The sequence below is a fragment of the Scyliorhinus canicula genome, chromosome 5, assembly GCF_902713615.1.
Source record: "Scyliorhinus canicula chromosome 5, sScyCan1.1, whole genome shotgun sequence".
In the NCBI taxonomy this organism is placed as follows: Eukaryota; Metazoa; Chordata; class Chondrichthyes; order Carcharhiniformes; family Scyliorhinidae; genus Scyliorhinus; species Scyliorhinus canicula.
In genome coordinates, this window is record NC_052150.1 from 174,567,886 (window position 1) to 174,639,481 (window position 71,596).

General features: G+C 47.2%; 2 protein-coding genes across 4 annotated transcripts; both read left to right on the forward strand.

The window, feature by feature from the left end:
• Positions 1-10,396: 10,396 nt before the first annotated feature.
• On the forward strand, positions 10,397-54,026 carry msrb2 (methionine sulfoxide reductase B2). 3 transcript variants are annotated; one of them, XM_038798114.1, is made up of 6 exons: positions 10,397-10,675; positions 12,491-12,562; positions 26,291-26,397; positions 51,275-51,351; positions 52,904-53,051; positions 53,858-54,026. In XM_038798114.1, the coding sequence occupies exons 1-6, from the start codon at positions 10,558-10,560 to the stop codon at positions 53,963-53,965; spliced, it is 630 nt and encodes a 209-aa protein (XP_038654042.1). In that variant the 5' UTR covers positions 10,397-10,557; the 3' UTR covers positions 53,966-54,026. The 3 variants fall into 3 exon arrangements, with proteins under 3 accessions (XP_038654042.1, XP_038654043.1, XP_038654044.1); XM_038798115.1 differs by lacking the exon at positions 12,491-12,562 and having other exon boundaries at positions 10,402-10,675; XM_038798116.1 differs by lacking the exons at positions 10,397-10,675; positions 12,491-12,562 and adding an exon at positions 16,878-17,079.
• Positions 54,027-70,706: 16,680 nt separating this feature from the next.
• LOC119965647 (proteasome subunit beta type-5-like) lies at positions 70,707-71,541 on the forward strand. Its single transcript, XM_038796417.1, has one exon. It carries the CDS (start codon positions 70,877-70,879, stop codon positions 71,402-71,404), a length of 528 nt encoding a protein of 175 aa, XP_038652345.1. The 5' UTR covers positions 70,707-70,876; the 3' UTR covers positions 71,405-71,541.
• The last annotated feature ends 55 nt before the right edge of the window (positions 71,542-71,596 follow it).

Here is a 71,596-nt window from a genome sequence, read left to right on the forward strand (position 1 = left end):
CGGGAAGTAAATCATAAATGGAAAGCGCGCGGCAGGTTGTTACATGAAGATATGGGTTTAACAACTCAGAAAATTAGGAGAAAAGTTAAGATGAAAAATAACTTACGAGAGGTTACTGATCAAGGTGTTAAGATTCAAAACAGAGGTATAAAAGCCAACATAAGTGTACTTTACCTGAATGTTCATAGTATTCGGAATAAGGTAAATGAGTTGATGGCGCAAATCATCGTGAATGACTATGATTATGTGTTCATTACTGAAACATGGTTAAAGAATGGTCACGACTGGGAGTTAAATATCCAAGGGTACCAACCTGTACGGAAGGACAGAGTGGATGGTTAGGGAGGTGGTGTAGCTCAGTTATTTAAGGATGACATCCAGGCAATACGGTAGCCCGTAGCATTGTGGATAGCACAATCGTTTCACAGCTCCAGGGTCCCAGGTTCGATTCCGGCTTGGGTCACTGTCTGTGTGGAGTCTGCACATTCTCCCCGTGTGTGCGTGGGTTTCCTCCAGGTGCTCCGGTTTCCTCCCACAGTCTCCAAGATGTGCAGGTTAGGTGGATTGGCCATGATAAATTGCCCTTAGTGTCCAAAATTGCCTTTAGTGTTGGGTGGGCTTACTGGGTTATGGGGATAGGATGGAGGAGTTGACCTTGGGTAGGGTGGTCTTTCCAAGAGCTGGTGCAGACTCGATGGGCCGTATAGCCTCCTTCTGAATAGTAAGGGATGACATCAGTGCTATGGAGGATAAGGTTGAATCGATTCGGGTGGAAATCAGGAATAGTAAGGCGAAAAAGTCACTGATAGGAGTACTCTATAGCTACCAAATAGTAACATTATGGTGGGGCAGGCAATAAACAAAGAAATAACGGATGCATGGAGAAATGGTACAGCAGTTATCTAGGGGAATTTTAATCTACAGTCGATTGGTTTAACCAGGTCGGTCGAGGCAGCCTTGAGGAGGAGTTTATAGAATGTATCCGCGATAGTTTCCTAGAACAGTATGTAATGGAACCTACAAGGGAACAAGCGGTCCTAGATCTGGTCGTGTGTAATGACACAGGATTGATTAATGATCTCAGAGCTAACTCTCGGAAGGAGTGATCACAATATTGTGGAATTTAAAATACAGATGGAGGGTGAGAAGGTAAAATCAAACACTAATGTTTTGTGCTTAAACAAAGGAGATTACAATGGGATGAGAAAAAGCTAGCTAAGGTACACTGGGAGCAAAGACTTTATGATGAAACAGTTGAGCAACAGTGGAGAACCTACCAAGCGATTTTTCACAGTGCTCAGCAAAGGTTTATACCAACAAAAAGGAAGGACGGTAGAAAGAGGGAAAATCGACCGTGGATATCTAAGGAAATAAGGGAGGGTATCAAATTGAAGGAAAAATCATATAAAGTGGCAAAGATTGGTGGGAGACTAGAGGACTGGGAAATCTTTAGGGGGCAACAGAAAGCTACTAAAAAAGCTATAAAGAAGAGTAAGATAGAGAATGAGAGTAAACTTGCTCAGAATATAAAAACAGACAGTAAAAGTTTTTACAAATATATAAAACAAAAAAGAATGGCTAAGGTAAATATTGGTTCTTTAGAGGATGAGAAGGGAGTTTTAATAATGGGAGTTGAGGAAATGGCTGAGGAACTGAACAGGTTTTTTGGGTCGGTCTTCACAGTGGAAGACACAAATAACATGCCAGTGACTGATAGAAATGAGGCTATGACTGGTGAGGACCTTGAGAGGATTGTTATCACTAAGGAGGGAGTGATGGGCAAGCTAATGGGGCTAAAGGTAGACAAGTCTCCTGGCCCTGATGGAATGCATCCCAGAGTGCTAAAAGAGATGGCTAGGGAAATTGCAGATGCACTAATGATGATTAACCAAAATTCACTAGACCCTGGGGTGGTCCCAGTGGATTGGAAATTAGCAAACGTGACACCACTGTTTAAAAAAGGAGGTAGGCAGAGAGCAGGAAATTATAGCCCAGTGAGCTTAACTTCGGTAGTAGGGAAGATGCTGGAATCTATTATCAAGGAGGAAATAGCGAGGCATCTGGATAGAAAGTGTCCCATTGGGCAGACGCAGCATGGGTTCATAAAGGGCAGGTCGTGCCTAACTAATTTAGTGGAATTTTTTGAGGACATTACCAGTGCAGTAGATAACGGGGAGCCAATGGATGTGGTATATCTGGATTTCCAGAAAGCCTTTGACAAGGTGCCACACAAAAGGTTGCTGCATAAGATAAAGATGCATGGCATTAAGGGTAAAGTAGTAGCATGGATAGAGGATTGGTTAATTAATAGAAAGCAAAGAGTGGGGATTAATGGGTGTTTCTCTGTTTGGCAATCAGTAGCTAGTGGTGTCCCTCAGGGATCAGTGTTGGGCCCACAATTGTTCACAATTTACATAGATGATTTGGAGTTGGGGACCAAGTGCAATGTATCCAAGTTTGCAGACGACACTAAGATGAGTGGTAAAGCAAAAAGTGCAGAGGATACTGGAAGTTTGCAGAGGGATTTGGATCGGTTAAGTGAATGGGCTAGGGTCTGGCAGATGGAATTCAATGTTGACAAATGTGAGGTTATCCATTTTGGTAGGAATAACAGCAAAAAGGATTATTATTTAAATGATAAAATATCAAAACATGCTGCTGTGCAGAGAGACCTGGGTGTGCTAGTGCATGAATCGCAAAAAGTTGGTTTACAGGTGCAACAGATGATTAAGAAGGCAAATGGAGTTTTGTCCTTCATTGCTGGAGGGATGGAGTTTAAGACTAGGGAGTTTGTGCTGCAATTGTATAACGTGTTAGCGAGGCCACACCTGGAGTATTGTGTTCAGTTTTGGTCTCCTTGCCTGAGAAAGGACGTACTGGCGCTGGAGGATGTGCAGCGGAGATTCACTAGGTTAATCCCAGAGTTGAGGGGGTTGGATTATGAGGAGAGGTTGAGTAGACTGGGACTGTACTCGTTGGAATTTAGAAGGATGCGTTGGGATCTTCTAGAAACATATAAAATTATGAAGGGAATAGATAGGATAGATGCGGGCAGGTTGTTTCCACTGGCGGGTGAACAGAACTAGGGGGCATAGCCTCAAAATAAGGGGAAGGATATTTTGGATTGAGTTTAGGAGGAACTTCTTCACCCAAAGGGTTGTGAATCTATGGAATTCCTTGGCCAGTGAAGCAGTTGAGGCTCCTTCGTTAAATGTTCTTAAGATAAAGATAGATAGTTTTTTGAAGAATAAAGGGATTAAGGGTTATGGTGTTCAGGTCGGAAAGTGGAGCTGAGTCCACAAAAGATCAGCCATGATCTCATTGAATGGCGGAGCAAGCTCGAGGGGCCATATGGCCTACTCCTGCACCTAGTTCTCATGAATGATCAGATTGGGAAATGCTCAGGATTGTGAAGGGATACATAGAAAGAACTCTGAGAATGTGGACTAATCTGAAGTGAATGGGTGGAAGATTGAGAAACATATGGGCGGTGGGCCAGCAAGTTAAAATGAAAAGAAATGCATTTATACACTCCTTATATGGCCACAGAATGCCCCAAAGCACTTTGCAACCAGTGAAATAATTTTGAAGTGCAATTTTCAGAAGTAGAGATGTTCACTGATGATTGCACAATGTTCAGCACCATCCTCAGATACTGAAGTAGACCATGTCCAAATCCAATAAGATCTGGATAGGATTCAGGCTTGGCAAGTGACAGGTAATGACCATCTCCAACAGGACAATCTAACCAAATCTAACCACATCCCTTTGACATTCAATGGCTGTGCCATGGCATTGAATCCCCACTGCCATCATCCTAGGGCGTTATAACTGCCCAGAAACTTAACTGGACCAGCCATATAAACACTGTGGCCTAGGTAGAGTGCTTTTTTGGAGGTTCAGTGTAGATTCAGTGGGCTGAGTGGCCTTCTTCTGCACTATAGGTATTCTATTCACACCTCCTGACTCCCCATAGCCTTTCCACCATCTATAAGGCACAAGTCAGGAGTATGATGGAATAGTCTCCATTTGCCTGGATGAGTGAAGCCCTAATAACAAGCTCAACACATTCCAAGACAAAGCAGCCTATTTGATCGGAGACCCATCCACCACCTTAAACATTCACTCCCTCCAGCATTAATGCACAGTGGCAGTAGTATTTATCCATCTACAAAAGGCACTGCAGCAACTTAGCAAGACCTGTCAAAGCACCTTCCAAACCTGTGACCGTTACCATCTAGAAAGGACTAGGGAGGTGGTGGCGTAGTGGCATTGTCACTGGACAAGTAAACCAGAGGCCCAGAGTAATGCTCAAGGTTCAAATCCCACCAATACAGATTGTGAAGTTTGAATTCAATAAAAGTCTGGGAATTAAAAAGTCTAATGATGACCATAAAACCATTATCAATTGTTGGAAAAAACATCTGGTTCACTATGCCCTTCAGGGAAGGAAATCATGCCATCCTTACCTGGTCTGGCCTACATGTGACTCCAAACCCACAGCAATGTGGTTGTCACTTAACTGCCCCCTCAAAGGCAATTAGGGATGGGCAATAAAGGCTGCCACAGCCTGCGATGCCCATGTCCCATGAACAAATAAAAAAGGGCAGGAGCCATATAGGAACACCACCACAAAATGTTAGTCAATCAAACTTGTGCCTCATGTTTGATGCCCTGAAACCGATGACCTTTGAGATGCCAGACCTCAAAATATGACGTCTCCAAAAGGCATGATAGAATGGATGAGCACCAGGTGTGTGCAAGAGTTAATTACACAGATAGTCAGCTCCACAATTTTTTCCCCTATCAACTTTTGTTTTGCATTGATTTATTCTGCAGTGAATAGACTGTTTACATTCATACATAATATGGTCGTAACATTAATTGCACGACGTACCAACCCAACAGTAATTGTTGTTTCCTTTTTCTAATTAAGGCCCGTAAAATGGAGGCAGGGCTGAGAATGGTTATCTGAGATGATAACTTGGTTTGATTGTGGTAACACAGTACATAACCCACAGTATAATTAGAATGGGTCTAGGTTACCGACAAATCCAGTTTTATGTCACAATTAAATTTGGATAGCTGGACCTTCCCATCCATTGAGCCACTCGAATGCTAAAGCAGTGGCCAAAGCGAGGTGGCTGTGCTTGGCCAAGAGGAATGCCACCGACATTACACACACCCAAACACACGCACCACTCCCTCCCACACACCAACCCCCACACACACATCCCCATCCAGTGGTGGACTGGGTCTAAAAATATTGGTTGCCAGGAGAAAAAGGGGGCCCACCCACAACTACAATGCTATCATTTAATTTTCATAACGAATAAATAAAATTTTCAAAAAATACATATGGAAAAAAGGGTACAATTAAAATTTTTGTGGAAAAAAAGTGTATTTCTTAGTAATTACAATGTACATGTACTGTACATATTACTGGCAATAGATACCAAATGTAAATACAGAATGTTATAATTGATTTATTTTTAAATTTTAAGTAATTGGTTGATATTTTTAAATAGTTTACTGCACAATTTACACATTAACAGATAGAGCACAATAGAGCATTGCATGCAGTCCACTATATTAAGAGCAATCGTTTGTGTTCGCTAGATGATTGTGCGAATTTGCCAATAATTGCTTCTGCATCCAATTCATCTAACAATTCCTTTGCAATGTATAGCAACATGTATGATTCCAAATTCTCCTCAGACAGCGAATTTCTTAACCTTGTCTTTATGATCTTTAGCTTTGAAAATGTCCTCTCACATTGGACTTGAGTAACTGATAGTGTGCAGATGACTTTATAAAGTTCAGAAAGGTTATCATATGCCTTGTCATGAAGTCTGTTGGATGCCAGAATTTTTAGTACACACGATGGGCAAGTGCTGCAAATTTTACAATTGTTGCAACTGGAATCCATATTCTCACCACCATTAAGCAATAGCTTTAATACATCAAAGTTTGAAGCAAAAGAAAACAATTCCAATATTACTTGATCTTTGCTGATTTGTGGAAACAGCTTAATAATACCTTCCAATGCTTCATCTTCAAGGCCCTTCTCTGCAATAGTTTTTAACTTTGCTGGGTCCAAGCAGGACAAATCTTTATACAACTGTTTGTGTTGTACAAAGCGTGATTCTAGTGACTGGACAATGCGATCCATTATTAGGTTAAACACATTTACTCGAAAATCAGCTAGAGAATCTGAGGAATTTCTTTCATCATCAATAAGCTCATCTGCCATTCTTTTCTTCTTCCTCTGCCTCTTAACTGGCAATGCTGTTTCCAGCGCATCAATTTCCAATGTTTGATTTTCATCCGTATTCATCTGTGAAATCCTGTCATTACATTTATTTACAAATTCCAAAGTCTTGCTGTGAACGTTATCAAATGTTCTTGTCTGTTCCTTCAACATTGTTGTAGCTGAATCTACCAAACTCCATGCAGTAAACATATCTAAACCACTTGTCTGTAGATAACTTGATAACGGGGTTGTAGTTTCAAATATATACAAGTAAGTAAATGCTGTCAATATGGTTTCAAACTTTAGAAGACTTTGAAGTAAAACATTTGCTTCATGTTTTGCTTTTGCATGAAACTTTTCTGAATCTTGTATCATTGATAAGCATGTCAATAGATTTTCGAAAGTACTGGCAGCGGCATCATCAAAACGTCCAAATATAGTTGTTGCTGCATTGGATTTTCCTGACCATCTGGTCTCACCAATTAGCTTTAATCGTTTCATTTTTTCTTGTCCTAGATGTTTTCCAACAACTTCTATCCATACAGCCATACATGCTTTCACAAACGTTGCTATATTCTGGAGCAAATTGAAAAAAGAATCTGCAGGCACACAACATTTTGTTGTTTCAGTTATCACCAAATTCAAGACATGGGCATAGCACCGTATATGAACATGTTGATCAGCCCCATTAGCAATTTTACTTTGTAAACCATTATACTGGCCATGGTAGCTTGCAGCGCCATCTGTGCTATCAGATACACATTTTTGGGGGTCAATTTTAAGATGCTGTAATGTTTCAATCAATAGATCAAAAAGTCCCTGTCCTGTACCATCATTACTTGGCACAACTGAAAGTAGTCGCTCACAGATAATACCTTTAAGCACATACCGAATAATAATGCTAAACTGATCGATGGATGAATTATCTTGTGTTGAATCAACCTGAATAGAATAATATTTTGCTTGAGAAACTTCATGATTAATTCTTTCTTGTATCATATTCTTCATAATTTTGATTAACATGTTTATAGTTGTTTTACTCAGGTATGTAACAAGTCCACCACGGCCTTTACTTTGAGCCTTTCCTTGTTGCTCTAATCGTTTGATTCTTTGTTTAGACTTGTTTTGCACTGCAGAAACATGTGCTGCCATAATGGGGTCATATTTTGCCATCAACTGCACTGTAGCTAAAAAATTGCCATGATTTAGAACCTCATTATCTAGAGTGTAGGCCGATTCATTTCTGTGACCTCGAAAAGGAAGTGCTTGCTTGCCTAACATCTTTATGATGTCTATAATCCTCATGACAATACTTCTCTGCTTCAATACTTCTTCTTTCCTTTTAATTAGAGATGCTGCAAAAAATTTATCTAAGGTGCCATCATTAACCACACTGATATATTGCTGAGCATTTCTGACATGTGTTGTTGTCGATTCATGTAAAGTCAAGCTCTGACTAATACGCCTGTAGTCACTAAAGCCACGTACAAAGGGTGATGGATTACAAGTGCTGGAAAACTCAAAGGCTAAGCAGTATGAACAATATAAGCATCTATTTTCTTTGTTATATGTTAGCCATTTTCTTGGGACTGAGTCATTCATAATTTTCCTCTCATACAAACGAGCATCAAATGGCAGATCATCAAGTGGCTGAAGTGGATGTTCAGCAAAAAACTGTTTTAGCTTTGCTCGTGATGGATATTGGAAGATTCCAGTAATTGATCTTTCATTTACAAGCAACTGAGACAACTGATGTGCTTCAGAAACCAAGTCATTTATGCTTGAAGGAATATCTGATTCCCTGTCACTAGTTGAAGCTATGTGTTCAGATGTTGCAACTACAGGCAGTACAGATACCGGAACAAGGAAGCCAGAAGAAATATTGGGCCTGGGTTGATTAGTAATGGATGCACTTGTATTTGTCTCTACATTCAAAGTAGCTCTTCTCTGTTCTTGTAACTCGCATGTCATTGCATCATCACCATGAGCATTGTTTCTTGCTTCTTGATTATTTGTTGCAGAACTGGATATTGATGTGGATTGTGCTTGTGGTATTATAAACTCTGTAATAGGCCTGCATCGCTTGGCTGATTCCTTCCTTTCTGCTTCTTTTTGTTCTTTGCGTTTTAGTGACCCAGATTTATGCTTTTTCTTTTCCATGAAAATGAAATGAAATGAAAATCGCTTATTGTCACGAGTAGGCTTCAAATGAAGTTACTGTGAAAAGCCCCTAGTCGCCACATTCCGGCGAATGATCGGGGAGGCTGTTACAGGAATACGAACCGTGCTGCTGGCTTGCCTTGGTCTGCTTTCAAAGCCAGCGATTAGCCATGTGAGCTAAACAGCCCCTGGTGGGGGTAATATTCCTGCTGGTAGGGGTAATATTCCTGAAATAAAAACTTAATTAAAAATAGCCCACGTTGGGAAAAATGAATATTGATGATTGCAAGAATAACTTGAAGGAACGCCAGATAAAACCCTACTTGATAAAAAATATAAAATAACTTACTTACACTTCAATAGGCTATGTTCATTAGGCAATACTACTGTGGCCTATGCAGCTTCAGAAGAGGAGACAATCCACTGTCCAGTGTTCACACCAGCAAGCAACTGAGACAACTGTTGAAACTTAGAAGTTTGGTCCGACTATAGTAAGACATTAAGAATGGTCCCACGACCAAAGTTAACGTGTCCAGTTTGATACCAGTGTAGTGTTACAAGTCGCAACCCTTTGAGTTTACTGATCATGGCTGATCACTTCAATATCTTTGACCTCATGATTCACGGTCAAAGGTACCGCTTCTCCTTTTCGGTGACCTCACAACGCTATGTAATGCTTGATATCCTTTCAAGTTGCCGACCATCTCAAATCACGACTGTAACTTTATCTTTAAATTCACACACTCTTGCTGAAAACATGGAATTTCCTTAATTATGCCCGACCTGGGCCCCCCTATTCCACATCCTTCCACTACCTCCCCTGCTTCGTTCCTTTTCATGCACTGCTTATTTGTGTCTTGTTCTCTTTTTTTTCTTATTCCTTTTTATTACTAAAACAGTTGTCTGTGTTTGTTTCTTTATTGCATTTTTATTTGATATAGGGGGCCCACTTCATCAGGGGCCCACTTGCCATCGGGCAAGCTGACACCCTGGCCAGTCCGCCACTGTGATCATCCCACACACACTCCCACCCACCACACACACACACCCACACTTACACACAGACCCACAACTTCCCCTCCCCCACCCACACCCCTTTCATTTATCTTCGCCGCGCAGTCGGAAAATTCCGGGGAATTGTCCAACAAAGCGGAGTTGTGAAGAGATAAAAGGGCAATCGCAGTGAACCCGTTCCTTTGTTCACAACAGGCCTTTCTGAAACTGCAGTTACAATAGGGGTTAACATGCAGGCTGGAAGGAGAAGACACTCTGGTCCCGCCTGGAAACGACGCTAAGGTTTTTGAAAGCACCGTCGTGTCTCTCCCCCTCTCTCTGCAGCCGAGGGGGTGGGGGGGGGGGGGGGGGGGTGTGTGAATCCAGCCTCTCTGCAGCGGGGAGGGGGCTGCCTCTGTGCAGCGGGGGGACGGGGGGGACCCTGCCTCTCTGCAGCCGAGGGGGGGGGGTGTGAATCCAGCCTCTCTGCGGCGGGGGGGCTGCCTCTGTGCAGCGGGGGGGACCCTGCCTCTCTGCAGCGGGGGGGGGGGGGGGGGTGTATCCTGCCTCTTTGCAGCGGGGGGCGGACCCTACCTCTCCGCAGCTGGGGGGGGGGGGGGGGGGGGTGAATCCTGCCTCTCTGCAGCGGGGGGGGGGGGGGGGGGTGAGAGGGTATCCTGCCTCTGAGCAGCGGTGGGGGGGGGTGAATCCTGCCTCTGTGCAGCTGGGGGTGGGGGGGAATCCAGCCTCTCTGCAGGGGGGGGGGGGTGAATCCCGCCTCTGTGCAGCCGGGGGGGATCCTGCCTCTGTGGGGGGGGGGGGGGGGTTGAATCCTGCCTCTGTGCAGCCGGGGGGGGGGGGGATCCTGTGCGGTGGGGGGGGGGGGGGTGAATCCTGCCTCTGTGCAGCCGGGGGGGGGGGGGGATCCTGTGCGGTGGGGGGGGGGGGGGGGTGACTCCTGCCTTTCTGCAGCCGGGGGGGCGGGGGGTGAATCCTGCCGTCTTGCCCTTTGACACACTGACAAATATGGTAAAAGATGCTAATAACCTGGCGACGTCAGCGAGGCGGCTGTGTTGTTGTGAGGGTGGGTGGCAGGCAGTCTGCCTGAGACTGCACTCACTGAGGGAGGAGCAGGACACACTGTCACCACCATGGCCGCCGGCTTTGTCGCTCGTCTCCCCAAAGTTTTCTTCAGGGGAAACTTTCCAAAAGCCCTGGTCACATCCAAGTGTGTGCGGCGGGGGTCACGGCCCGTTTACACGGCTGCGGGTAGGTGGAACCGCTCTTAGTTTGACCCATCAGGTAAAAGGCTGGCTGGGGGGGGGGGGGGGGGGTGACATACCCTCTGGCTGTGCCCGGGGGGGGGGTGACATACCCTCTGGCTGTGCCCGGGGGGGGGGGACATGCTCTCTGGCTGTGCCCCGGGGGGGGGGGGGGGGGGGCGCAGACCCCCTGGCTGTGCCCCGGGGGGAGGGGGGACAGACCCCCTGACTGTGCCCGGGGGGAGGGGGGGGGACAGACCCCCTGACTGTGCCCGGGGGGCGGGGGGGGGGGGACAGACCCCCTGACTGTGCCCGGGGGGAGGGGGGGGGGGACAGACCCCCTGACTGTGCCCGGGGGGAGGGGGGGGGGACAGACCCCCTGACTGTGCCCGGGGGGGGGGGGGGGGGGGGACAGACCTCCTGACTGTGCCCGGGGGGGGGGGGGGGGGGACAGACCCCCTGACTGTGCCCGGGGGGAGGGGGGGGGACAGACCCCCTGACTGTGCCCGGGGGGGGGGACAGACCCCCTGACTGTGCCCGGGGGGAGGGGGGGGGACAGACCCCCTGACTGTGCCCGGGGGGAGGGGGGGGACAGACCCCCTGACTGTTCCCGGGGGGAGGGGGGGGGGACAGACCCCCTGACTGTGCCCGGGGGGGGGGAGACAGACCCCCTGACTGTACCCCGGGGGGGAGGGGGAGGGACAGACCCCCTGACTGTGCCCGGGGGGGGGGGGAGACAGACCCCCTGACTGTACCCCGGGGGGGAGGGACAGACCCTCTGGCCGTGCCCGGGGGGGGGGGGGGGGGGGGGGGAGGAGACAGACCCCCTGACTGTGCCCGGGAGGAGGGGGGGTGGGGCAGACCCTCTGGCTGTGCCCCGGGGGAGGGACGGACCTTCTGGCTGTGCCTCGGGGGTGGGGTCAGACCCACTGGCTGTGCCGGTGGGGGGGGGGAGACAGACCCTCTGGCTGTGCCGGGGGGGGGGGACACAGACCCTCTGGCTGTGCCGGGGGGGGGGGGGGCACAGATCATCTGGCTGTGCCCCGGGGGGCGGGAACAGACCCCCTGACTGTGCCCGGGGGTGGGGTCAGACCCACTGGCTGTGGGGGGGGGGGGGGGGGGAGACAGACCCTCTGGCTGTGCCCCGGTTTGGAGTGGAAATTTCCACCAGCCTGTATATCATCTGGCGTCTCCCAAGGAGCTGCTTTTCAATCAATTTTCTTAAACAGCTAGCTGGCTGGTTAGTGCAATTGGTGCGAATGCGGTTTGCAAGTGACATTTAATGAGATGGATGTTGGTTGGGCTTGTTCCATTTTACCCACCTCCAGCAAATCCATTTCGCTGGTTATAAGGTGAAAATATCGAAACAAAATGAGAATATTAAATAAATCGGGAAATGCACTGTGCCCGGCTCTGGTTTTAAGACGATCGTGCGTGTAAGTGTGCTTATTCCTGCCGGCTCGGGGTGAGCGGAGCATTGGCACCAACTCCCCAGGGGGAGGAAGTGGCATTTTGTTTTGTGGTCGTTTGTTATAATATCGAAGCGATGTTCAAGCCGGGGCTAAAACAGCAAACCGATGCAGCCGCCTGCACTGAAAAGTGGCAATTCTTTCTTAGATGTTCCTGCTGCTTGGAAGACGTCTGGGAAGATTTGGTTTGACCGGGTGGGGGCGGGGTTCACCATCACCATCCCCCCCGGTGGGAGGGTTTAAGCATCGCCATCCCATCCTTGGGTAGGATCACCATCGCTGTGGGGGGGGGGGGGGGGGGGGGGGTCACCGTTTTGTTTCCTCGTCAAACTGATCTGTATATTATTGCGTAGAAAACCTCGTCACCCAAACAAATGCTGTCTTAAAAAGGGGCAAGGTGGCTGAAACTATCATGTGCTTTGATTGTAAGTCTAAAACTTATTGTTTGATATAAGTGTAGTGGAAATTGAAGTTTTTAACAATTCATTTACAGGATGTGGGCATTGCTGGTTAGGTCAGCATTTATTGCCCACCCCTAGTTGCACTTCAGAAGGTGGTGGTGAGCTGCCTTCTTGAACCACAATGTGGAGATGCCGGCGTTGGACTGGGGTGAGCACAGTAAGAAGTCTTACAACACCAGGTTAAAGTCCAACATGTTTGTTTCAAACACTAGCTTTGGGAGCACTGCTCCTTCCTCAGGTGAATGAAGAGGTATGTTCCAGAAACATATATATAGACAAATTCAAAGATGCCAGGCAATGCTTAGAATGCGAGCATTAGCAGATGAATAAGTCGTTACAGATCCAGAGGTAGGGGTAACCCCAGGTTAAAGAGGTGTGTATTGTGCCAAGCCAGGACAGTCGGTAGGATTTCGCAAGCCCAGGCCAGAAGTATGGGGGATGAATGTAATGCGACATGAATCCCAGGTCCCGGTTTCGGCCGCATTCATGTGTGCGGAACTTGGCTATAAGTTTCTGCTCGGCGATTCTGCGTTGTCATGTGATTCCCGCCTGGTGATTGACGCGCGATGTCCGTTCATTCGTTGTCTCAGCGTCTGCATGGTCTCGCCAATGTACCACGCTTCGGGACATCCTTTCCTGCAGCGTATGAGGTAGACAACGTTGGCCGAGTCGCACGAGTATGTACCGCGTACCTCGTGGGTGGTGTTCTCATGTGTAATAGTGGTATCCATGTCGATGATCTGACACGTCTTGCAGAGATTGCCATGGCAGGGTTGTGTGGTGTCGTGGTTGCTGTTCTGAAGGCTGGGTAGTTTGCTGCAAACAATGGTTTATTTGAGGTTGCGCAGTTGTTTGAAGACATGTAGTGGGGGTGTGAGAATGACCCTGGCAAGATGTTCATCTTCATCGATGACGTGTTGAAGGCTGCGAAGAAGATGTCATAGTTTCTCCGCTCCGGGAAAGTACTGGACGACGAAGATTACTCTGTCGGTTGTGTCCCGTGTTTGGCTTCTGAGGAGGTTGGTGCGTTTTTTTTTGCTGTGGCGCGTTGGAACTGTCGATCGATGAGTCGAGCGCCATATCCCATTCATATGGGGGCATCTTTCACCGTCTGTAGATGTCTGTTACGCTCCTCCTCGTCTGAGCAGATCCTGTGTATACGGAGGGCTTGTCCATAGGAGATGGCTTCTTTAATGTGTTTAGGGTGGAAGCTGGAGAAGTGGAGCATCGTGAGGTTATCCGTGGGCTTGCAATAAAGCAAAGTGCTGAGGTGGCCGTTCTTGATGGAGACGAGTGTGTCCAAGAATGCAACTGATTTTGGAGAGTAGTCCATGGTGAGTCTGATGGTGGGATGGAACTTATTGTGTAGTCATTTCAGTGATTCTTCGCCATGGGTCCAAAGGAAAAAAATGTTAGTTTAAAAGAGGTGTCTTAATGCAGAACTCTCGATTTTCCAAATTTGAACAGCCGAATTTGCAAACTTTTGTATGCACCCTGTTTTCCATTTGTTTTCCCTCTGGAAAACTTGCTAGCTGCAAACTGGGTGGATAGTTTTCACCTGTTCCTTTACTCTTACACTGGAAGTGGAAGCATTAGGTTTCCCAAATTTATGTTACCCGAAGGAAGAGCAGAATGTCAAAGAGATTAGGTTATACTGCACCAGTAAGCTACCCTCCAAGCCAATTGGTACCAATTATGCCTTAAAATGTTTGTCACCAACAGGCATACACACTAAGTGACAGATGTACTGTTAGCAAAAGCAAGCCAAGTGATTTCTATCCTAGTAGAAGATCAAGAGTGACAAACGTGATTGTGGTTTGAATAGCAGGGTTATCTCAATTCAAGGTGATCATCGCTTTAAAAAAAATACGATCCCAAGGCAATATGTAAATTATTTTGATATGTATATCTTGAGTTTATTTAAAGCTATAATTCAAAGTGAATCCAAGGTAGCTACGCTCCAGAGTTGTTGTTACAAGATTTTTGATTTATTTGAACGAAGATCTGTGGTGATCACATTTACAGTCACCCCCACTCGTAAATCACACTTGGAAATAGAGACTTGACCATATTGCAAGAAATAACATTTTAAATGGTGAATTCAGAAAGTTTCTGAACCAATAAAAAGGTAATAAGTTAGAAAGATAAAAAGCAAAGTGAGAATTAACAGCAATTAGCAGTAATTAACAGTAAAAGAAGAAAGCTTAACTTTAACAATTCAATAGATTTGTTACCACCCTTCTCAGACCAAGTTGTTAAGTGACTCTGAAAAACATCAATAGTATGTAACACCAACAGCTCTCAACACCACTCTGTAAAAACTCTCTCTTCCCCCTCGCTGCCCACATCTTTCTCTCAACATTTCACTCTTACAACTCCTATCTGCCTCTCTCACTCCCCCTCTCAAAAGCCCACCCTAGCCAATAGTGAATTGGTCTATAGCGTATCAATAATCAAATAAGAATTAGCCCATTGCTTTTTAGCTAATTGTCTCAGCTTTTAAGGCAATGCTTTCTCTCCAGATATATCTCTTATCTTGCGGTAGGCTGAGTGACCAATAATTGGTTAACATAGCTGTCTGTTAGTTAAATTGAACAGAGCCTATTCATTCCCTGCAAGTCAAGGTTAACAAGTTATGTTATTTCTTTTAATTCTGTTGGCCTGAGAGGAACACAAGATTCTTATTCCCACAGTACTTTAAGAGTCTGTAATAATTTTCAAGTGTTAATGTGTTTATAATTATACAATTTTGTGTTTCAAATTGCATTTACAGCCTTTCTAACATCTCTATTAATTAATTACTTTTAATTGCCTCATAATTAAGGTCATCTACTTAATTAATCTGGCTAGTTTCCAATAATACTGATTTAGTTTTAATAAAATGGTTTCCATCTTAGCAGAAAATACTTCAGACTACCAAATCATAGTCACACTAAAAAAAGTTATTTTGGAATTAAAAACACATAGCAATATACTAATAATTTTTATATTTGTGTCTGGAAATTGTATTAAACTATAATTCAAAATTAATTCTCGGTAGATACACTCCAGAATTCTTTCTGTTGGTTAAAATGGAAGTCTTGTTTTTGAAGTATGATTTCATTTATTCCTCGCCAGAAATCAAGGGCGGTCCGACCTCCCACCGGGTCGGAGAATCCCCAGGGGCGGCGCAAATCCCGCCCCGACGCCGGCTATTGTATTCTCCGGCACCGGTTTTTGGTCGGGGGCCGTGGGCAGCGGCCTCCCCGGCAATTCTCCGGGCCCCGATGGGCCGAGCGGCCATCGGTGTTTGGCCAGTCCTGCCACCGTGGATTAGACATGGTCCCATACGGCGGGACCTGGCAGGTAGGTTGGCTGGGGCGGTCCTCAGGGGATTGCGATCGGGGCCCACCGATCTGCGGGCAGGCCTGTGCCATGGGGGCACTCCTCCCTTCCGCGCCAGCCCCTGTAGGGCTCCGCCATCACCGGTGCGGAGAAGACATCCTCCTGTGCATGCGGCAGAATACGCATGCGCGGGATCACGCCGGCCCTTTGGCGCATGCGCAGACTCACGCAGTCCCTTCGGTGCCGGTTGGCGCTGCGCCAACCCCTCCATTGTCCACCTAGCCCCCGGAAGTGCGGAGGATTCTACCACTTACGGTCGGCCGACGCCGGAGTTGTTTGCGCCATTTTTGACGTCAGCGTCGGGCCATTGCGCCGATTCTGGAGAATCCTGCCTCAGATGTTAGTGTTTGCATGACTGATGCATCAAAAATCATATAAATTGCTTGAAAAACTAAGAACATAATGTCTAACCTGCTGAACAATCCCAATTGCGCTAAGAATTACACAAAAAAAAATTGCTTATTGTCACGAGTAGGCTTCAATGAAGTTACTGTGAAAAGCCCCTAGTCGCCACGTTCTGGCGCCTGTTCGGGGAGGCTGGTACGGGAATCGAACCGTGCTGCTGGCCTGCTTGGTCTGCTTTAAAAGCCAGCGATTTAGCTGAGTGAGCTAAACCAGCCCCTTCAAGCTAAACCAGCCCCTTAACAAACAACCAATTTAATCAATTGGGTTCGCAATGTGACTCACGCTTTCTAGAAGCTACACATATTCAGTGGTCAGCACTGTTGCCTCACAGCTCCAGGGATCTGGGTTCAATTTGCTGTTGCTGCTAGTCCTCTTTGTATAAATGTATGGAATGATGTTGGCTCTGTACAGGGCCTGAGACTGCTGTTGTGTTGTATGATATTTATATCTGGGGTTCACGTGTATTTTCCTTGTAGGTTTCCTTTTTTAGGGGGTAGGTAGAAAGAATCCGTGATTGGCACCAGCATGGGGACAAATGGGTCAAGTATCCAAGGATAGGAGGTCACGGTATGTCATTGGTGCCTCTGGTACTGCTGGAGTGGAGGGAACTATACATTGGTGCACGTCTGAACATGGTGCGAAAAATGTAACCTGATCTCTCGTAGCAAGTGCAAGCAATCACTGCATGGAAGGTGTGCACCATTTTACCATGTTTATATGGCCTTGCTCTGTGTCTCCATTCTTCTTTAGTGGAGCTTTTAGAGGCATCAAGTTATGTCTAATGATTGTATCAAGCTCATTAAACTGCTGTTCTCTTGTTCCCCCCTGTCTCCATGTGAGCCGAGCCTTTTCTTTTTGCTTGCTGTGCTGTATATTTTTTGTGGTTTTGTTGCTTTGTTTGTTAAAATGTAAAATATACTTTTAAAGAAAAAACACCCATCGACCTTTGCCATCCTGCCACTTAGCACTTCAAGATCCAACTTGCCCTTATTTGTCTGACTAGTCTGCCATGCTAAGACCCATGCAGACTACATCAAATGCAGGATCCTCTTCAACCATCCTTACTAGTGCAAATATTCAATCAAGTTAATCAAACATAACTACTACGTAACAAATCCATGCTGACTGTCCTTAATTAATCTGTGCCTTTCTCAGTGACGATTTATACTGTCGCTCAGAATTTTTCCAGCAATTTGCCCACCACCAAGGTTAGGCTAACTGACCTATAATTACAGTCGACTCCATTCTCCCTTTTTAAACAAAAGGACAACGTTAGCAGCCCTCCAGTACATTGCCCACAACGTTGGAAGATTGCAAAATGATGGTTAGATCATTTGCTGTTTTCTTTCTTGCTTCTCTTAGCAACTTCAGGTTCACTTCATGTAGGCCTGACAGTTTATCCACTTTCAATTACACTAAGCACCGCTCCTTAATTATGTTTCTCCCATCCAATGTTTCAAAATCCTCCTCCGTAACAATGTATGCATCATCCCACCTATTGAGAAGACTGATGCAAAATATTCATTGCGAACCATCTCCACATTTTCCACCGCCACACACAAGTTACCTTTTGGTTTCGAACAAGTCCTGCACTTTCCTTAGTTACCCTCTTGCTCTTTATGTATTTAATGTAAGCCTACTTGTGACAATTTATTTTACTTGCCAACTTTTCCATCCCCTCTTACCTTCATTTTTAATTTCATGCCTTCACTTTCAATACTCTTCAAAATTTTCTGCAGTATTGCGCTCCTGGTATCTGATACAAGCTTCCCTTTTTTACCCTGAATGCTTAGTGAGGTCAGGAGGTGTTTTTTTTTCCGTGGGAACATATTTGCTCTAAACTCTCAATATCGCAGCCCCGAATACTTCCTCCCAAACTAACAGTTATTTAGCTTCAAATAGCTGTTTCCAGTCCACTTCTGTTAAATTACATCTCAACTTGGTAAAATTGACCTTTTTCCCACTTGAAAACTTATACCACTGGTAAAATTGGTCTTTTTCTCAATGCCACCTACCTAAGTTAGGTCCCTAAAAGTAAGTCCAGAACTGATCCTTTTTTATTGTTCTTGCTGCACACTGGCTAAAAATGTTCTCCTCAAAACATTTTTAAAATTCTGCACCCTCAACATCTTTTACACTGATTTTGTCCCAGTTAATATTAGAGTAGTTAAAGTTCCTCACTACTACAATATTGTTATTGCATTTCTCAGAAGGCTTCAACGACTGATTCCACAACATTAGAGGAGCACTTCTCACACACGCACTCCGTGGTTAGATAAATGAGCTTCTTAGTAAATTTTGGAGTTATATTGCTGCTTCTATATCCCCTGTAACACAACATCATAAGTGGGAGTCAGTGTAGCATAGTGGTTAGCACAGTTGCTTCACAGCTCCAGGGTCCCAGGTTCAATTCCCGGCTTGGGTCATTGTGCGGAGTCTGCACGTTCTACCCATGTCTGCGTGGGTTTTCTCCGCGTGCTCCGGTTTCCTTCCACAGTCCAAAGATGTGCAGGTTAGGTGGATTGGCCATGCTGAAATTGCCCTTAGTGCCCAAAAAAAAGGCTAGGTGGGATACGGGGATCGGGTGGAGGTGTGGGCTTTGGTAGGGTGCTCTTTCCAAGGGCCGGTGCAGACTCGATGGACCGAATGGCCTCCTTCTGCACTGTAAATTCTATGATCCTATGAACTAAGTGACATTCGCTACATTTATTGCAAAGCAACAAGTTAGATCTAAAATCTGTTCTCAAGTCCTTTCATCTAATTGATTCTCATGTAAATTTAGGATTCCCGAAACACTAGAAGGCAGTAAGAAACACAATTACAAATTTTCACAAAGAACTGAATTTCACACTTGGAGTGTGGGGAAGAGAGTGCAGGTACATCAAGCAATTAGAAAGGCAAATGGCATGTTGGCCTTTACTACAAGGAGATAGGAGTACAAGGCTAAGGAAGCCTTGCTACAGTTGATTTTGGTGAGGCCACACCTGGTGTACTGTGCAGTTTAAGTCAGGATATATTTGCATTGGAGGTGGTATGGTCAGGTTTAATTGGATTGGTTCCTGGGATGGAAGGATTGTGTTTACCGCCACAAGGACATGTCTGCGAATAGGGCAGCACGGTGGCACAGTAGTTAGCACTGCTACCTCACGGAGCCGAGGACCCAGGTTTAATCCTGGCCCCAAGTAACTGTCTGTGTGGAGTTTGCACATTCCCCCTGTGTCTGCGTGGGTCCTACACCAACAACGCAAGGATGTAAAGGGTAGGCGAATTGGCCACGCTAAATTGCCCCTTCATTGGAAATCTTTTTTGAAAAAACATTTTTTTTTAAACTCATGTACAATACTACAATACTAAACAGCATGGCATCTCCAGTTCCTACTAGCATAATTTGAGACAACTAAACTCTGAAAAAGCTTTTACTGTGCTAGTATTCTCTAGGATTTTAGCAGTCTAATCTATGCAACATTGTCAAAGTTAATCTGGCATCTTCAGAAAGCTGTAACTACCTCATTAGCATTAGAGAAACAAGCTCCCAGTGTGTGTATCACTCATACTGGGAGCACACAAGTTTGTGGGGCGGAGACCTTGCATGCTTTAACAGCCTTTAGCTGGGCTTGAGGGAGAAAGGATTTATGGTTGTGTGATTTATATTGCAATTGTAAAGAAGATGAAACTGGCTAAAGGAGAATCCAGAGATCAGCGAGAGGCAGCATCATGAAAGGGGGTAAAAAAACACACCAAAAGTGCCAACCGTGCCAGGGAGGAAGCAAATTGGTGCATAGTTGGAGAATTTTTTTTGTTTGTTTCAGATTATAACGTATAACTCTTAAATTTATTCTGTTAACCAAATAAATAGAGTTAGCAGGGCACCTCAATCCCTTGTACCTAGTGGGAACTCCAGGATGCTTCTCATGCTCCAGACAGCCACAGGCTGGGTTTTGCCAGAGTAGCCTGACACGAGGCTGGAAGGCCAGGGGGCAAACCTGCCTCATCCGTTTCTAGGAGCACTGATTAGAATCTGTGGGAAGCAGGCACTAATGAATTGCCATCAAGGCTCTTGTCCCTTCAAGGGATAAGATTCTGCCTCCAAGAACTGTGGCATCCAGCACAATTGTGGCTGAGGCTCGGCCCCAATTCCACTTTCCCACCCACTCCCCATACCCCTTGATTCCGAGAGACCAAATATCTGCGTTCGCAGTCTTTTTAAAAAATAAACTACCCAATGCCTTTTATCCAATTAATGGGCAATTTAGCGTCACCAATCCACCTACCCTGCACATCTTTTTGAGTTGTGGAGGTGAGACCCACGCAGTATTTTGCATGAGGTACTGCAACTTATTAATAATTGAATAAGCTAACGACATAGTTTTGTCTCTTAAAAACTCCCTGCACTTTTCCGATCAGTACGTAAGAACATAAGAACTAGGAGCAGGAGTAGGCCATCTGGCCCCTCGAGCCTGCTCCGCCATTCAATGAGATCATGGCTGATCTTTTGTGGACTCAGCTCCACTTTCCGGCCCGAACACCATAACCCTTAATCCCTTTATTCTTCAAAAAGCTATCTATCTTTACCTTGAAAACATTTAATGAAGGAGCCTCAACTGCTTCACTGGGCAAGGAATTCCATAGATTCACAACCCTTTGGGTGAAGAAGTTCCTCCTAAACTCAGTCCTAAATCTACTTCCCCTTATTTTGAGGCTATGTCCCCTAGTTCTGCTTTCACCCGCCAGTGGAAACAACCTGCCGGCATCTATCCTATCTATTCCCTTCATAATTTTAAATGTTTCTATAAGATCCCCCCTCATCCTTATAAATTCCAACGAGTACAGTCCCAGTCTACTCAACCTCTCGTCATAATCCAACTTCTTCAACTCTGGGATTAACCTAGTGAATCTCCTCAGTACACCCTCCAGTGCCAGTATGTCCTTTCTCAAGTAAGGAGACCAAAACTGAACACAATACTCCAGGTGTGGCCTCACTAACACCTTATACAATTACAACGTAACCTCCCCAGTCTTAAACTCCACCCCTCTAGCAATGAAGGACAAAATTCCATTTGCCTTCTTAATCACCTGTTGCACCTGTAAACCAACTTTCTGTGACTCATGCACTAGCACACCCAGGTCTCTCTGCACAGCAGCATGCTTTAGTATTTTAGCGTTTAAATAATAATCCCGTTTGTTGTTATTCCTACCAAAATGGATAACCTCACATTTGTCAACATTGAATTCCATCTGCCAGACCCTAGCCCATTCATTTAACCTATCCAAATCCCTCTGCAGACTTCCAGTATCCTCTGCATTTTTCGCTTTACCACTCATCTTAGTGTCATCTGCAATCTTGGACACATTGCCCCGGTCCCCAAATCCAAATCATCTATGTAAATTGTGAACAATTGTGGGCCCAACACTGATCCCTGAGGGACACCACTAGCTACTGATTGCCAACCAGAGAAACACCCTTAATCCCCACTCTTTGCTTTCTATTAATTAACCAATCCTCTATCCATGCTACTACTTTACCCTTAATGCCATGCATCTTTATCTTATGCAGCAACCTTTTGTGTGGCACCTTTTCAAAGGCTTTCTGGAAATCCAGATATACCACATCCATTGGCTCCCCGTTATCTACTGCACTGGTAATGTCCTCAAAAAATTCCACTAAATTAGTTAGGCACGACCTGCCCTTTATGAACCCATGCTGCGTCTGCCCAATGGGACACTTTCTATCCAGATGCCTCGCTATTTCCTCCTTGATAATAGATTCCAGCATCTTCCCTACTACCGAAGTTAAGCTCACTGGGCTATAATTTCCTGCTCTCTGCCTATCTCCTTTTTTAAACAGTGGTGTCACGTTTGCTAATTTCCAATCCACTGGGACCACCCCAGGGTCTAGTGAATTTTGGTTAATCATCATTAGTGCATCTGCAATTTCCCATGCCATCTCTTTTAGCACTCTGGGATGCATTCCATCAGGGCCAGGAGACTTGTCTACCTTTAGCCCCATTAGCTTGCCCATCACTCCCTCCTTAGTGATAACAATCCTCTCAAGGTCCTCACCAGTCATAGCCTCATTTCTATCAGTCACTGGCATGTTATTTGTGTCTTCCACTGTGAAGACCGACCCAAAAAACCTGTTCAGTTCCTCAGCCATTTCCTCAACTCCCATTATTAAAACTCCCTTCTCATCCTCTAAAGGACCAATATTTACCTTAGCCATTCTTTTTTGTTTTATATATTTGTAAAAACTTTTACTGTCTGTTTTTATATTCTGAGCAAGTTTACTCTCATTCTCTATCTTACTCTTCTTTATAGCTTTTTTAGTAGCTTTCTGTTGCCCCCTAAAGATTTCCCAGTCCTCTAGTCTCCCACCAATCTTTGCCACTTTATATGCTTTTTCCTTCAATTTGATACCCTCCCTTATTTCCTTAGATATCCACGGTCGATTTTCCCTCTTTCTACCGGCCTTCCTTTTTGTTCGTATAAACCTTTGCTGAGCACTGTGAAAAATCGCTTGGAAGGTTCTGTACTGTTCCTCAACTGTTCCACCATAAGGTCTTTGCTCCCAGTCTACCTTAGCTAGTTCTTCTCTCATCCTATTGTAATCTCCTTTGTTTAAACACAAAACACTAGTATTTGATTTTACTTTCTCACCCGCCATCTGTATTTTAAATTCCACCATATTGTGATCGCTCCTTCTGAGAGGATCCCTAACTATGAGATCATGAATCAATCCTGTCTCATTCCACAGGACAAGATTTAGGACCGCTTGTTCCCTCGTAGGTTCCATTACATACTGTTCTGGGAAACTATCGCGGATACATTCTATAAACTCCTCCTCAAGGTTGCCTTGACCGACCTGGTTAAACCAATCGACATGTAGATTAAAATCCCCCATGATAACTGCTGTACCATTTCTACATGCATCAGTTATTTCTTTGTTTATTGCCTACCCCACAATAATGTTACTATTTGGTGGCCGATAGACTACTCCTATCAGTGACTTTTTCGCCTTACCATTCCTGATTTCCACCCAAATGGATTCAACCTTATCCTCCATAGCACTGATGCCATCCCTTACTATTGCCCGGATGTCATTCTTAAATAACAAAGCAACACCACCTCCCTTACCATCCACTCTGTCCTTCCGAATAGTTTGAGACCCTCGGATATTTAACTCCCAGTCGTGACCATCCTTTAACCATGTTTCAATAATGGCCACTAAATCATAGTCGTTCACGATGATTTGTGCCATCAACTCATCTACTTTATTCCGAATACTAAGAGCATTCAGGTAAAGTACACTTATGTTGGGGTTTTTTTAACCTCTGTTTTGAATCTTAACATCTCCAGTTTTATTCCTTTTTTTATTACTGGGCCTATTCACTGAGATCCCCTCAGTCACTGTACCTTGTATTGTCGCCCTTTTTGATTTTTGACTATGTCTTCTCTGCCTTGCACTTTTCCCCTTACTTCCTTTTGCTTCTGTCCCTGTTTTACTACCTTGCAACTTATAGAACATAGAACATTACAGCGCAGTACGGGCCCTTCGGCCCTCGATGTTGTGCCGACCCGTGAAACCATCTGAAGCCTATCTGACCTACACTATTCCATTTTCATCCATATGTCTATCCAGTGACCACTTAAATGCCCTTAAAGTTGGCGAGTCTACTACTGTTGCAGGCAGGGCGTTCCACACCCCTACTACTCTCTGAGTAAAGAAACTGCCTCTGACATCTGTCCTATATCTACCACTCCTCAATTTAAAGCTATGTCCCCTCGTGTTGGTCATCACCATCCGAGGAAAAAGACTCTCACTGTCCACCCTATCTAACCCTCTGACTATCTTATATGTCTCTATTAAGTCACCTCTCAGCCTTCTCCTTTCTAATGAAAACAACCTCAAGTCCCTGAGCCTTTCCTCGTAAGACCTTCCCTCCATACCAGGCAACATCCTAGTAAATCTAGGACTTCCTGCTTCGGTTCCCATCCCCCTGCCACATTAGCTTAAACCCTCCCCAACAGCTCTAGCAAACACCCCCCCTAGGACATCGGTTCCAGTCCTGCACAGGTGCAGACCGTCCGGTTTGTACTGGTCCCACCTCCCCCAGAACCGGTCCCAATGCCCTAGGAATTTGAATCCCTCCCTCTTGCACCATCTCTCGAGCCACGCATTCATCCTATCTATCCTGACATTCCTACTCTGACTAGCTCGTGGCACTGGTAGCACTCCTGAGATTACTACCTTTGAGGTCCTACTTTTTAGTTTAACTCCTAACTCCCAGAATTCCGCTTGTAGGACCTCATCCCGTTTTTTACCTATATCGCTGGTGCCTATGTGCACCACAACAACAGCTGGCTGTTCACCCCCCCCCCCCCCCCCCCCCCCCCCCCCCAGAATGTCCTGCAGCCGCTCCGAGACCTTTGCATCAGGGAGGCAACATCCAATCCTGGGGTCTCGATTTCGTCCACTGAACTGCCTGTCTATTCCCCTTACGATCGAGTCCCCTATCACTATAGCCCTGCCATTTTTCTTCCTGCCCTGCTGCGCAGCAGAGCCAGCCACGGTGCCATGAACCTTGCCGCTGCCTTCCCCTGGTGAGCCATCTCCCCCAACAGTATTCAAAGCGGTATATCTGTTTAGCAGGGAGATGACCGCAGGGGACACCTGCACTGCCTTCCTACTCTTACTCTGTCTTTTGGTCACCCATTTGCTATTTCCCTCAGTAACTTTTACCTGCGGTGTGACCAACTCGCTAAACATGCTATCCACGATAATTAATTAAGTGTTTGTTTTAAATGGTGGAATGAACTAACTCCTTGGACAGCACCTGAAACTCTCATTGCGCCTTGGAGAATTATTTCTGTAACAAAACAGGTAAGTTGGTACTGGAGAAAAGATAAAATGAAATAGAGAGACTTTGAATCACACTGGTTTCAGGAAAGCATAACCATGGCCAGACTTAACATTTCCACCTGGTGAGGTATTTGTATTATTTGGATTTTGGTGGGGTTTTTTTTTGCCTTGTTTCACTTTCTCAGCCACAGGGTCAAATCTTCTGCTATGAACCTTTAAGGTTGGTGATGGTGTGGAAGTCAGAGTATTTCCTATTGCTGGTGGGATCAGTTCTGCCCACAGTCACTACAGATTAAATGTCTTGATAAATTATGTTGAATACAAAATTGTCCCACTTTTGCGGAGGGTAAGGTTTTATTTGCTGTATAATCACTGCAGTTTATGAAATGCATTCACCAGTATGGTTAGGTTACATCTACATCAGTCTATACTGCCACTCTCAACCATGCAACATAGATTCAAGGTTAAGAGCTGGAACACTATATTAGAAGAGCATTCTAGAATAATAGAATGGTAACAATGCAGAAGGAGGACATTTGGCAAGTCATGTCGTCGTTGGCTCTCTGTAAGCACTACGCAGATAATCCCACTCACCTTCCCTTTTCCCTTTAGCCCTGCAAATTATTTACAGCCGTCTCCTTTTATCAAATGTCTTAACACTAGTTAGTATTGGGCAGCAGGGTAGCATGGTGGTTAGCATAAATGCTTCACAGCTCCAGTGGTCCCAGGTTCGATCCCCGGCTGGGTCACTGTCTGTGTGGAGTCTGCACGTCCTCCCCCTGTGTGCGTGGGTTTCCTCCGGGTGCTCCGGTTTCCTCCCACGGTCCAAAGATGTGTGGGTTAGGTGGATTGGCCATGCTAAATTGCCCGTAGTGTCCTAATAAAAGTAAGGTTAAGGGGGGGTTGTTGGGTTACGGGTATAGGGTGGATACGTGGGTTTGAGTAGGGTGATCATGGCTCGGCACAACATTGAGGGCCGAAGGGCCTGTTCTGTGCTGTACTGTTCTGTGTTCTGTATTGTTTATCCCATTTTTATTTTTACATAGGTTTGAGATCGCTGACCCGATATGATGAAACAACTATAAATGTTGATTGGCAAAAGAAGCTAACCCCAGAGCAATACTTTGTGACTCGAGAAAAGGGAACAGAACTGGTAAGTCAATTTTAAACTCTGAACCCGGGCCAGCTTCAGCTCTGACTTCTGCAATACCATGATTAAAACCACCGAATGCATTTTTTTCTTCACGATCTAGATAAAGGGATATCTGTGTTATAAACTGTAACTTTCATGTTTCACTCACAGACTGACATAATTGATCACTCCCAGGCCAGTTAAAGCGCAGCCAGCTGCAAACACTCTCTCCTTTGGCCTATTGGTATACTTCTGCACAGGTTTGGAAGAACTCCAGAGTGTGGCATCTTTTTCCCTTTCCCTCCACCAGCCAGCTTGTGGCCTTTTGGAGTCAGACTGTTAATCAGTGCCAAATGGAAGGACTGTTTTGTACTCTCGGCTCTCACCCACTAAAAACTGAGTTAAAGCGGCCTAAACTAGATTCACAAGATCATTAAGCGTAAGAAGTAACATTTATTATCATTGTCACAAAGTACGCTGATGTTGTCTGTGAGAGTATGCCAACTTCGAACACTGGTTCATGGGGGTGTATAGTTTTGTTTTGGTGTAATGAGGCAAGTGAAACCCCAGTGAGAATAAGCAGCCCAGTCCTCGCGTAACAATTATTAAAGACTATTTATTAAAGTAAAGGAAAGACAAATACACATGAACAGGACTACTCTACTCTAAGACAATTAAGGTGAATGAATTACTAAACACACACTATTTATGTAGAACATACCCCTTGTTCCAAAATATATCTATGATTCCAGAATTCCTTAAGACATCCTTGTTTCCCCAAATAATATCTAAATAAATAAATCTAGAAGTTAAAACCAGCTTACTGTTACCACACAATACCGTTATGATACTCAAGTCGGGGCAGCTCGGTGGCACAGTGGTTAGCATTGCTGCCTACGGCGCTGAGGACCTGGGTTCGAATCCCGGCTCTGGGTCACTGTCCATGAGGAGTTTTCACATTCTCCCCTTGTCTGCGTGGGTTTCACCCCCACAACCCAAAAGATGTGCAGGATAGGTGGATTGGCGATACTAAATTGCCCCTTAATTGGAAAAAATAATTGGGTACTCTAAAATTAAAAAAAAAAATGATACTCAAGTCTGGAAAATATTTTGTCCTGGCCCAGCAAAATTTGGTTAAACAGCCTTTACAAAGGTTTTCTGCGCCAACTTGGCTCTAATACTTCGAGGCTGGTAGATGTAGAACTTGGTCTTCAGGCATGGTAGCTGGAAACTGGCTTGTTTGCTTCTGAGCCTGCTCGGTGTAAACTAGCCTCCCTTGCTTCTGAGGAGCCGGCCAATTATACCTTTGTTCCACTTTAATTTTGCCTTCTGTGAATTTGGATGCCTGCCCTTATCAAACTCCTTGGGCGCGATTCGGGATTGTCTTCCCGACAATTTTCACGCCCTTCCGCTATTCCCCCCCCACGGCCGCCCCATGACACAAATCGCTGCTCGCCGTTTTTTACGGCGAACAGCGATTCTCCCCAGGCCGATGGGCCGAGTTCCCAGGCCTTTACGGCCGTTTTCACGAACACGATCACACTTGCTCTCACCGTTCGTGAAAACGGCCGCAAAGTGCCCGTCCCGGACAACCATGGCACCGATTGGCACGGCCGAACCACTATTTGTTCTTCCGCTGCCCCGCAGGATCAGTCCGCGGGGCGGCTGAGGGGCATGACGGCCCGCGCATGCGCGGGTTTGACGCGTCTGCATGATGACGTCATACGCGCATGCATGGGTTGGAGCCGTCCAACCCGCGCATGCGCGGCTGACGTCATCGTGCGCGTCAGCCGGCGTGACGCTTGCCGCGCAGACTTAGCAACGGTTGCTAAGCCCGCGATGCCGTGCTTCACGGGGCCCCGCTGCTAACCCCGCCCAGGGGGGAGAATCGGGTCCTGGGAGGGGGCACGGAGGCTGCCGTGAAACACGGCCAGTTTCACGGCAGCCTTTACAACTCGCCGCATTTGCAGAGAATCGAGCCCTTGACTCTAGATATTATTGTATGTGTACCTCATTGATCTCCCAATCGACTAGGTAAACTCTTCCTACTCATAAGTTATTCATATCTGATTCTTATCTAAAATGTCTTTTAATCTCATTACTGGGAGAGATGAATCTCATCCGGCCTTTTGAATACTGGCTACTGCTGTCTCTAGGCAGATTTCTATCTGTTCCTGGGCAGGTCGCATCCCATTATGTTTTGTTAAATTCATTTTACTGCTGTTGCTAGGAAAATTCATGATAATCATACCCATCCGGAAAATCCATGCATTCACCCGATTACATTTCATTCTTAAATAGTTCCCAAAGTGTTTGATTCTGCCATTCTATCTGGGTGTTCATTCCATATACTGCTCACTCTTGTGTTACATTCTTCCTGATATTGGTCCTAAATTTGCCTTTTAGAAGTTTGAGCCTGTGCCATCCTCACATAATTTAATCTAAATCTCACTCAAGACCTTCACAGCCAGCAAACATAGGAGGTAATCAGTTAGTTTATAAAACAGATAGTATTTGAACCGAGTTCCCAGAGGTAAAAGGCTCTGTACTTTGTCCTCTGATCCACTCTGTTCTTCTCTCAGCCTCGTGATTCTCCCCACGTAACAACCAACCCTGTTTATTCTGTCACCGATTATTTACTTTTCACTGACTAAAGAGACAAGAAATATGTTGCATTCTTCTACTCCAAGCTATCCCGCCACAACCAGCATATACTTAAGACACTGAAACCTTTAAATTGTGCGTAGCTGATTTAACACATCCATATTGCGAGGTTCTTAACTAATCTGATTTTCACATGCAACACCTATGTCTGGTAGCATTGCAAGGCTTCCAGTCTAACCCAAACATGTATGTCTGTAAACCTATCAAAGTGACTGGAATAGTCATCCTTAAAAATAGGACAATAATCAACAAAATGCATGCCATTCTTAATGATGGGTCCAAATTCGTATCCTTTGGATCTGCCATTCAGCAGGACCAGATAGTCTAGCTTGCAGGCAACGTAAAAATAAAGTTTTTTGGAATTGTGTAAACAGAACAAGCTGCCAGTTGATAAATATGGCAGGATTCGTCCTCATGGCGCACTGCCTTCACGGATGGATGGCTTGTCCAAGAATCACAAAAGTGATGTCTCTTTATGTCCTATTTTATCTTTACAATATGAATTCGCCAGTTTTGAGCCAATTTTCCACATACATGGTGAAGGATTCCTTCACATTTGCAAAGACGATATAGGAAAGCCATAGACATTAGCCCTGCAGCACTATATCACGGTGATCTCGACCCGCTGCTACTGTACAAATCAGTATTCATTGAACTTATGAGCTCGGCAACTCACGCAGTTGAATTTACTTTTAACTCGCCCAAAAAGATGGTGTTGCCATGGGATCCCCGCTCGGCCCAGTTCTCACGAATATCTTTGTTGGGTTCCATAGGAACCTGTATTTGACGTAATTACACCTAATCTCCGATTTCCTGCATATTTCAGATATGTAAGCGATGCATTTAGTATGTTAGAATCCGCAGTCACATGTAAGAATTTCCTTGCACACCTTAATGGGCTCCATCCTGCACTCAAATTCACCATTTGAAATGGAGCAGTCAAATATGCTTCCATTCCTAGATGTGATAGTTGAGAAATCTACCAGTGAGTTCTGTGCTACCACTTACGACAGGCTGACCTTAATTGATCAATGCACACATTAGGATTCCAACAGTTGTACACACTATAAGATTGGCCTTATTGGCACCCTCGTAAATAAGGCCCAAACCATTTTCTCTCTGTGCAAGCGTGAGGCTGAAATAGGGCGCATCGGCTTCTGGTGGCGACTGTGAGGGAGTAGGTCGCACATTTGGTGGCTCTTGTTTCGGTCGGACTTTTGGACCTTTTCCCCTGACTTTTTTGCGCTTTTGAGCGCGGAACAGGAAAGCAATAGTACTCAGGCACTGAACCCATACAGAGTTGTGTGGACTTAAGAAGCTGGAGGGACCGTAAACAGCAGAAGAGGTGGTCAAACAAGGGCACGGTGGAGGCTGTCAGAGAGACCAATATGGACGGTGTCCAGAGCAAGGCACCGACTGCCCAGCCTACAATGGAGCAGCAGCTACAGGCCATGCAGGAGGGCTGTTTAGCTCTGAAGTGGGATAACTTGGAGCCGCTCTAGAAGTCGATGGACCGACTGGAAAAAAGGCTGGATGATCAGGTTGAGAAACTCCAGAAGCTGGAGAAGCAGGCAGACTTTCAAACGGTGGCGGACGTGGAGATTCGGAGGTGGTGGGATCAGCAAAATATGCTGATCTCGCCTGCCGGTGGTGGACAGGGCATTCACAGAGTGCAGGTGAGGCAGCCGCGATGAGGGGGGCCCGCACGAGTGATGGTGGTCCGGCTCCACAGATACCTGGACAAGGAGCAGGTTCTGCTCCTGGAAAGGCTGGAGGACCTGGACAACAGATCTTGCCGACAGAATGTAAGAATTGTTGGCCACCCGGAGGGGGCTGAGGGGCTGGATGCCGCCTCATATGTGGAGGGTATGTTTCAGAAGCTGCTGGGGAACGAGGTGTTCCCTCGCCCGCCGGTGGTGGACAGGGCATACGGAGTGCAGATGAGGCAGGCACGATGAGGGGGTCCCGCACGAGCGATAGTGGTCCGGTTCCACAGGTACCTGGACAAGGAGTGGGTTCTGCAAGGGACCAAGAGCACACAAAGCTGTACCTGGGACAATAGCACCCTGCGTGTTTACCAAGATCTGAGCACTGAGGTGGCCAGGAGAAAGGGAGGCTACAGGCAGGTGAAGGAGACTGTACAAGAACAAGGTGAAATTCGGGCTGCTTTTTCCGGCGTGACTGTGGGTTACGTACGAGAGCCATCACCACTATTTCGAGGAACCCGAGGAGGCAATGGACTTTGTTAAGAAGCAAGGGCTGGATCTGAGCTGAGGACTCTTGGACTCATGGTAGAACTTTTAAGTCTATTTTGTTTCTCTCTGACTTTGAGAGATGCCTGCATGCTTGGATCCGTTCTTTTTGTATTTATAACCTTTTTAGGTTGATGTATTTTGGTTGCGATGTGTTTTTCCTGTTCTTTTTCGTGGTTTCCCTAAATGTTTCCTTTTTGGGGTCTCTTGTTTGGTTGGAGGTTTTGTAGGGGGAAAATAAAAAAGATAATAGTTAAAAAGGTGTGATTATGATGGGGGTTTCGGGTGAATTTTTTGCAATCTTATTCTGCGTGTGGAGGGAAAGCGCTGAGAGTGCCTGGTACTTCTTATTCTATCTGTTTGATCTAAATTGAACTATTGTGGGAATGTCTTTGACTTGTATAGAGTGTGTGTTTAAGCAGGGCTGGTTTGTGGAAGTGGTATGGATTGGCTGGGGGGAGGGGAGCCAGGGAACAATGGGTGAGGGATGGGCTGGTGCCGAAGCGGGGAGCCACCAGGCTAGCTGGGTGGGCTAGTCAATGGAAGCCAGGTGCGGGGCATTCATACAGTTAGACTAGAGCAGGGGTTAGGTGGTAGGATGGTGTTACTAGGGCGGGGGGTGGAGGGGGGGGGGGGGTGGGGGGGGAGGCTGATCTGCTGACGAGGATGGAAATTGGACATGGCAACAGTGAGGAGGTCATGGGTGGAGCCGGCCAGGAAGCGGGCAGGAGGAAGCGCGACCATGGCTGGCCAAGGGAAAGGGGATGGCTGATCAGCAAAGGGGTGGGGGCGAAGTGCCCCCCAACCAGGCTGATCACCTGGAATGTTAGAGGCTAAATGGGCCAGTGAAGAGGGCGCGTGTGTTTGTGCATTTTGCGGGTTCTGAAAGCGGATGTAGTCATGCTGCAGGAGACGCACCTGAAAGTGGCAGACCAGGTTAGGTTGAGGAAGGGTTGGGGTTAGTCAGGTCTTTCATTCGGGGCTCAACACTAAGACTAGGGGGGTTGCGATCCTGATTAATAAAAGGGTTTAATTTGAGGCAGAAGGTACAGTTGCGGACGAGGGTGGCAGATTTGTTATGGTTAGGGGTAAGCTCGAAGGGGTAAAGTAATCTTGGTCAGTGTGTATGCTCCTAATTGGGACAATGTGGATTTTATCAGGAGGTTGCTAGGGAAGATCCTCGACTTAGACTCACGCAGACTGATCATGGCGGGGACTTTAAAACAGTCCTGGAACCCGAGCCTGGATCGGTCGTCTTCAAGAACGGGCAGGTTGCCAGTGATGGCAAAGGAACTGAGAGGGTTCATGGAGCAAATGAGAGGAGCTGATCTGTGGAGATTTAGCCGGCCGCTTGGCAAGGGAGTTTTCGTATTACTCCCACGTCCATAAGGTGTTTCCCGAATTGATTCTTTGTCACGAGTAGGGACTTCTGGCCGGATGGTGGGGCAGAATATTCGGCAATGACCATATTGGACCATGCTCCGCACTGCGTAGACCTACGGATTTGTAAGGACAGCTTCCAGCGCCCACAATGGAGGTTGGAAGTTGGATTGCTTGCGGACGAGGCGGTGTGTGAAAGACTCAGGAAATGCATACAGAATAACCTGCAGGTAAATGATACCGGAGAAGTCTCAGCAGCAGTGCCCTGGGAGGCACTAAAGGCAGTGGTGAGAGGGGAGCTGATCATAATCCAGGCTCTTAGGGACAGGACGGACAGGGCAGAAACGGACAGACTGGTTCGGAAATTTTACGGACAGACAGGAACTACGCGGAGTCCCCGAAGCCAGAGTTACTCAGGAAACGACAGAGGCTGCAGGCCGAGTTAAGGGGGGCTGACCACAGGCAAGGCTGTAGAGCAGCTTAGAAAGGCAAAAGGCGCAATATATGAGCATGGAGAGACGGCCAGCAGAATGCTCGCGCAACAATTAAGGAAGAGAGAAGCGGCTAGGGAGATAGGAAGGATAGCGGATGGGGAGGGAAATCTGGTGGGGGGACCCAGCAGGGCTGAACAAGGTGTTTAAGGACTTTATAATAAGGTATACACTTCGGAACCCGCCAGGGGACCGGAGGGGATGAGAACGATTCTTGGACGGACTGACCTTCCCAAGAGTGGGGTTGGTAGATATACTGGGGGCCCTGGTTGGGATCGAAGAGGTACTGGGGGGCCTGAAGGTCATGCAGTCGGGTAAAGCCCCGGGGCCAGATGGGTATCCGGTGGAGTTTTACAAAACGTTTGCTGAGATAATGGAGCCGGTGCTGGTCAGGGTTTTTAACGAGGCAAGAGACAGAGGGATCCTACCTCCAACAATGTCACAGGCCAGTATTTCGCTTATTCTGAAAAGGGATAAAGACCCGGAGGCCTGTGTGTCTTATAGGCCGATCTCTTTGATCAACACAGACGCTAAGTTACTGGCCAAGGTCTTGGCGACTAGAATTGTGTACCGGACGTAATTGCAGAGGACCAAACTGGGTTCGTAAAGGGTAGGCAACTGGCGCCAATCTAAGAAGGGTGCTTAATGTGATCATGATGCCCCCGGAATGGGGAGGCAGAGATAGTGATAGCTATGGGTGCGGAAAAGGCTTTCGACCAGGTCGAGTGGGACTATCTGTGGGAGGTGCTGGCCATAGAGTCTCTTCCCACTGCTGTTCACGCTGGCCATAGGGCCACGGGCAATTGCTCTGAGAGCTTCAAAGGGCTGGTCCGGGGGTGTGTGGAACATAAGTTTCGTTATACCGCGATGACCTGTTGTTATACGTAGCGGACCCAATGGCGTGGGATGGACAGCAGTAATGGAAATCCTGAGGGAATTTGGCCGTTTAAGGATATAAATTGGAACATGGCTAAGAGTGAGGTTTGTTTGTAACTCAGGCGATGGGGCAGGAGAGGAGGCTGAAGGGGGTTGCCGTTCAGGCTGGTAGGGAGAAAGCGTTAGATACTTGGGGATAGAGGTGGCACTGGACTGGGGACAGGTTGCATAAGCTCAACCTGTCCCGATTGGTGGAAGGAGTGAGGAGTAGGGTTCGGAGTTGGGATGCGCTCCTGCTGTCACCTAGTGGGGAGGGTGCAGACTGTCAGACGACGAATTATCCCGAGAATCGTGTTCATATTATCAAGTGTCTCCCCATTTTCATCCCGAGTAGTCCTCCTTTAAGAGGGCTGACATAAAATCTACCTGGGATTTGTCTGGGCAGTGAAGTTCCCACCGGGTGAGGACGTGTGATGCTCGAAAGGAACAGGGGCGTTGCCGAACTTTAGCAACTACTAGTGGGCAGCCAACATAGCGATGATAAAAAATGGATGGGGGGCACGGGGTCGGTCTGGCGGATGGAGGCTGCTTCGTGCGGGGGCACCAGTTTGACGGCCCTGGTTACGGCGCCTCTGCCACTCCCGCCGGCGCGGTACTCCACCAGCCCGATAGTGGTGGCGGCTTTGTGGATCTGGGGCCAGTGGAGGAGGCATATAGGGGAAGTGAGAGCATCGGTGTGCACCCCAATCTGTGGCAATTACTAATTTGCCCTGGGGAACATGGACGGTATGTATCAACTGTGGCGCAGGGCGGGGATTGTGAGGATGGGGGATTTGTTCCTGGAAGGGAGCTTTCCGAGCATGAGGGCGTTGGTGGAGAAGTTCGGGCTGGTGGGAGGGAGTGACTTTAGATACATACAGGTGCGGGATTTCGTGTGCAGACTGGTGCTGTCCTTCCCACGTCTCCCATCGAAGGGGAGGCAGGACAGGGTAGTTTCTCGGGGAGAGGTAGGTGAGGTAGAGTCTCAGATATTTACAAAGAACTAATGGAGGCAGAGGATACAAGACTGATGAACATAGAACAACATAGACATACAGTGCAGAAAGAGGCCATTCGGCCCATCGAGTCTGCACCGACCCACTTAAGCCCTCACTTCCACCGCATCCCCGTAACCCAATAACCCACCCAATCTTTTTGGTCACTAAGGGCAATTTATCATGGCCATCAAACCTAATCTACACGTCTTTGGACTGTGGAGGAAACCGGAGCACCCGAGGAAACCCCCAGACACGGGGAGAACGTGCAGACTCCACACGACAGTGACCCAACAGGGAATAGAACCCTGGGACCCTGGACCCTGAAGCTTAAGTGGGAAGAGGAGCTCATGTGCAATGTTCTAATCGTGCCCTTGACTCAGGGGGGTCCTGGTAGGGATTCGCGGGCATCATGTCCCGGGTTTTGAAAACTGGGGTGGTAATGAGTCCTGAGGTGGCAATCTTTGGGGGTGGCGGAGGACCTGGGAGTCCAGGAGGAGAAGGCGCCGATGTCTTGGGCTTTGCTTCCCTGGTAGCCCGGCGACGAAATACTGTTGCTGGAGGTCTCAAAGCCCCGAAGACTGAAGCATGGCTATCGGACATGGCGGAGATCTTTCTTGGTCTAGAAAGGTTTAAATTCGCCTTGAGAGGTTCACTTATCGGGGTTCGCCCTAGGTGGCAGCCATTTCCATTGCCTTCTTCGCGGAGAATTAATCGTCAGCAGGGAGGGGCTAGGAGTAGTGAAGAATGTAGGGGATGGTTTAGGCAGGTCCTTGTGCGAATGGAGTATGGGTTGCACTATGTGTTATTGCTTTTCCTTTTGTACGGTACTATACAATGTCATGGTTTTATATGCTAAAATACCTCGATAAATTGTTTATGCTAAGAAAAATGAAATAGGGCACATCAAATCCATCCTATGAGATTTTCGCTATCCCGATCAGATCATTGCTCGCTGTACATCTGGCACACTCATGAATGGGCCTAAAGCCACTGACTGAAAAGTGTCCAGTCTGCCTCAGATTACCCAGGAAGGGTAAGACTGCTTAAAGATTTGAGAAACACGCGGCGATCTCGGCTTTTTGTGTGGCCGGGTAAAACCCCGAGAGTAAAGAAGGCACTCCTGGAACGGGGTTAGGGGGCTTGGCCATCCCGAGCTTTATTAACTATTACTGTGTGGCCAACACATCGATGGTCAGGAAGTGGGTAGTGGGGGAGGGGTCAGTTTGGGAGTGAGTGGAAGCGGCATCCTGCAAGGGTACGAGTTTGAAGGCTTTACTAACGGCGCCTCTGTCGTTCTTGCCGGCTCGGTACTCCACAAGCCCTGTGGTGGTGGCAGCCCTAAGGGTTTGGGGGCAATGGGGGCACCACATGAGATTGGAAGGAGCGTCAGTGTGGTCACCGATTTGTGATAACCACCGGGGGGGCTGGATGGGGGCTTTCAGAGATGGCAGCGGGCAGGGATTGAGAGATTAGGGGACCTATTCATCCAGGAGGGCTTTCCGACCTCGGAGGCACTAGAGGAGGTTTGAGTTGCCGGGTGGGAACGGGTTCCGTACCTTCAAGTGCAGGACTTTGTACGGAGGCAGGTTCCAAGCTTTCCTCACCTCCCCCTGAGGGGATTGCAGGACAAGGTGATGGCAAAAACAGGGGTTGGAGAGGGGAGGGTTTCAGAGATATACAAGGAGTTGATGGAGTGGGAAGGGCCCCTATCAGAGAGGAGAAGAGGAAGTGGGAAGAGGAGCTGGGAGGAGAGCTGGAAATTGAACTGTGGGAAAAAGCCTTGAAGAGAATCAATTCATCCTCTTGTGTGCCAGACTTAGCTTGATCCAGTTCCAGGTGGTCACTAGGGCCACATGACGGCAGCCCTGATGAGCAGTTCTTGAGGAGGTGGAGGACAGATGTGGTGTTGGTGGGGGTAGCACATACAAACAATGTACATATTTTTGGGCATGTCCGAAATTGAGGGATTCTGGCAGGGATTTTCGGATGTTATGTCAGAAGTCCTGGAAGGGAGGGTAACTCGAGTCCAGAACTGGCAATATTTGGGGTATCGGAAGATCCAGGGGCCAATGGGGGGAGGGAGGCCGATGTCCTCGCCTTCTGCTCCCTGGCGGCCCGGAGACGGATTTTGCTGGGATGGAGAACTCGGAGCCCCCCGAAGTCAGGAGTGTGGGTCAGCGATATGGCACGATTTCTCAGTCTGGAAAAAAATCAAGTTCACTTGAGAGGATCAACTCAGGGGATCGCCTGGAGATGGCAGCCGTTCATCGATATCTGCAAGGAATATTGAGCATCAGCAGTAAGGAGGGGGAGGGGAAAGGGGGATGGAAAGAAACAGGAGGCATGACAATGTTAGATAAGGACAGGGAACTTAGTATACTGGTAATTAAGGACATAGGGCGCGGGTAGTAGGGGATGTTTTTGTTTTTTGTTTGTTTAGGTGTTTGTGTGTGTTGGCCCGCACAGTTGTTGAAGAAATGTTAATGTGTTCAACTGTGAAAATTACAAATGCTCAATAAAATATTTTCTAAAAAAAAATGATTTGAGAAAACAGGTGAAGCCAGTTTGATTGACGCTGAGCAACTATGCAGTAGCAACATGAGTGTTGTTCGCCACGAGCAGGATGCTGCCATTAAGCCCAAAATGAAGTTCTGCCTATCGTACATTGAGTAATGTAATATATGAATTCAGTGCCAGTGTGGTGCTTGGTATATGTCCCAAGTCTGCAGCATGTCCCTTCAGCTGTTCGCAGGCAGGCAAGCTATTAACTGTAGCCATTCAGCCCCTGCTTACAAAACTCAAAACACAGTGTCCAATGTTAGATATGGGGCAAAATTCTCCAGCCTCGTTGACCTCTTGCTCAAGCGAAACAAGGCCGGTGAATAGTGGGAGGGGCTGAAAATGAGAACCGCGCCAGGCGGCAAACAGTTTGCGATAGAACCGGCCTGCTCGTGTAGGTGAAATCGGGATCTTGCCGTAGCGTGGCAAGAAACCAATTATCACTATTTAAGCCCTATTACCATACAATTAATGGAAGTCACGCCACATCCAACGGCCTCCCGTCATTCAGCAGCCTCCCCAGCAAGTGTTCACAATGGCGCCGATTAGTACAACTTTTTAAAAATCCAAACCTGGCCGAAGGGCTTCTGTGGGGGCTGAGGAGGGTAGGGTTGGCATTTAGTAACCCTTCTTCGTGGTCTGCCCATAGAGCTCGGGGGTTCACCTTTGGATGGCGGGCAGCTGATCAAGTCCTGACTGCCCCTGCATCATCTGGCTCTGCCAGTCCTGGTGGCTGCCCATGATCTGCACCACGGTGTTGATGCCCTCGGTGAGGCTCCCTGGTGTCTGGGACAAGTTCTGCAGCACCTCGGCAATGCCCACCTCTGACTGGAGCAAGCCTCGGCCATTCCCATCTGAGAGCGGAACTTGTCCCGCAAGAAACCTCATGAAGGTCAGCCTGATACTGGGTCACACCCCCAGTGAGATGGACATTTTGTCGAGACCCTCAGCCATGGCCATCACCCACTGCGCGATGCCTTGGACACCTTCACTAATGGTGCTGACATCGTGCACCAGGCTCTCCACTACAGTCGCCACCTTAGCAGTGTTGGCCTCGGTGCCCACACATTGCCAGCGACATCCTGCGCCCATAGCCTCTGGACTCCTCCAATCGGCCATGGATCTGCTGGAGTGTCGCTGACATCTCCCTCTGAATGGACCTGACTGCTTCTATTGTCACCATCAGCTCCGGAGGATGGCGTCTTCCACAGGCTCAGCATCAGGCTGAGACCCAGCTGGGTCCTGGGATCCAGCAGATTTCTGACTACTGTCTCGCCTGAGGGTTCCTGCCTCCACCTCATGTGCGTCATCAGCGGTGTGGTGCTCACCAAATTGTGCCCCAGAAGCCTGTCCACTAACATTTCCCACCAAGGTGCATGTACCTGTGCTGGTGGAAGGTGGGGATAACAGCTTTGACGCCTTGATCGTGTCTTCCTCTGAACTCCCCTCTGAGACGGTCTCGTGGGAGGCTGGAGAGGGTGCCACCCCGGTTGGGCCGGCACCATCGGCTGGAGGACCTGTGGAGAATGACATGTGGTTAGTGGGAGGGATAGGTCAGTAAGGCAACAACCCTCGTTTGACAGCTCCATTGGATGGGGCCTGGGGGTTCCTCACCTCTGCCGCGTTCTCTAGCCTCCGTGTTGCTGACCACTCTATCCTCGGCCACCCCAGTCACCTCCAGGGTCCGTCCCTCGAAGGAGGTGAGGATTCTTAAGTCTGGCACGCATCATTCTGGGCCCTCCCCTGCCGATTTTGGGAGAGCTTTTCTTGAGGAGACACAGAGAGGTCATCGCTAGCCAGACACACTGTTTGCAGTAGTGGGAGGGGAGGTGTGAAGGCAGGGTTGGGTGAGTTGAAGGGAGGGGGGAGTGGAGAGAAGGTTGGAGGTTGAAGGGAGGGGGGGGGTTTGGGGTAAAATGGAGAGTTGCGGGAATGAATGTTTGCGTGGGGGTGGAAAGGACCCGGGGTGAGGGGGGGGGGGGGGGGGGGGGGGGGGGGGGTGGTGGCACTCATTTGTGCTGCGCCGTGTAGGTCATGGACCTTTTTCCGGCACTAGAGGCCAGTCCGCCTGGTCACACTCGCGGCGCTCACAGCCTCCGCCACTTGGTCCCAGGCAGCACTGGCTGCACTGTGGCTCACCCTCCGGGACCCTTGGGGGACCCTGGCCTCCAATGCATCTAGGAACCTCCCCAGATCTGCATCCCTGAGTCTTGGAGCTGATCTCCTTGGCTGCACTGTTGCGAGCTGACGGGTTGGTTGACCAAGTGCTGCTTTTTAAAAATATAAATTTAGAGTACCCAATATTTTTTTCAATTCAAGTGCAATTTAGCATGGCCACTCCAGCTTGCCTGCACATCTTTTGGGTTATGGGGATGGAGCAAGTGCTGCTTGTGTGCTGCCCAACCTTGTTAGCGAGAGGCTGGCGAGCACCATGCTGGCAAATCGGCTGGCAAGCCTTCATTTGCGATGAGAAACCCTGGGGCCCTGTTAAGTGCACCAATTAACTTTGAATAGCATTGCCGGCCTCAGTGGGCTGAGTGCTGGGAAGCTAGTGGCAGTTCCTGCTCGCTACCGCACTTAGAAATCTTTTCGGGGAATCGCGTCCATAGCGTCTGTTTCAACTGAACACAATAGTCGACAGTTATTCTCTCGTTCATTCCCCAGGGCAGTACCTTGACCAATGAGAGTCAATCTGCCCGGTTTCAATTCAAACAAGCTTGGCATTAACTGTCAGTCAATCAGTGTCAACTTGTCAATCAACACTCTCTTCTCATTGTCTATAAATTGTTGTTCGCTTTACTTTTGGTATTCTTGTGAATGTCCTGATGAGTGCAAGACGAAAAGACATACCTCTTTTTTCAGCGAAACTCAAGTTCTGTTCTACTAAAAGACTATTTACTTTTCGTTCATCAACTACTGCAAATCAAAAACACTTGGCGCCTGCAATTTCCATCAATGTCCATCTTGCCCACAACTCCATGTTAAAAACTTGTTAATCAGCAATTTACCCTTGCCATGACACTGATGCATTCCTAAGCCAACTCTCAGCTAAATCTTATGTGACTACCGCTATTCCACATGATCCTTCTCAACTCACCTGCAAACTTTGACATAGCTGGTCACACTCCCCATCCTCCTCCAATGCCTCTTCACCATTGTTGGCTGTGTGGAACAGACAGTCCATGTTTAGTTCAGTCTTTACCTATCCAGTGTTGTAGCAAAGTTAACAAGGGTGAACTGACCCTTTGTTCCACTCCTGAGTTGTTTATAACAAGAGTTTAAATTTAAAAGGCAGTTGACATTGCCTATTTGAGATATGTTTATCTATGTATAGCTTTGTGCAAAAAATAAGTTAACAAGTAAAACTCACTCTGGTAAAGATGCAAAAATTAACAAAATGTTTAAAATTTACAAATATGTCTACTTACCATGAATGCAAAAAAAAACACACACAACTCTCAAGCATGCAAAAAAGTAAAACTCTGCAGAGTATCAGGTATTTAAAACCTTGTCAAGTAACAAGTAAAGTCCGGAAAAAAAATATTTGCTGAGTGCTCAGATGCTTGCTTTCAGCTGAAAGGTCCTGGTCCACAATAGCTGCTAGTTCTTTTAATAATAATAATCGCTTATTGTCACAAGTAGGCTTCAATGAAGTTTCTGTGAAAAGTCTCTAGTTGCCACATTCCGGCGCCTGTTCGGGGAGGTTCTGCATTACAAGCCAGCTGTTTATCCCACTGTGCTAAACCAGCCCCTTTTGGCTTCTCACTGGAGACATTTGGAGTTCCATTTATGAATTCTCAGTTTGCAGCAATGAGGTTTTCTGGTGGGTTTTTCAAATCAGAAACATCTCAGACGAGAAAGGTTTCAGAAAAATGAAGATGGAATAAGGCTGTTGCTCTGTGCAGACTCTCTGGCTATTCAAAATCCAATATCTTTTACCCAAAGGTGGGTCACATGACCTCTCTCTGAGTGTTCTGTGTCAACAAAAAAAGCAGCTGGTGTCCTTCACAAATAAAACATAGTAGCTGCTATAAGCTAGTGTTGTTAGTTTAGCAAAATATCCTTTCCAAATATTGTTGAGTATAAATGCATGACCAGCAGATGACATTATAAAGTAATATATGTCCAGCTGATGAGATTATAAATTAATATTTTGTATAACACATCGTCATAACACCAGCTATAACCAGAGAATCTCCTGCAATGGCATCTCTTCCCTCCACTGCACTGTTACCTCTGAAGTTCATCAATGATCTATCCTTGGACCCTCCTATTTCTCAGCGACATCATCTGAAGACACGGGGTGGAATTTAAAGCCCTTCTCTAAGGTGTGTTTGATGGCAGGGATCATTTAATTAGTCGGGATGGTGGTGGGTGGCGCCTTGGCTGTCTTCCTGCTGCAATCCCAATTAAGTCTGTGACTTAATCCATGGACAGCCTTAAATGCCCATTTGAGGGCCTCATCCCACTGCCACTGTTATTAACCCAATATGGGCAGGGGTTCACCATATGGGGAACATGACCAGCAAATCCCTGCGGAGTTGTTTGTGAGGTCCTGGGCTGGGGAGGGAGGGGGGGGGGGGGTGTCCCTTGTTCAAAGGCAATGACGTCTGATTGGGAAAACTAGCCTCAGGCCGTAAGGGTGGCTGAGAGCTACCCCTCCCTGCCATGGCTGCTGACTCTCCATGCACCCCTCCCATCCAACTCTGGGGTGGACATGAAAGGTCCTGTGATGTTACAGTTCAGAAAACTAGGTAAATGAAGGATGGAGCTGCCGCTAATCTTTGCACACTTCTATAAGCATTTATTTACAGAGTTACATATTACATGCATACACCTCTTCACCACAGTTTGTCTGTTCCTCTTGATATGAACACAGATGAATCTCCCGTTATTAACCCAACCGCATACAATTAAATACAATTAATATAAAAGTAACAAATGACACTGTTTTGAAAAAGAGCAGGGAGCTTGCTTTGGTGCCCTAGCCAATATTTATTCCTTAACTAACACCTAAAATACAGACACTAACTAGATCAATGATGTCTTGCCACTGCTCTTCTGTATGTGCTGTATTATATTGTGACATTGTTCATGGATATTGGGTTCCCTCTGGTACCTCACTCGCGTGGCTGTTCTTCAAATGTCAACCAAGACATTTGGTGCTGGTCAGACGTTTGACTAATTGGGCATCACAGCTGAAGCTGACCCTCCATGCACCTTCAAACAGAAGTTAGGAATGAGAGCCTTTGCTAGTGTGTTTTTTTGGTGCACCTGTCCAGGGGTAGCCAATAAAGGCTACCCTGGCTTGCATTAACTAATTCAACATTGCCCGTTGCTCAAACTTGTTTGTATCAGCTTTGGAAACGGCAGGTGGTGCATTTCGCTAAACTTAAGGGAAGCTGAAGGAACAGAGGTTCACTGTTAATAATGTTACAGTGCAGGTTTCCGTTATTGTTGCAATCTTTTCCAAGCTACCAGAGCAAAAATTGCATTTCAGTGCTGTGAGTTTCATGTGAATATTAATTTGCCAGTGTTAGTGTAACTATCTGGAAGTGGCAATGTTTTCCAGGTGATTTTTAAATTGTAATCTTCAGAAGATCCACTTTGTTACCGTTAAAAGTAGAAACATAAAATGGCTGTCAATCCTTTCAGCTTCTTTCAAACTTTGAGCGTTGAAGAAAACATGCAAGGAACTTGTGACAATCCCAACTAAAGAACAAACAATAGAATCATGGCTGTCTGCCCGTACCCCTCTCAAAAAGCGCCTGATACCATCTTAACACCGCCCCTTCACTGGGTGGCACGGTAGCACAGTGGTTAGCACTGCTGCTTCACAGCGCCAGGGTCCCAGGTTCGATTCCCCGCTGGGACACTGTGAGGAGTCTGCACATTCTCCCCGTGTCTGCGTGGGTTTCCTCCGGGTGCTCCGGTTTCCTCCCACAGTCCAAAGATGCATGGGTTAGGTGGATTGGTCACGCTAAATTGTCCCATAGTGTCCAAAGGTTAGGTGGGGTTGCTGGGTTATGGGCTTAGGTAGGATGCTCTTTCAGGGGCCAGTGTAGACCCGATGGGCAAATGGCCTTCTTCTGCACTGAAAATTCTATGATTCTTACCTGCTACCTGCTGTAGTTTAAACTAGGTCATTAATAATACAAAAAAACATTACTAGTTCAGTGTTCAAGGTGGCACCTTGTTCAAAAAACACAGTAGCATATTTTCACTTTCAACACATTTCAATCAGAGTTTAGCACGTTTTTCATTTGCACCTGAAAAGATTTATATATAAACATCATATGCAAATATCCATGTCAATTGAAACCTTCCCAATAACTGCTAATCCGTCTCTGGTCTGTTTTTACGTAAATGGAAAAAAAAGCATAGGCAAAATTACAGTGTTTACGCTTTGGCAAGTGGTATTAGGCCACCTCACAAGAGCTGAGATGCTGTTCCTGTTAATAATAATCTTCATTAGAGTCACAGGTAGGTTTACAGTAATACTTCAATGACGTTACTGTGAAAATACCCTAGTCGCCACATTACGGCACCTGTTCAGGTACACTGAGGGAGAATTCAGAGGGCGCGATTCTCTCATCCCGCGGCAGAGTGTCCACGCCGTCGTAAACACCGTTGTGTTTTACGACAGTGTGAACGGGCCGCTCCCCGGACTAATTCTGGTCCCTACTGGGGGCCAGCACGGTGCTGGAGCGGTTCACGCTGCTCCAGCTCCCGTTACCGGCGTGAACTGGGTGCCACGGGATCCGTGCATGCGCAGTGGCGCCGGCGCCAACGCGCACATGCACAGTGGCGCAGGACTATAGGGGCCGGCGGGTAGGAAATGAATCCTCCAGCCAGAGAGGCCGGCCTGCCGATCAGGATGCCCTGATTGCGGGCCAGGCCGCATTGGAGGCCCAATCCCGGGGTCGGAGCCCCCCACAGGCCGCAACCTGACCCTTCCACGCTGAGTTCCCGCCAGCTGAGAGCAGGTGTGGACGGCGCCGGTGGGACTCAGCGTTTCCAAGACAGCCGCTCGGCCCATCCTGGCCCGAGAATCGGCGGGCCGGTCACGTAGAGTGACCAGCGCCGCGCCAACGCCAATGGCGCTGATTCTCTGCTCTACGGAGAGTCGCGTGCCGGAATCGGGGCGGCGTGGCCCGGTCGCGGGATTCTCCAGCCCGGCCCAGGGCTGAGAGAATCCCTCCCCGCGTGCCAGCGTGGGCAGCGTGGCCCGGTCGCGGGATTCTCCAGCCCGGCCCAGGGCTGAGAGAATCCCGCCCAGAATATCAGGACGTGGAATGCCCTGCCTGCAACAGTAGTGGACTCGCCAACACTAAACGCATTCAAATGGTCATTGGATAGGCATATGGACGATAAGGGAATAGTGTAGAGGGACTTTAGAAGGGTTTCACAGGATGGTGCAACATCGTGGGCCGAAGAGCCTGTACTGCGCTGTAATATTCTATGTTCTATGTTCTAAGCACGTCTTTCGGGACTTGCGGGAGGAAACCTACGCGGACCCGGGGAGAACGTGCAGATTCCACACAGTCAGTGGCTCCAGCTGGGAATCGAACCCAGATCCCAGGTGCTGTGAAGCAACAGGACTAACCGTTGTGCTACTGTGCTACCCTAAATTGTTCCTGTCCAGAGAGATTGTCTTTTTATCCTCCGTTTACCTATTTTCAATCATGTGCCAGTACCGGGCTGAGTTTCATGATGTGGAAACTTGATTATTACTGAATGCAAATACAGGACAGGTTCCCCACATCTGCAGCAACTGATGGCATCTTGGATGCCTTTTGCTCCCCAGGCAGCAGAATCTTTATAAGGAGTGTAACTGATGGGGAGACAACTGTGGATTTTCTGTCAGTTATGTTCCTTTAGTTTCAAGGGCTCGTACGTCTGTCTGGCGTGTCATAACTGTGGGGTACCCAACACCCCTCCCCCCCCCCCCCCCACTCCCAAACGTCCCCAGGTAAGAATTGCACGTCAATTGCCTAGGAAGTTAAAATTTCTGTTGTGCAATTTCCCTGCAGTTGGAACCATCCAAAAGTGCAATTTAAATCAGAGACTTCAGATTGTTCTGCCGGAATTGCCAGGAAAAGTTGAAAGAATTAGACACTCTCCTAACTCCTGGGTAACAATAATACCGCCCCTCACAGGATTCCTCTGACCATAGGGCAGCATGGTAGCACTAAGGGCAATTTATCATGGCCAATCCACCTAACCAGCACATCTTTGGACTGTGGGAGGAAACTGGAGCACCCGGAGGAAACCCACGCACACACGGGGAGGATGTGCAGACTCCGCGCAGACAGTGACCCAAGCCGGAATCGAACCTGGGACCCTGGAGCTGTGAAGCAATTGTTATATCCACAATGCTACCGTGCTGCAGTTCTTTATCTCCTCGTCATATAATTAGTAGAGAATAAGCTGCATGTATTAAGCATTCATGACATAGTTCAACAGGTTCAAAATCAGCCTGCTAATCCTTCCAACACTTCCCTAAAGGAAAGAAAAGTGTGTGAAGATAGGAAACAAACATGCCAGTCTATGAGTAGTTGTGATATAATAATTTTGAGGGATGCCTGTATATCAGGTTGCAGAAAATCACTATTTTAACGGGATACAAATGTTCCTATGATCCTGTGGAAGAAACAAGTTGTAAAAGAAAATGCCATAAAATATTTCAGTCGTAAATCTCCTTGTCCAAGGATTTATTTTCCATCGTTTTAATGTAAACATCTTTACCAATGAAGGTGCAAGTTTCATTTACATTGGAATATCATCAAAATCTTGAACTATGCAGATAAATACAATCCATTCAAGCATGTGTGAAACTGAAAAAAATATTGTTGTTTACTGCAACAATAAAGGTCCCCATGTAATTCTAGCATTTGAAATAATTCTACACGAGTTCTAAATTAAACATTTAATTTCTTCCATAGTGAAACACTTCATCATTGATTATGTTACTGAGGGCTAATTATGCCCAATAACTCATGCTGGATTCTAAACAGATTTTGTAGTTAAAAACCAAAAACATTCTAAACTTAAATAATTAAAAATGATGTTTTTGGGGTAATATTTATTCAGTTTCTCTGCAGTAATTGTGCCTTTCAAAGTGGTAAGAATACTAAATACATTCTCCACAGCACAATTGGTTTGTAGTTCTGAGTTTCCTTCAGCAGTCTTTTAGTCTACAGTTTCCTTGACTCATCGCTGAATACAGTACCCCAGCATCAACATCTTGTGGGTTACCATTGATCAGAAACTTAAGTGGACATGCCACATATGAAGGAGTTGACACTGAAGTGCTTTGAGATATTCTGAAGAAATATATGCACGTTCTTTCGATTTTGCTATCAGCAGCAGCCACCTGAAAATCTTAATAATCTTGCATAAGGAGAAAATGCAGAAATCTCATCCAAGAAGATCCCACATTTTAATCACGGTGTAGCTATTGCTTCAAGACCGGTTAGAACGAAGCTGACTCGGCCATGATGCTATTAGGATTGCAGCTGTTGCTATTGTCAGAGTGGAAGGCTTATTTTCTTTCTGATTTCGACTTTACAAATTCCTCGGGTGTCATTTGCCTACATTGAAGAGGCAGGTTTGAAAAGAGGCATGCTTTCCAGAAAATTGCAATAACTACCATCCAATCCATACTTGAACCAGAGAGCTGAGAGAGAGCTAGAGAGTTTCAATTTTGTTGTCTTTGTTACTTGTTTGAATATAATTGGAAGAATAAGGAGAGGTGTAGAGAAGCTGAGCAGCCAATGTATTGCCCCCAAGTCCCAATCATGAGTACTCTAATCCACTGCAAGGTTTGGGGAGTAGGGTCACCAAAACGAACGAGGCACATTTGTCAACTGAATTGCAATGATTATTCAGATTGACCAAATCATTGAAAGAATAATTGTTTTATCATGCTGGGAAATGGGGGAAAAAACAAACATAATTTTTTTCTGGTGAATATAAAGCATTTTTGCCTTCATGCAGCACACAAGTTGCTTTGCAGTGCAAAATTTTCACTTAACTGTGACTACCTGTATAAAAATGCAAATCAATTAATTCGGTTAATTAGTAGATCTGATCAGGTTGATGAGTGGAGTGTACTTATCTCTACCTGATATCAGGAAACGGTTGAGGGCACTGGTTGCATGGCAAAGGCTACAGGCCTTGATAATATCCTGACTGTAGTGAAGACATGCTGAAGACTTGTGCTCCAGAACTAGCTGTATCCCTAGTCAAGCTATTTCAGTGCAGCTACAGCACTGGCATCTAACCAACAATATGAAACATTGCTCAGGTATGTCCTGGTTACAAAAACAAAACAAATCTGTCCATCTACCGTCCGATCAGTTTCAGTCATCAACAAATCTATAGAAGATGCCATTGACAGTGCTATTCACCAATAACCTGCACACCATCGCTCAGTTCAGGCTCTGCCAGGCTCTCTCAGCTCCAGACCTCATTATGCCCTTATTTAAACATGGACAAAAGATTCAAATTGTGGAGGCAAGGTGTGAGTGACTACCCTTGATATCAAGGCACCATTTGAATGTGGCGTCAAGGTGCTCCAATAAAACTAGTCAATTGGAATCTGATTATGTTTGTATTATTTTTCTCTATATATGGCAATGACTTTCCCTGACTTTTGACTTTGATTTGCACACTTTGGTTCCTTGCCTTTGGCTGCCTACCCTTCTTAGTTTTCATGTTTAGATGCATTGGAAATCCTTTCGCTGTTTAAAACAGTGCTGTCTATTAGTTCTTTTAAAAAGTTCCCCTTTCATTACCTGTTTTGCTTACTTCTTCACCAATCTGTCTACCAATTCTGTCTCTCCTTATTCTGGTCCAGCCTGGAAATGCTGTTCGTCCGGTTCCAATAATGCTATCTTACGAAACGCTCAGTTAACATTTGTTACTCAGGTAGCTCTTTGTTAGTGGCACATTAGACATTGTTTGTACCAGCAACTCAAGTCGGGGCTGAAGTGGTTTGGGAGGGTCACTGTTGTCCTTAGTCCTCTTTAGAAAGAGTGATTATGTCAAAGTTCCTGTTTTAATTCTGAGGGTGGCAGACAGGAGTCACAGAGTGCAGACATTCCTCCTGCAAAATGGGAAAGAGTCACAGGTAGAGGGCAGTCTAGGGGCTATTTGGATCTTACAGTCAGAAGTCAGAGATAGGAGTCAGTGCAGAAGAGTATCGACAATGCAGCAGGAGCAACCATTGGAAGCACAATTAGGGGCAGCACTGTAGCATAGTGGTTAGCACAATTGCTTCACAGCTCCAGGGTCCCAGGTACGATTCCCGGCTTGGGTCACTGGCTGTGCGGAGTCTGCACATCCTCCCCGTGTGTGCGTGGGTTTCCTCCGGGTGCTCCGGTTTCCTCCCACAGTCCAATGATGTGCAGGTTAGGTGGATTTGCCTTGCTAAATTGCCCTTAGTGTCCAAAATTGCCCTTAGTGTTGGGTGGGTTACTGGGTTATGGGGATAGGGTGGAGGTGTGGGCTTGGGTAGGGTGCTCTTTCAAAGAGTTGGTGCAGACTCGATGGGCCGAATGGCCTCCTTCTGCACTGTAAATTCTATGAAACTATCTAGTCTATGAAACAGTGTACCCCAGGTGCAGGGAGGAGCAAGGGCTGTGTGCTCTGGAGGAAAACGCACAGCTTAGTGTGCAGGGCTATCCAACAGTCAATCTTTGGGCATGGCAGGCTCTGTCTGGGCTGCAGAGGGAATGATGATAGTCACTGGGGGCATCTTTGGCCTGTAGATAGGGAACAGATAATATAGCGGGAGGGGGTCACTACATAGGGCTGCACACAGCCTCCAGATGGGGTAGGTAGAGCTCTACATGGACCCATGGGTGCCTTGCAGATGATAAGCTTGGAAGGGGGGGGGGGGGATTTCCATCACAATAAGTGAGGAAGACTGGAGAATAACGGGGGGAATTTGTACCTGCACATAGTGAGGCACCGGGTAAATTGGAGGCACACGGACAATGAGGGAGTGAGGGTCAAATCTCATCTTGTAGTAAAGGTGAAGCACCACTATCTATCCTAGAACAATGGCAACGTGCAGACCTGAAAGTAAGATCGGTTCCGTCTAGGAGGGCATGAGGAGGTGTGGGATGTTGTCTCAGCGGGCTATGGGGCTCCTTCTTGGGATGCACACTCATTTCTTGATGCTGCTACAGTAGACAGGGTCGAGGTCAATTACACATGACAGAGACCTTGTTGCCCAGGAAGCAACAGCAAGGCAATAAATTCAGACTGAGCTGTTACAGGGAAGGGCAGAGGTCAATAGCTGTGCGAGTATGTGGGCTTGGAATACATTTTAATTGATGGCCAATCACCAGAAATGGAGAGGGAGGTCAAGGAAGGGAAGAGTCAAAAACAGACCATGTAAAACTGAGAGAAAGGTGGAAGTTGGAAGCAAAGCGGATGAAATTTTCCAATTCCGGGTGAGAGCAAGGCATGGCACTGATACAGTCATCAATGTACTGGAAAAAGAGTTGAAGGAGGAGGCCTGAGTAGGACTGGAACAAGAAATGCTCCAAGTGTCCTCCTTTTTAAGTAAGGTGGTGCATAGTGGCAATGTCACTGGACTAGTAATCCAGAGGCCTGGACAATGCTCTAGGAACACAGGTTCAAATCCCACCACAGTTGGTGGAATTTAAATTCACTTAACAAAATTTTGAATTGAAAGCTAATCTGTAATTGTGATCAATTGTCATAAAATCCCCTCAGGTTTACTAATGTCCTTTAGGATGGGAAATCTAGAAAGCTATTCTGGTTTCTGACCTACATGTGACTGCAGATACACAGCAATGTGGTTGACTCTTAACGGTCCTCTGAAATGGCCTAACAAGCCACCCAGTTCCAGGGCATTTAGGGATGGGTAAAAAATGGAGGTATAGAGAGATTGGACTTCCATTGCAAAGAGGAGATGGGTAGGGCCAGGAAATTGAAACTTTTAAAGTATCAGTAGAGTCGTGGTTGTAGGTAGAATGAAACTGGGCAATGGAAAAAAAAAAGAGTCAACGTAGGAAGAAATCAGTTCAGTGGGGCAGGAACAGGCTGAAATGATAGATTTATCAGGGTATTCCTGTCTATGGATTTTGGAAAGTAAGTAAAAAGGAGCTGCATGGGGGGTTGTGGGAAGCCATGGAGGGATGAACGATCACCAGAACGGATTAGGTCAGTGACTGTTCTTTCACTTTGTTAGCTACAGCTAAACTGCCTGGGTTTAGGCAAGTGGATTGTGTTCTTGCAGGAAGAGAATGTGCATTCCATATCAGGCAGATGGATACTTTACCCATGTGGATACTTTTGAAAGATAATATATTGCAGATGTTGGAAATTTGAAATGAAAAGTGAAAATGTTGGAAAATCTCAGCAGGTCTAGCAGCATCTGTGGAGGGAGAAACCGAATTAAGCCAAAATTCTCTGGCTGTTTGCTGGCGAAAGGAATCTCTGGTCTTCTCGGCAGCGCACCCCGTATCAGACAAAAAGTACCAAATTCAAGTAGCACATGCATTTTCTTGTCATCTTTATCTATCTCCATTGTTGAATATTTAATATGAAATATAGATTACAACTTTTAATCTTATAAACTATCCTGTTTTACTGTTTGCAGCCTTTCAGTGGAATCCATCTGAATAATACAGAGCATGGCATGTACCATTGTATGTGCTGCAATGCTGCACTGTTCAGGTAGGCCACCAGAGCAAAGCAAAGTCATATTGTCTCTAACCAGTATTAGATAATAATAATAATCACTTTTATTGTCACATGTAGGCTTCAATGAAGTTAAATGTGGGTCCATCAGGTCTTTCAGTGTATACACTAGAGAATAGTTAAATAGAAATAACAATTTTAAAAACTACAGATGATTGTCACCAATGGGAATAGGTTCCCCTCCAAGTCACCCTGACTTGGAAATATATCGGCGTTCCTTCTCTGTCGCTCGGTCAAAATCCTTGAACTCTCTCCCCAGCAGCACTGTGGGTGTACCTACACCTCCCGGGACTGCAGCGGCTCAAGAAGGCAGCTCACCACCACCTTCTGAAGGGCAACTAGGGATGGACAATAAATGCTGGACTAACCAGAGCTGCCCACATTCCATAAATGAATGTAAAAAAAATATAACACTTTCTGTGTTGACATCTTCAGGAATCTCTCATGTATTGAGAACTGGGTTGACTTAAACTAGTCTTCTTGATTACAGGGAACAGCAGGCAGGGCAACTTATTTTCACGAAGTGTGATTCACCAATGCCAGTAAAAATCTGAAAATTCTGTACAACTAAACAAATAGAGAGCAAAAGGAAAGACCAAGAGAAGTTTTTTTTTATACAGAGAGCTCATATGAGATGGATGCCTTACCAGAAATAATGTTGGAAGCAGAACTTTTGAAAGGGAAGTGGATAAATATTTGAAATGAAAGACTTAACAGTCTATAAGGAAAGATGAAGGCAGTGGAACTAAATGGATAGTTTTTTCAGAGAGCCTTGCAAGCACAATGGATGGAACAGCTTCCTGCTGCGCTGTAATATTCCATTATATATCAGAAATAAGTCTTGAAATAATGTATACGTTTAGTGCTGAATGCAAATACATTTTAAAATTAATTATTGAGTTGTGGGTGTCCCGTTTATTGCCCATCTCTAGTTGCCCTGGGAAGATGTGAGTGGATATTTTTGTTGAATCACCGGGTAGCTGTTTTAATACAATTGAGCAGCTTGCTCGGCCACTTCAGGGAGCAGTTAAAACCAGACCGCAGTGATACTGGAGTCACATGTTATAGATAAAATTCTTTTCTCTAAAGGACATTAGTGTATCAGATGGGTTTGTTAAAAAGTCCGGCTACTTTATGGACATTTTTACTGATGGGAGCTTTTATTTCCAGATCTAACGGTTTCAAGTTCTCTAAAACTTTCATAGTCTCTTTGGAACTTGCGTTCTTTGGGTTATTAGTCTTGGTCTCAAGGCTATTTGTCCAATAACATAACATGACCAATTCCTACTAGATACACACTGGTTGGCGGTGAAATCCTTTATGATGACAACTTGGGTTAATTTCTAGCTAATTCAGTCCACATTTCTCAATTTATATTTTAATGGTTTTATTCATTTGTATGAGGATTGAAGTATTATATCATAACTCTTCTTATCTGTTTTAGTTTATTTGTGAATTATTAAATTGAGATTTATTGATACTGTGTTTATAGTAATCAATTTATTACACTTCATATCGTTAACAATAGCTCTGAAACCAAGTATGATTCTGGCACCGGTTGGCCTTCTTTCTGGCAAGTTCATGGTACGGTGGACAGTGATGAAACCAACACCAATGCACTACGTCGAACAGATAACTCCATGGGCTCAACAGGAACAGAGGTTATCTGTAAAAAGGTAGATATAAACAGTTGAGCAATGTTGCCAACAGAGTTGTCAATTTTCAATTAGTTCCTTCTTGTAGGGGTGGCACGGTGGCGAGCACTGATGCCTCACGGCGCCCAGGACTCGGGTTCGATCCTGGCCCCGGGTCACTGTCCGTGTAGAGTTTGTACATTCTCCCCGTGTCTGCGTGGGTCTCACCCCCACAACCCAAAGATGTGAAGGGGAGATGGATTGACCACGCTAAATTGCCCCTTAATTGGATAAAGTTCAACAAAAACAAAGTTCCTTCTTGTGGTTAAAGTACCAAATTCCTGTCTATATAAATCATATGGGAAAACTACTTCCTCTCAATGCAAGTAAAAGTTGATTGCTATGGGACAAATATTCTGAAAATAGAAGTTTAGAAGAGACCACAGTCTCTGAACTTCATAGGTTGTAGGTTAAGTTTTGTACATTTGTTTTTCAAAATGACTGCCTCAATGCATACTTAGTTAAAATATGAGGTGGTCACAGACAAGGTTACAGCATTATATTTTTGCAAGTACAGAATGCTACTAACAAAGCTCATATGATAACTTTAGAATCTATGCATGATTTGTAGCATACTTTTAAAAGTGGTTCAGAAAATTTGCTGGTAATTGCTAATATTTTTGCACACCATAGGGTGGGGGGGATGCTGGGTGCCCCAGAAAAATATCCATATTTAATCTGCATAAACTCCTGCCAATGATTTTGTTTTGCGGACTGAAGTCCGCAGCGAAGGGATTCTTAGCATCATGTCAAGTCCACTGAACTCTGCTTTATTTTTATCATTTTAGTGTGATGCCCACCTGGGCCATGTGTTTGACGATGGACCAGAACCTACAGGACATCGATTTTGCATCAACAGCGTTGCCTTAACTTTCAAACCCAAATCAGCGCAGTGATTTCTACAGAATGTTATGTTGTAATTTGTTATATAATAACTTTTAACCTAGATTGAGCACACAACAGTGTCAATGCCATAATTTAGTGCCACTACTTGCTTTCATCATTGCTTTTTCTGTGTGATACATTCTCTCAAATATTTATTGTGCATTAACAGAAAGAGCAAATTGTGCCTACCAGTGATGTGTGGAAATAGTGCCGATACACTCCTTAAATTTCTTTTCTTTAAAAAATTATTTTTATTAATATTTTTGTCAAAAAACATATTTTTTGCATAACTGTACGCAACAATGAACGGAACAAAGAGGGTAAAAAAATGTTAACCATATATACAAAGAAAGGAACAATACAACGTAACGATTCCCCATCGGCCCCCCCTTTCCCCCCCGGGATGCTGCTGCTGCTGACCTTTACTACTCTCCTAGAAAGTCGAGGAACGGCTGCCACCTCCGAGAGAACCCCGTCATGGGCCCTCTAAGGGAAACTTTATTTTCTCGAGACAGAGAAACCCAGCCATGTCACTAACCCAGGTCTCCACACTCGGGGGCTTTGAGTCGCTCCATATTAAAAGGATCCCTCTCCGAGCTACCAGGTAGGCAAAGGCCAATACATCGGCCTCTTTCGCTTCCTGAACTCCCGTATCGTCTGACACACCAAAGATCGCTATCTCTGGACTCGGCACCACCCTAAGATGCCTAAGATCTTGGACATTGCCTCAGCAAATCCCTGCCAGAACCTCTTAAGAGCCGGGCATGCTCAGAACATATGGACATGATCTGCAGGGCTTCCCGCACACCTCGCACATTTATCCTCAACCCCAAAGAGCTTTCTCATCCTGGTTGCCGTCATGTATGCCCGGTGGACCACCTTGAACTGGATTAAGCAAAGCCTGGCACATGATGAGGAGGAATTGACCCTGTTTAGGGTGTGCGCCCGCATCCAGCTTCCCACCTAGCTCCTCCTCCCATTTGCCCTTAAGCTCCTCCACTGGGGCTTCCTCCACCTCCTGAAGTTCCCGGTAAATGTCCGAAACCTTCCCCTCTCCTACCCAGGTGCCGGAGACCACCCTATCCTGTATCCTGCGTGGGGGTAGCAGTGGAAATGATACCACATGCTTTTTCAGAAAGACATGTACCTGAAGGTATCTGAAAGCGTTTCCAGGGGGCAAACTGAATTTCTCCTCCAGCATTTTCAGGCTGGGGAAGGTCCCGTCTATGAACAGGTCCCCCAACCTTTTAATGCCGGCCCTATGCCAGCTTTGAAACCCTCCGTCTATCCTACCCGGGACAAATCTGTGATTGTTGCATATCGGGGTGCAGACTGAGGCTCCCTCCACCCCCCCTGTGCCTTCTCCACTGACCCCAGATCTTTAATGCCGCCACCACCACCAGGCTAGAGGATTAGCGGGCCGGCGGGAACGGCAGAGGTGCCGCTGCAAGTGCCCCTAAGCTGGTACCTTTACGAGGCCGCCTCTAAACGCTCCCATGTCGACCCCTCCCCCAATATCCATTTCCTAATCATGGCTATTTTAGCCGCCCAATAGGAGCTGCAAAGGTTCGGCAGTGCCAGCCCCCCCCCCCCTGACTGCACTCCAGGTACAGTCTCTTCACTCGCGGGGTCTTACTTGCCCATACGCATCCCGTGATGATCTTGTTCACCCACTTAAAGAAGGACTTAGGGATGAAGATGTGAAGGCACTGGAAGACGAACAGAAATCTGGGGAGGACAGCCGTCTTAACGGTCTGCACCCTCCCCACTAGAGATAGCCGGAGCAAGTCCCACCTTTTGAATTCCCCCTCCATCTGCTCTACCAGCAGAGATAGATTAAGCTTGTGGAAGGCATCCCACTTGCGAGCCACCTGTATCCCTAGGTACCGAAAGCTCTTCTCGACCAATTTCAGCAGAAGCTCTCCAAGTCCCTTTTCCTGCCCCTTAGCTCTCGTTTAGTTTGTGCCGAGAAATTGCCAAAGTCCCTCAGAATCTGCATGACCTCCCCCATGCCCTCTAGTGGGTCCGAAATATACAGGAGCAGATCATCCACATAAAGTAAGACCCGATGCCCCCCCCCCCGAACCAACCCCTGTCAGTTCTTTGAAGTCTGCAGCGCTATAGCCAGCGGCTCTATTGCAAGGGCGAATAATAACAGGGAGAGGGGGAACCCCTGCCTTGCCCCCGGTGGAACCTAAAGTATTCCGACCTCACCCTGTTTGTGCACACATTGGCCACGGGGGCCTGGTACAGTAGCTGGACCCAACCTATGAACCCCTCACCGAATCCGAACCTTCTTAGCGCTTCCCACAGGTACTCCCATTCCACCCGGTCAAAGGCTTTCTCTGCGTCCATTGCCGCCACCACCTCAATCCTAGCAGCTAAGTTCTTGGCCAGCAGTTTGGCGTCTACATTCAGGAGCGGTATCGGTCTAAAAGATCCACAGTGTAGCGGATCTTTCTCTCATTTGAGGATGAGTGAAATCGAAGCCTGTGACATTGTTGGGGGGAGGGTCCCTCTCTCTTTGGCCTCATTGAAGGTCCTTAGTAGGAATGGGCACAGTAGTTCAGAAAATTTCTTGTAGAATTCGACAGGGTAGCCATCCGGCCCTGGGGCTTTGCCCGACTGCATGTCCTCTAAACTCTTTACCATCTCCTCCAGCTCTATCGGGGCTCCCAGTCCCTCCACCAGATCCTCTTCCACCTTTGGGAACCTCAGTTGGTCCATGAATTGCTTCATCGCCTCCTCCCCCAGTGGGTGCTCTGACTCATACAATTTACCGGAAAACGCCCTAAAGACTTTGTTCACCCCCTCTGGGTCTATGACCGTGTTGCACTCCTTATCCCGTACTTCCCCAATTTCCCTGGCCGCCCCCCTCTTGCGAAGTTGGTGCGCCAGCATTCTACTCGCTTTTTCCCCGTATTCATAGTCCGCTCCTTTGGCCTTCCTCATCTGTGTTACCGCCTTCCCACTGGTCAGCAGGTCGAATTCCGCCTGCATCCTCCGGCGCTCGTGCAGTAGCCCCGTCTCGGGGGTCTCCGTGTAGCTCCTGTCTACTCTGAGTATCTCCCCGGCAAGCCTTTCTCCCTCCGTTCTTTCTTTCTTCTCTCTATGGGACCTCATAGAGATCAACTCCCCTCTGATAACTGCCTCCCACACCGCGGACGCCGCTACCTGCCCCGTATCATTAGTTTCCAGGTAATTCTTGATGTTCCTCCATATCTGCCCACAAACCTCATCGTCTGCCAGCAGCCCCACATCTAGCCTGGGGGCTGACCTCTCTTCCCCCCCAAATACGCAAATCCACCCAGTGTGGAGCATGATCAGAGACTGCAACGGCCAAGTATTCTGTCCCCTCCGCCCTGGAGATCAACGCCCTGCTCATCACAAAGAAATCTATGCGGGAGTAGATTTTGTGGACATGGGAAAAGAAAGAGAACTCCTTTGCCCTCGGTCGGGCGAATCTCCACGGGTCCATGCCCCCCACCTGTTCCATGAATCCCCTCAGTTCTTTAGCCGCCGCTGTTTACTTCCCCGACCTGGGGTTTGACCGGCCCAGTACAGGGTCTATAACTGTGTTAAAGTCACCCCCCATATTCAGCTTGTGTGAGTCTAAGTCTGGAATTTTACCCAGCATGCGTCTCATAAATACCACGTCGTCCCAGTTTGGGGCGTAAATGTTCACTGGCACCACCTGAGTCCCCTGCAGCTTCCCGCTAATCATTATGTATCGGCCCCCCTTGTCAGCCGCAATATTCCCTGCTTCAAAAGCCACCCGTTTGCTGACCAAGATTGTTGCTCCTCTGGCCTTTGAATCCAGCCCCGAATGGAACACCTGGCCCACCCACCCTTTTCTCAATCTTGTTTGGTCCGCAAGTTTTAGGTGCGTCTCCTATAGCGTGGCTGCGTCTGCCTTCTGTCCCTTTAAGTGCAAGAACACGCAAGCCCTCTTGACCGGCCCATTCAGGCCTCGCACATTCCACGTGATCAGCCTGGATGAGGGCTACCCCGCCCCCCACTCCTACCCCCCCTGCTGATTAGCCATCTCCCTTTTTCAGCCAGCCACGAGCCCGCATTCCCGCTTACTCGAACCCTCCCATTGGAGGCCTACCCGCAACGCTCCCTCTGTTCCCCCATGTTGGCACCTTTTCTGTCAGCCAAGCAGCATCCCACCCCCCCCCCCCCCCCCCCCCCCCCCCCCCCCGCCCCAGCAACCCCGTGATCCCAAACCCCCAAGTCAAGCACCCGCTTGACACTGGCTCTCTCCCCATTACGCTTCCGTAAATCAGCTGGCCCATGCTGACCCCAGCCGCTCCCGTCTCTGTCTCCGATTACTCAGATGCCTCATTTTGCGGGCCCCTCCCCCCCCCCCTTTGGAAAGCCCAACTTATCAGTTTCAACGGCCCCCAAAGAACCTTTTCTGCCCCCTCCCCCGAGCGAAACAAACAGCCAACCCTGGGCACAAACCTGGCCCCATCAAAGACACGGCCCCCGAAGAACAGCCCCACGTGTAGGGCCCCCCTTCCCCCCTCTGCGGCCGAGTTTTACAAAAGCCGAAAACATGGCCACACTCCTTAAATTTCAAGCAAAGATCATATTTCATTTTATGCTACAAATCTATTCATCATGTGATTTTGTAAGAAATAAATATTAAATTAATATCAAAGTGATTTTATTTATGCAGATAATTTTTTTAATGTCACATAAAAATATCTTGCACTTTTCAAATAAAAAACAGAAAATGCTAGAAATACACAGATATAAAATGATATGTTAATGTTTTAAGTAGAGATCCTTCATCAAAACCCAATCCCACCTATAATATTCTAAATTTACTTCTTTTGAAGGCTTCCTAAAATTGTGATTCGGAAATTTTTAGTTTTCCTTTCATCCTTGCTGAATTAAACTTCTAATTTCTCAGACTGAACTAACCCACGTTTAAGAAGCCGTGTAGATGTTGTTCTTATTAATCTGCTGCCATTCATTGAGAGAATATTTCAATTCAAAAGGTCAGCCAAAAATTAAAATTTAATTTATTCAAATTTGTATTTGGGTAACTGTGATTTCTTAATTCTCAACAGGATCCGAGACTCTTCAGTCTTCCTGTTCGATATACTAGAGGTTAATTATGTGACTTATAGTGTGAATAGATGTGATATGTAATTTTTCAAATCCATTGTGACTTGACTGTATATATCTATTCCTGTAGTTCATGAAGGCCAGCTAATACATTAAAATGGGTAGTTACCTTGAGCTATTATGAATGAACATTGTTTTTATTCATCTAGTCTTCAATTAGGGCAACCTTTTCCAAAAAGGTAAAAATTGCAATGGGGCAAGATATGTATGTATCATTATAAAAGGCTGATATCAGGCACCCAGTCACTCGTAAGCAAAGGACTTATGTTAAACAAACATTATCTGAAAGATAAATTGCTCCAATTCTTCAACTGTAAATTCCAAGTAAGCATTTTATTTACATCACTACCTCCTTGGACTCTGCCAGCAGATCATTACTTCTTCCCAGATTTCCCTCCAGGATTCACGCATGAACAAGATCCTTGCCACCCATGATCTTATTCTGAATGGCTGCACTGACATAATATAATACTAATCTTTATTGTCACAAGTAGGCTTACGTTAACACTGCAATGAAGTTACTGTGAAAAGCCCCTAGTTGCTACATTCCGGCACCTGTTCGGGTACACAGAGGGAGAATTCAGAATGCCCAAGTTACCTAATAGCACGTTTTCCAGGACTTGTGGGAGGACAAACTGGAGCATCCAGAGGAAACGCACACAGATATGGGGAGAACGTGCAGACTCTGCACAGACAGTGACAGTGACCCAAGCCGGGAATCGAATCTAGGACCCTGGCGCTATGAAGCCATAGTGCTAACCACTATGCTGCCGTGCTGTCCACTTTGTATTCCAACTTTGAGTGAAACTCACCTCATGGTGGCAGAACCTTGCTCGTTGCTGAAGGCTGGCTGCCTGGGTTTACTTTCCACCATCATGATGAATTGTATCATTTTAAGGAATGGTGCATTTGAACCCTCAAGCCTCACGTTTCATGTACACCTGTCAGTGGGATCAGTGGTATCCTACTCAGGACCACACCTTTTGGATCCTAGCTAGTTTGAAACAATAATGTCAAATGTTAAGTCCTGATACCTGTAACTTCCATCCCCGCAGATCCAGTTCTTAACCAAGAGTAATAGATGGTAAGGTAGCCAGATCCCCAGTAGTAATTGAGAGAGGGGAAAAGAAGTTTCTTCGATGCTAATAAGTGGGTCATTCTTGTTAATGTTTGCCTTCCATACAATTTTGTTATGTCAATTACATCTTCACCTGCCACGTAGTACTGACAGCAAAGGGACTTCCGGCGGCGGCCATGGAGGAGTAGGTCGCACATTTGATAGCTCCCGCCTGTCACGGACTTTTGGACCTTTTCTCCCCAGGTTTATTTAGGATTTTATGGGATAAATCGGTGAAGAGTGAGACAGTAAGGATAAATCCCCCTCCCGTGTATGGAGAATTGGACCACAAGTGGCCATGTGAGACGACAAAATCCTATAAGGGAGACGCAAGTAGAGCTGGTAACACGGGACAGCATAGTGGGGCAGTAGGGCCGCGCGGAGACGGCACAGTGGTCGATGGAGCAGCTGGTGAAGTTTTGCGAGGATTGATTCGCCAAGCTGAAGAAGGATACGCTGGACACGATTCAGGCTTTGATTGATCAAGTGGTTCAGAATCAGGAAACCCAGGGGAGAGCGATCCAGGAGGTGGAACAAAAGTTGTCCGAACACGAGGAGTATATAACTGTGCTGGAAAGCAAGGTGGGAATGATGAACGACCGCCAGAAAAGAATGCAGGAGAAGCTGGAGGACTTGGGGAATAGGTCCAGGAAGCAGAATCTCAGAATTGTTGGCCTCCCTGAAGGCAGTGAAGGATCGGATGCGAGGGCCTATGTGACGGACATGTTGGAGAAGTTAATGGGGGCTGGGGTGTTCCCTCGGCCCCTGGAATTGGACAGAGCGCACAGAGCCCTCGTGAGGAAGCCCCGAGTGAACGAGCCGCCGAGGGCCATAGTGGTACGTTTTCACCGTTTCATGGGCAAGGAACACGTTTTGAGGTGGGCCAAGAAAGAACGGAGCAGCAAGTGGGAGAACTGTGAGTTGCGCATCTATCAGGACCTGGGAGCGGATTTGGCCAAGAGGCGAGCTGGGCTCAATCGGGCAAAAACAACCTTCTTTAAGAAGGGGGTGAAGTTCGGGATGCTGTACCCAGCCCGTCTGTGGGTTACACATGAGGAACGGGACTTCTATTTTGAAACGCCAGACGAAATATGGACCTTTATTAAAGAAATGAAGCTGGAGGCGAATTAAAAGACACTTAAGCCTTGGAGAAGTACTGTGGCAGTGATTTGTGGTGCTGGATTGTATAAATTTAAGTAGCTCTATGTGAAATAATGGGCTGTGTGGATGGTTAAAGGTTGCTTTGCCTTGCAGGGACGTTGTTAGAGGGGGGGGGGTGGGATGGGCTTTGAATTTGGATCTGCTTTTTTGGGTGACTATTTTTATAAAGCGACTTTTTCTTCACTTTTTTCTGAGGTTTGTTTCCTGGGGAATGTGATGCTTTTAAAATGTTTATTCATGTGGGGGGGGGGGGGGGGGGGGGGGAGAGAGGAGAAAACAATAGGGAGACAGACTGCTTGGTGCCAGGGGCGGGAGCTACCGAGTCAGCATGGGTCAGCTGACTCTCGGAAGCACAGTGGGGGGTGAGCAGGTGTTAAGCTGGAGCTTGACTTGGGGGATTGGGTTTATACTGTTGTTGCTGGGGGGAGGGAGGGGGGGAGCTGCTTTGCTGACAGGGGAGGAACTGTTACTAGGGGACAAATGGGAGGTCGGGAACGGCAGCAGCCCAAGTGGGGACTCGAGGAAGCGGAGGATGCGAGCTCGAGGCTGGCCCAAAAAGGGTAAAAGAGTGATATCTGGGGTGGGGGGAGGGGGAGTTGGAACCCCCCCCTGTCCAGGCTGATCACATGGAACGTGAGAGGACTGAATGGGCTGGTCAAGAGGGCTCGCGTGTTTGCGCATTTGAGGGAACTGAAGGCGGACGTGGCAATGCTGCAAGACACGCACCTAAAGGTTACAGACCAGACGAGATTGAGGAAGGGGTGGGTGAGCCAAGTGTTCCACTCAGGACTGGAGGCAAAGACCAGGGCGGTAGCAATCTTGATCAGCAAATGAGTGGCATTCGAAGCAGGGGGAATCGTGTCAGACAAGGGGGGTAGGTACATAATGGTGAGTGGGAAGCTGGAGGGGGTGCGAGTGGCACTCGTGAACATATATGCTCAGAATTGGGATGACGTAGAATTTATGAGGCGGATGTTAGGTACGATCCCAGACTTAGAGTCACATAGCCTGATCATGGGAGGGTACTTCAATACAGTCATTGATCCGGAATTGGACCGGTCAAAATCCAGGACAGGGAGGAGGCCGGCTGCGGCAAAGGAATTGAAGGGTTTTATGGAACAGATGCAGGGAGTAGACCCATGGAGGTTTGCACAGCCGAAGACGAAGGAGTTTTCCTTTTTTACACATGTCCACAAGGTATACTCTCGCATCAACCTTTTTGTTCTGAGCAGGGCACTAATACCGAAACTGGTGGATACTGAGTACTCGGCAATTGCAGTGTCGATACGGGCCCACAGAGAAAAGGTGGAACGACTGAGAGAGACAGATTAGTTGAGGAGATACTCCAAGTGGACAGGAGATACTCGGTGGCCCCGGATGCGGGGCTACTGAGGGAGCGGCAGAGGTTACAGGTGGAGTTTGGGCTGTTGATCACAGGGAAAGCAGTGGAACAGTTGAGGAAGGCAAAGGGGGCGATCTATGAGTACGGGGAAAAGGCTAGCAGAATGTTGGTGCACCAGCTCGGGAAAAGAGAGGCGGCCAAGGAGATAGGTAAAGAGTAGAGACTGTAATACTGTCCTGGACCCAGTGGGGGTGAAAAAGCTGTTTAAGGACTTTTATAGTAAATTATATGAGTCGGAGCCCCCGCCTGGGGTGGAGGGGAATGAGGCAGTTTCTGGATCAGTTGAGGCTACCGAGGGTGGAAGTGGACCTGATGGAGGGGCTGGGAGCCCCAATTGAGATTGAGGAAATAATCAAGGGGCTGGAGGGCATTCAGTCGGGCAAGGCCCCGGGCTTGACGGCTACCCGGTGGAATTCTATAAGAAGCTTTCAGAGATATTGAGCCCACTGCTGGTGATGACATTTAACAAAGCAAGAGAAAAGGGAGTCCTCCCCCCAACAATCTCGATTCCATTGATCCTGAAACGGGAGAAGGATCCGGAGCTATGCGAGTCATACAGGCTGATTTCTCTACTGAATGTGGATGCCAAACTGCTGGCTAAGATACTGGCCACAAGGATAGAGGACTGCGTCCTGGAGGTGATAAGGGAAGACCAGACGGGATTTGTTAAGGGCAGGCAATTCGAGGTCAATGTTCGCAGGCTTCTAAATGTTATTGTGATGCCCTCAGAAGGAGAGGAGGCGGAGGTGGAGGTAGCGATGGATGTGGAGAAGGCTTGATCGGGTGGAGTGGAATTACCTGTGGGAGGCTCTGGGAAGGTTTGGGTTTGGTTGAGGCTTTATTGACTGGGTGCGGTTGCTCTATCAGGCACCAGTAGCGAGTGTGTGTACGAACCAGCTGAGGCCGGGTTATTTTAAACTACACCGAGGGACGAGGCAAGGTGCCCCCTCTCCCTGTTACTGTTTGCTCTGGCCATAGAGCTAATGGCCATGGTGTTAAGAGCCTCTAGGAACTGGAAAGGGCTGGGTCGGGGGCGGGGGTGGAGCACCGGGTCTCGCTCTACACAGATGACCTGCTCTTGTACATTTTGGACCCGTTGGAGGGGATGGGGGAATTTGGCAATTTTTTGGGGTATAAATTCAACACGGGGAAAAGCGAGATGTTCGCGATCCAGGAAAGAGGACGGAGAAGAGACTGGGAGAGCTGCCACTTAGAATGGTAGGGAAGTGCTTTCGATATCTGGGAATCCAGGTGGCCTGGAAATGGGAGGCACTGCACAAGTCAAACCTATCCCAGTTGGTAGAACAAATGGAAGAGGACTTTGAGATGGGACATGCTCCTGCTATCACTGGCGGGGAGTGTACAGATCGTGAAAATTACGGTTCTCCCCAGATTTCTGTTTGTCTTTCAGTGCCTCCCTATCTTCATCCCTAAGGCCTTTTTCAAGCGGGTGAATAAGATTATTTCGGGCTTTGTGTGGGTGATTAAAACCCCGCAAATGAAGGAAGTGTTGCTGGAGCGCAGTTAGGGGGAGGGTGGGTTAGTGCTGACGAACTTCTGCAATTACTTCTGGGCGGCTAATATCGCCATGATTAGGAAGTGAGTAGTGGGGAAGGGGTCGGCATGGGAGCAGATGGAGGCGGCATCATGTAAAGACACTAGTTTGGGAGCATTGGTAACGGCACCTCTGTCGTTCCCACCGGCAAGTCCAGTGGTGGTGGCGGCTCTGAGGATCTGGGGGCAATGGCGGAGATATAAGAGAGTGGGGGGAGCATCGATTTGGACCCCGATTTATAATACCCACAGCTTTGTACCGGGTAGACTGGATGGCGGGTTCCAGAGTTGGCAGAGGGCAAGAATTAGAAGGATGGGGGATCTATTTATAGACGGAAGCTTTCCCAGCTTGAAAGCTATGGAGGATAAATGTAAGTTGCCGGCAGAGAATGGGTTTAGGTATTTGCAGGTGCGAGAATTCCTGAGAAAACAGGTGCCAGCCTTTCCGCTACTGCCGCCACGGGGATACAGGATAGAGTAGTTTCCAGTACCTGGGTGGGAGAGGGGAAGGTATTGGATATTTACCAGGAGCTTTCGGAGGCGGAGGAAACTCCGGTGGAGGAGCTTAAGGGCAAGTGGGAGGACGAGCTAGGAGGAGAGATAGAGGCAGGGCTATGAGCGGATGCCTTAAGCAGGGTTAATACCTCCTCATCATGCTTAGCCTGATACAATGTAAGGTAGTCCACCGGGCACACATTACAGCGGCTAGGATGACTAAGTTCTTCTGGGTTGAGGATAGGTGTGCGAGGTGCGCGGGAAGCCCGGCAAATCATGTCCACATGTTTTGGGCATGTCCGAAGCTTAGAGGGTTTTGGCAGGATTTTGCTAAGGCAATGTCCACGGTACTAAAAACACAGGTGGTGCCGAGTCCGGCGGTAGCAATCTTTGGAATGTCAGTCGGAAGATCCGGGAGTTCAGGGGGCGAAAGAGGCCGGCGTCTTGGCCTTTGCCTCCCTGGTAGGCCAGTGACGGATCTTGTTAATGTGGAGGGACTCGAAGCCCCCGAGTGTAGAGACCTGGGCTAGTGACATGGCTGGGTTTCTCAGTCTCGAGAAAATAAAGTTTGCCTGAAGAGGGTCAATGGTCGGGTTCACCCGGAGGTGGCAGCCGTTCGTCGACATTCTCGGGGAAAATTAAAATGTCAGCAGATGCAGTATTCGGGGGGGGGGGGGGGGGGGGGGATGGATTGTTGTTGTGTGGTTGAGGTGTGTGAAGATTGATCTGGGGAGGGGGGAAATGTTTATTTTACCATGTTGATGTCATTGTTCATGTTACTGTTATAAAAATTTTCAAATGCCTCAGTAAAAATATTATTTAAAAAAAAGTACTGACAGCAAAGGCCACAGTAGCCCTTGTGCGTAAAGATATTTAGAGACACGGTGGCCTAGTGGTTAGCACAACCGCCTCACGGCGCTGAGGTCCCAGGTTCGATCCCGGCTCTGGGTCACTGTCCGTGTGGAGTTTGCACGTTCTCCCCATGTCTGCGTGGGTTTCGCCCCCACAAACCAAAAATGTGCAAAGTAGGTGGATTGGCCACGCTAAATTGCCCCTTAATTGGAAAAAAATAATTGGCTAATCTAAATTTTAAAAAAAAGATATTTAGAGACAATCCTTTAGAATTGGCCCTTAAAAACACAATGCTGATGGGATACACACTCATTTTTAAAACCACACGATCAAAATATAATGCCAAAAGTAACATTCTACTTTTGGAAGTTTGTTAAAATTCATTTACAAGATGAGGCCGATGCTGGCTCGGCCACCATCTATTATTCATTCCAAATTGCCCTTGAGAAGGTGGTGGTGAGCTGCTTTCTTGAACCGCTGCAGCTCATATGCTGTAGGTACACCCACAGTGCTATTAGGGATGGAATTCCAGGATTTTGACCTAGCAACAGTCAATGAACGGAAGGTTCCTTGGAAGGGAACTTCCAGGTGGTGGTGCTCCCATGTGTCTGCTGCCCTTGTCATTCTAGATGTTCTCTTCTTTGGCGATCACTCGCTAATGAGTATGATTGTCCATCTAAGAACCTCCGTGTCACTGGTCATGGGTTCTGTGGGTCCTTGCATGGCTCATCTGCCCGATCCACGAGCTGCATCTTCGACTGCACACATGGCCGGTGTATCCAGGGGTGGGATCAGTCCTTGGACTTTAGATAACTGGTATTTCTTTCTTAGGCTCTTTTTCCAGACCTAAAGAATTGTGTCCCTTCAATCATGTGGTTCATCCAGGTAGGTCTCTTCTGAGCAAGGATCTCCCAGGTATTGATGTCTGTGTTGGGATTTCTTGAGGTAAGAAGTGTCTTGGAAGTGCTTCATTTGTCCTCTTGTTCGGCAGCCTTCCTTGAGCTGGGCAAAGAAACTTTGCTTTGGCAATCGTGACTCTGGCAGCCGAAGTGCAGGGCCAACCCAGCAGAGTGGGTTTCGGATGATCATTGTCTCGATGTTGATGGTCTTGACTCCTTCACGGATGCTGATGTTAGTACGCCTGTCCTCCCAGACGATGCGGAGAATTCATCTCACACAGCACTGGTGGTACCTCCCAAGGGGCTTAAGGTGATGTCTGTATGTAGTCCAGGTTTCTGAGCTGTATCTAAGAGTGTACCTTGTACACAAAGATCTTGGTATCAGCACGGATGTTGCAGTTGTCAAAGACCCTCGTCCTTGGGCATCCGAAGGCGGCGCTTACTAATTGGATATGGTGTTGGATCACCACATCGATGTCAGCCTTAGATGAATGGTGGCTCCCCAGATAGGGGAAATGTTCCACATTTGGGAGGGTTTCTCCATTGATTTTGTTGGAGTGGGAGACCGGATCTTGCCCTGGACTTGTGTCTTCATGAGGTTGAGGCTGAGACTGATTGTTCAGTTGCTCCTGCGAAGGTGTCAATCATGACTTGGAGATTCTGTTCCAAAAGCATGGGGATGGCGATGTCATCCACATACTGAAGTTCTATGAACAATGGCAGTGTCACTTTCTTCTTAGATTTCAACCGGTACCATCCTGTAGATGATGTACACTCCACTGGGAAGCTTGCTCTTGACAAGTTGAAGGATGGTAATGACATATCCCTGCTTGACTTTAATCTTGACCTCAAAGGTTTCTGTCTTATTTCCGTCGTTGAGGACTGCAGACGATATCTTGTCATAGAGGAGTTGGAGGATGTTGTTTAATTTCTCTGGACAACGGGCCTTTGACAAGGTCTTCCATAGCACTTCCCGAATGACTGAATCGAAAGGCTTGGTCAGGGTAATGAAGGCCATGTGGAGTGGTTGATATTTCTCCTGACATTTCTCTTGAAGTTGTTGAGCAGTGAAAGTTATGTCCATTGTTCCACGGTTTGGTTGAAAACCTCATTGGCTTTCTGGAAGGATTTCTTCAGACACTGGGAGAAGGCGGCTAATGAGGATATAGACGATGATGTTCCCAGTGCTAGAGAATGGGGAGATTCTTCAGTAGTTACCGCTTTGTCTCCTTTCTTGAAGGTGGTGGTGATGATGACATTCCGGAGGTCAGCAGGGATTTCTTCGTTGTCCCAGATTTTCAAAAGCTGATGGAATGACGGGTGATCCCTTCTCCTCCAAGTTTGAAAATCTCTGCTGGAATCCCATCCACTCCTGCAGCTTTTCCATTCTTCATGTGTTTAATAGCAGCTTCGACTTCAGCCACACTTGGTGGGAGACAAGATCATCTTTGATGGAGGGTTGGGGGATTTCCTCGAACACGTCCGCATCTGTAATTGTAGCACGGTTTAGGAGTTCTTTGAAGTGTTCTGTCCATCAAAGGTTGATGTTTTCTCTGTCTTTCAAAGGGTTCCATCCTTACTCTGGTTTTCCAGCCCAGTTGGAGACGGAGCAGACTATTTTTAGGGCAGTTTTTCCAGCCCTTTATGCATGTGGGGTGAGCAGAGCGGATCCTGAAGAGGGATGCTCAGGCATGAAGAAAGCTTTTGAAATGCTACTCCGTGAGCACAACGAATGGCACAGTGGTTAGCACTGCTGCCTCACAGCACCAGGATCCCTTGTTCAATTCCAGCCTTGGGTGACTGTGGAGTTTGCACGTTCTCCCCGTGTCCTCCCCGATGTGTAGGTTAGTTGGGGTTGCTTGGATAGGGTGGGGGATTGGGCCTGTGTAGGGTGCTCTTTCAGAGGATGGGTGCAAACTCAATGGGCTGAATGGCTTCCTTCTACAGTGTAGGGATTCAATGGAATCAAACTCCACCACCTTCGTGCCGGTCCGAAGCTAGGGATTTCCAGATTTCATAGTCCTGCCCATGTCACGTCTCACCAATCATCGCAGGGCTTGTCTGTGTGGGGGCTGTGCTGGTTTCCTCTAGATAGATACCTTGTGCGGGACATATTTTTAAAAAATGATTTTATTGAGATTTTCATAATATACAGAACAAAAGTAAATGTGGGCATACATTGTAAACAAAAGAAATATAAAGAGAAATATATGTACATCGGTCATCTTCTGTTATTTACATTGGTTGTCTTTCATTATTTACGATGGTTACAGCTTCTTGTTTTTCATTTTCCGGTCGGTATTTAGTTCTGGATGAGGCCCCTGCTCCCTTCTCCCGCCTTTTTTCCTGACCCCTTTCCCCTTCTGGCCATCTGGCATGCCTTCTTCCCTCGTCAGCGCTTATATCTTCTCCCTGTTGGGTTGGCTTGATACCGTGTATTTTGTTATTTTCTAGGAATGGTTGGACTCCATGCCTCTTTATTACCCCCCACCCCTCTTTCCCCTCCCCCCTCACATTGTTATACCCTGGTTACCCTCTCCCTTTGGCTTATTGGATGTTGGCTACAAACAGGTCTTTGAAAACTGGGTGAATGTCTCCCCGAGCAGGATTCGCCAGTAGGCAATTAGGGAGGCAAAGGCAAGGGCATCGGCCCTCCTCCCCATGAAGAGATCAGGCTGCTCTGATACCCCGAAGGCTGTCACTCTTGGGCAAGGCTCCACCCTCATCCCCACCACCTTGGACATTGTCTCAAAGAAGGCTGTCCAAAACCCAACAAGTGTGGGGCAAGACCAGAGCAGGTGGGCATGATGGGTCAGGACTCCTTGGCACTGTTTGCATTTGTCCTCCACTTCTAGGAAGAACCTGCTCCTTTGGGTTCTAGTTAAGTGGGCTCTGTGTACCACGTTCAGCTGCGTTAGGCTTAGCCTTGTGCATGTGGAGGTGGAATTGATCCTGTGCAGTGCTTCACTTCAAAGTCCCCATCCTATTTCAAACACCAGGTCCTCCCACTTTTCTCGCCCAGTTGTGTGTTAGCCCTCCCCAGTAGTGGCCCATATATGTTGCCGCAATTCCCGTCCCTAGGATATCCGCATCCAGTAGGACCTCTGACAATGCTTTTTGAGGTGGTCTTTGGTATGTCCTCATTTACTTCCGTAAGAAGTTTTAACTGTATGTATCTTATGTGCAGGACATCTTTTAATGTGGGAATACCGTTGTGCATCAGCAGACATACAGTCCTTAAAAGAGGGTAGATCTTGTTCCAGTGACAAGGGAACATTGACAATTGAGAATCTCCCCTACTGCTGCAGCCTTCATCTGCCATCGCAGCCATAGGTATCATACGAGGACCTTCTGCCTGACACATCATTGGGGGCTTCTTTTGGATTGTTATTTGTCTGGTTCCTCCTCTCTGACCTTACCTTCATGTATGACCCTGCCAGGAGTTTAACACTCCCACAACATCGCCCTCGGGATCACGGAACACTCAAGCCTCTCCATGATAGCAAGGTGGTATCCAAAGAAAAGCTCTAGATGTTAATGGTCGTGGGTTTGTAAGGTGTTGCCAAAGAAGCCTTGGTAAGTTCCTGCAGTACATCTTGTAGTGCTGCCAATGTTCATTGGTGGTGGAGGTGAATCTTTATAGATGGTGTTCCAATCAAGCGGGCAGCTTTTTCCTGGATGGCGCAAGCTTCTTGAGTGTTGTTGGAGCTGCACTCATCAGTGTGGGGCACTGATCCAGGCAAGTGGGTAGTATTCCATCATGCTCCTGACTTGTGCCTTGTAGGTGGTGAACATGCTTTGGGAAGATAGGAAGTGAGTTACTTGCCACAGGATTCTGAGCCTCTGACTTGTTCTTGTAGCCACAATATTGATTTGGCTAGTCCAGTTCAGTTTCTGGTCAGTAGTAATGCCTGGATGTTCATAGTAGGGGATTCAGCAATGGTAATGCCATTGAATGTGAAAGGGTGATGGTCAGATTATCTCTTGTTGGAGATGGTCATTGCCTGGCACTTGTGTAGCATGAATGTTACTTGACAATTAACATTGTCCAGGCCTCAAGATGGCGCTGGCGGACGTGCTGAGTTGTTCCCAGCTCGGGTTGAGTTCCAGGCCGCAGCCGGGACTGGGCCTCGGCCTCGGCTCCGGGCTCGATTTCCTCCTCCCCCCTGGGGAGCTGGAGGTCGAGGGCGGGGAGAGGATCGAGATCCTCCACGGGACAACCACCCTGGGATTCCGGTTTGACCACGGAGTGATTGTGGCAGTGGACTCCCGTGCGACCGCCGGTTCCTATGTGGCATCCCAGATGGTGAAGAAGGTGATCGAGATCAACCCCTACCTCCTGGGCACGATGGCGGGCGGCGCGGCGTACTGCAGCTTCTGGGAGAGGCTCCTCGCTCGCCAGTGCCACATCTATGAGCTGAGGAACAAGGAGAGGATCTCTGTGGCTGCTGCCTCCAAGCTGCTGGCCAACATGGTCTACCAGTATAAGGGCATGGGCCTGTCCATGGGCACCATGATTTGTGGCTGGGACAAGCGTGGTCCAGGCCTCTATTATGTCGACAGCGAGGGCAATCGGGTTTTGGGTCAGGTCTTCTCAGTGGGCTCGGGCTCAGTCTACGCATACGGCGTGCTGGATCGGGGCTATCGATGTGACATGAGCCCCAAGGAAGCCTACGAGCTGGCCAAGCAGGCCATCTACCACGCCACCTACCGTGACGCGTACTCTGGCGGAATAGTCAGCCTCTACCACGTCAAGGAGAGTGGCTGGGTCCGCATCTGCCGCGATGACGTCATGGATCTTCATCAGAAGTACAAGGACGGATGCGAATAGTCTGTTGGGGAGGAAAGTGGGGTGGGGGGTGGTTTGTATGTGTAACAGCCTGGAGTGCAGATGTACCCAGGATTGATTGGAAGCAGTTGGGTGTTTTGCATTGATAGATCCGCGGAATCACTCTCTAACCTTCTGGGTTTGCTATTTGGAGGCGTTTAACTGAGAGGATTCGCTCGAGGACCTCTCACTCCC

Coding starts and splice junctions, on each gene's coding strand:
- LOC119965647 (XM_038796417.1), top strand. CDS start 70,877: ATGGTGAAGAAGGTGATCGAGATCAACCCCTACCTCCTGGGCACGATG.
- msrb2 (XM_038798114.1), top strand. CDS start 10,558: ATGGCCGCCGGCTTTGTCGCTCGTCTCCCCAAAGTTTTCTTCAGGGGA. Junction 10,676..12,490: donor GCCCGTTTACACGGCTGCGG/GTAGGTGGAACC, acceptor ATTATTGCGTAG/AAAACCTCGTCACCCAAACA. Junction 12,563..26,290: donor AACTATCATGTGCTTTGATT/GTAAGTCTAAAA, acceptor ATTTTTACATAG/GTTTGAGATCGCTGACCCGA.